The following is a 67826-nucleotide window of genomic DNA, read 5'->3' on the forward strand; positions in this document are numbered from 1 at the left end:
CCTTTGGGAACCACTAAATGAATTGGAATAGAAGGTAAAATTTCAAACAGATTGAGGAAAAAGTGGATCAAAGGACATTTGATGAATCAGACAAAAGGTGTCGGGGTGGTGGGAGGGAGGCTAACGGAAACAAGGAGAGTGCATGACTCACTGGAACCGCTAAATGAGGAATCAGTGATTTGACGGCAGTGTCCTTGGCTTCCTCCTGGCTTTAATGGGAATATTTTAAATGTTTCACCATTAACCAAGATGTTTGCTCTAAGTTTCTCATAGATGTTTAAGTTGAGTTAGTTCCCATCTTTTCAGAGTTTGATAAATGTTGTATTATGAATTTTTGTATTTTTGTATTTTATTAAGTAGCCTCTTATTGGCTGGTTTTCACTCCTTTGTAAACGTCCAAATAAAATACAGATAACTTTTTACATCAAAGATTTTTCTCTTGTGTATTCAATCCTTCTAAATAAACCGTTCTCTTCGGACTTATTTTATACAACAGTTCTTTCACTAAACTTTCACAAATCGCAAATATAAAATGTGTTTACTAAAAGCAGAAAGGAAGGTAGAAAAATGGCTCCAGTCTCTGTTCTCCATTCATATCGCATCTCTCCCCATAGTCACACAAGTCTACACCAACAAACGTACACATTAAGAGCATCGTTTGTGGCTCGCTTTTACAAACACCTGGCGTGCCATGTGCCAGGGGTCCTGCTGAAGTGACTATAAGGTCCAGGCAGGCAACACAGGTGTGGTCAGGAGCACAGCCTCTGTGGAGTCCGTGCGTCTCCAAACTAGGAACAGGCGACTTCGTATTGAAGCATGGCATGGATCACAATGAGCACTGTGCAGTGGGAGCTGCTTCTTGGCTTGCCATTGGGGTCTGTCATCCATAAGCCAGAAAGCCCCCTTGCAGTCATCCCACGCACATGTGCCACTCTCTTCCTGCTGTATATCTGTCTGGAAAGAGGCACAGGTTTTACATTCCGCAGGTGGCGGTCTGCTGATACGCCACTTCCAGGACATTTCCACCACCAGAATGCTTCACTAAACATGTGTACGTGGAGTAAGACAGGGTCTCATTCAGTCATCCAGGCTGGAGTGCAGTGGTGCAATCACAGCTCACTGCAGCCCGCACCTCCTCAGCTCAGGTGATCCTCCAACATCAGGTTGCCAAGTAGCTCAGACTGCAGGCAGGCACCAAGACCCCTTGGTAATTCCTCCGGGTTTATTTATTCATTTATTTATTTATTTATTTATTTATTTTGAAACAGACTCTCACTCTTTCACCCACGCTGGAGCGCGGTGGCTTCGGCTCACTGAGAACTCCATTCCCGGGATTGAAGCGATTCTCATGTCTCGCCCTCATAAAAATAGAAAAATTAGCCAGGCATGGTGGTGGGCCACTGTAGTCCCAGCTGCTCAGGAGTCTGAGGCGGGAGAATCCTTTGAACCCAGGAGGCGGAGGTTGCAGTGAGCCCAGATTGCGCCATTGCAGTGATCCGAGATCATGCTATTGCACTCCAGCCTGGGTGACGGGAGCAAAACTTTGTCTCAAAATGGACAAAAGAGAGAGAGAAGTTATCCCAATAAGAAAGATAAACGTTTTGAAGAGAAACTTCACAGAAGAATCTATGGGTTTGGTCAGTGAGCACACGAAATCCCAATCAGGATGAGAATATGCAAATAAGCATGGAGCATCCTGTGGTGCCAGGGAGAAAGGAGCCGCCCAAAACCAAACAAAACCAAAAGCCACAGCGATGGGAGGTTGACAAAGGGACACGCAAGCCAACTAAGGGAGCTCCCGGTGGCCAAAGCTGGCGACACTCAGTAACAAAGTAATTAACTAAATAATTAATAATTAAATAGTTGAGTCATATATTTGACAAAATAATTAGTTCAATTATTAAATAATTCATCCCCTGAAGTATTGGAGTGTAAACCAAAGCATACAATAGGTGTCCATGAGTCCATACGGATATAAATAAGTGACTAAATCAACAACCATGTGGGGGAGAATGGGAAAATCCTCCACACAGGAGAACTCCACAGAATTTCGGTAGCTCTTCCCCCGCACGGAGATAAAGCAAAACTTCCCTTTTATTTAAGTATAGGCCCCAGGTAGCGACTTCCAAAAAGTACAGTAGAGAAAGAGGTGGGAAAATCACTTGATGGTGGAGAAACCTAATCAACACTGCCCCAGCCAGGTGACCAGGACTAATAGCAGCAGTGATAAGCCGGCTTGATGGTGTGTACTGTAGACAGGATGGGATGGGAATGGCGCTTTCCCGCTGCAATCTTCCTTACAAAAACATATAATTCCAGTCAGATCACAAGGAATACATCACACGAACTTCAGGAGGGGACATCCCACAATATATCTGATCAGTATTCCAAGTGTCAAGGTCATCAAAAACAAGGCAAGTGTGAGAAACCGTCGCAGCCAAGGGGAACCGTGACGAATTGTAAGGTGGTACCCTGGATGGGGTCTTGGGACAGAAAAGGTATGTGAGGTGAAAACATAGCAAAACCTCACTTCAACAACAAATACAACCCAAAAAAATAATTGGCCCGGCATGGTGGCTTGCGCCTGGGGTCCCAGCTACTCGGGAGGTTGAGCGGGAAGGACGGCTTGAGCTCAGGCCTTCCAAACAAGCCTGGGCACAGAGCGAAACCTCGTCTCTCCAAAAAATCCGAAAATTGTCCCGATGTGGTGGCGCTCACCTGTAGTCCAGCTACTCCGGAGGCCGAGACAGGAGAATCACTTGAACTGATTCTCCTATCTCAGCCCCCCAAGTAGCCGCAGCGAGCCGAGATGGCACCGCTGCACTCCAGCCTGGGCTACAGAGCGACAACCCGTCTCTGTAAAAAAAAAAAAAAAACAAGGATGCAAACCAACCAAATAACCCACTGCGGGATTCCCCTCCAGTGTCCTGCTGTGTTTCCCGCTGTCTTCCTCCACCCGTGTGTGCAGCCACAGCAATAAAAGCCAGTGGTGTGGGTCTCACACGCATCTCCAGCCCCGTCGCCATCGCGCTGAGCTCGACTCTTTTTACAAAAGGCCACCTGACAACCTCACTTGGCAGTTCAAAAGCCCCTTCAGCCAGATGTGCGCAAGCCAAGCTCCGCAACTTCCCATTCAGAGCAGGTTCTCGGTCCACCTCTGCCTGAATGAACGGGCGGGCTACCAAGGCCGCAGTCTCTTCCTCAAGGGCTGTCCACACTGGGTCTGGCTTTCTCTGGGAAATTTCTCTCCCACCAGGGAACTTTCTCCTCCTCTACCTCCCTCAGTCTCAGTCTAACAGCACCCTGCGCCCAACCCCGAGGGCTGCAATAGCCTTCTTGCCTCTCCTGACTTAATTCTGCGGACCCTGGGTTGGCGCTCCTTCACAGCCAGGCTGGTCGTTTCTGAAATGTTAACCCGCTGCCGGACACCGTTCCACGGTTTTCCGCTGCCTTGGAACAAGACCAGCTCCTGCGCGGACCCTGCCTCCACCTCGCACCACCTCTGGGCCTGGACTTGGCCTCCGGTCCATTGCCAGAATGTGCCGGGCTCCCTTCCAGTCCGGGCCTCAGCACACCCTCTTCACTCCCTTTCCTTTCTCCCTGCCTCTCCCAACCCGGTTCAGGTTGACTAATTTCAAATTTTATGTTCCAGATTTCAGCCCAGATATCCCCCCTTTGGATGCTTTCCTTCACCGTGCTCAGATCTAAGCTAATCGCATCTTCCTATCAGCCGCTTTCCGGGCACCACACCCCATTGTGCTGACACTCAAAGGCCATTATGCATTTTGTCCCTCGATGATTAGATTAATCAATCAACCACGGGCGTCTAGAAATGGCGGCATCTCAGAAGGGCCCCATTTGACTGGCAGGGGACTGGCCCAATGCGCCTCGCAAGCCCAGCCAGGCCCGCCCCAGCCGGCCCCCCTCTGACCACGCCTGTCCCTTACGCGACTGCCTTGCTGCCGTATAAGAGGGACCGCGCTCGGCCTCCAGCAGTCGGCTTTCTGCTGGGCTCGGAGCCAGAACCTGCTGCGTGCTCCCTCCAGACTCCCTGGCTGCGGGTGGACTACCTCAGAGCTACAGCGGTGAACCTGTGGACACCTCCGTCTCCTCGGGCCTCTCTTCGTCGAAGAGTCTCCTAATTTTCAGATCTCCGGAGCCAGCTGTGGGAAGATCAGGTGTGTGTCTGGGAGTCCCGGAGGGGTGGACAGATCTTGGGTGGGTGCAGCTGGGGACAGAATCCTCATTCCCCTAGAAAGGCCACGGCCATCCCCCTGCCTTGTCACCTCTGTCTTCCTAAATCCGTTCTTGCTCTCTTGTTTTTCTCCCCAGCCCCTCCCGCCGATTGCTCATGGAGGAACCAAGGCCTTCGAAGCGACTTCGCTCCATGGCCCCTAATCAAGGTACATCAAACGCCTGCCACTCTCTTTTTAATTTCGTTTGTTCCCCAATTCTTCCCCAATTGTTTGAATTCAAACTCAATCGAGCATTCTCTGTTTCACCTTCTCCTAGCCTGCCTCAACCTGGGCTGGTTGTTGGAAGTCAGCTCCCAGGTTCCACATCCTCTGGCAAATTCCCTTCCCTCTTTCGAACTGTAATCCCATTTCCCAAATCTGAGATTTGCTGTTGTTGTCGCTGTTTCCTTCTGTTTCGTTTTGTATTACTGTTTGTCCGTAGCAGAGCGAGTCCTCACGCTACGTCTTGATCTATGATAAACCGGTACTTCCACCTTGTTCTTTCCCGGAGGAGTTGGAATTTTACGGCTGTTGCCACGTTGTTCTCCAAAACATTTCCCTTCCTACGCTGAGTGTCCTAAATCTTTTAATCTTGTCTAGTTTGACAGATGCAGAACAATAAAGCATCCACTGAAAGCAAATTCTTTAACATCTTGCTGGTCTGAAACATCTTCATTCTCCCCTCCCAGATTCTTTAGTGAAACTTTGGTTGGACAGGACACTTTAGGTGGGAAATTCATTTCCCTTGAAATTTCGAAGACATTTTCTGTTATGTTCTAGACTGAACTGCTGCTTTTGAGATGTCTGATTTTTGAGACATGTGGAATCCTAGCCCTTTCCATGTGACTTTTCCTTTCTCTGTCTCCCGCTCCCTACAATCTTTTAGAATCTTCTCTTTTTCCTCAGCACTCTGAAATTTTGTGGTGAAATGTCTCAGCCACAACATACCTCTAATTCTCTTATATTTCATCCTTCTTTCCATCCTTTTAGGTTTTTGCTTTGTTCTGTGGGAGATCTTCTCAACTTCATTCTCCAATTTCCATGGAGAGTTTTGTTTCTTCTCTGACAATTTTAACTTCAAAAATCCCTCTTTTCTCTGAGTATTTATTTTTAAAAGTATCCTATAACTGCTTGATGGGTAAAATTCCTTCTATCTCTCTCTGCTCACGCTCTGCTTCTCTTTTAGCCTCAGGTGGGCCTCCTCCAGAGCCAGGCTGCTGTGTTGCGGACCCTGAAGACTCCGTGGAAGCAGATGGGCCCGCACAGCCAGCCCAACCCGCAAAACCCATCGCTTACGTGAAACCCTTCAGATGGCAGCCCCCAGCTCGCCCAGAGTCACCCCGTCCTGCAGAGAGAGGCCGGCGCCGGGGAGGAAGCCGGCGGCCAGGGCGAGGCCGTGGCAGAAGGGCTGGGCCCCGCGGGGACGCTGGCCAGAGACAGGGGGCAGAAGGCGTGATGGGACCGGACGTGCACATCCCACTGGACCACCATGGAGAGCCAGGCCACCAGGGGGAACCGGAAATCACGGAGACCGCAGCCTTCTCTCTTTCTGAAACAGGTCCTCTGCCTGGAACTGTGCAGGAAGGCCCTGGCCCCGACGTGGCGCAACCTGAGCTGGGGTTTCAGGAGCCGCCCACTGCTCCTGGGCCTCAGGCTGTTGACTGGCAACCCGCGTTGACCCTCTATCCCTGCATCGGGTTTAGGGCTCTGGGTGACTCAGCTGTTTTACAAGTCATTCAAACCCCCCACGGCACCTATGTGCAAGGGGTCCCAGTGTTCCTCACCGACATTGCATATTGACCACTATCCGCCACCCACGTTGTTCCCAGCCTCCCTTTCTTCCACCTGGACGTTCCCCCCAGCCCCACTTCTGCTCCACTCCTCCCCCGACTGGACCTGAAGCCTGAGCTTCCCCTGAACTTAGAGTACGCAACTTACAATATGCAAGCTGCCAAACCCCCTTTCTGTACAAGGCGATTGGAATGGAACTGTCATGTACAGTGAAAGTACACGTCACGTGTTTCAGCCAAGAAAGAGCCAAACCAGACGACCGGGAGGAAGTGGGATGCAACAAGGATCAGTAAGCATGGAAATTAGGAAACTGTATTCTTAAGTCCAGAGGAGTACGATTCTGGAAAAAGGATTGATGACCTAGAATTAAAATTCCAGAAGACACTCATATAGACATGTGGGGCATGCGAAAATTCAGAAGGAGCTAGAAGTTACTACAGTTCTTGTCTAGTGCCTGGAGACGATAGACTGGCTGAATATAAGAGCGATAAAACTCTAGACTGACACATTTTTAAGTCTCAACGTGGGTACCCTTTGGGAACCACTAAATGAATTGGAATAGAAGGTAAAATTTCAAACAGATTGAGGAAAAAGTGGATCAAAGGACATTTGATGAATCAGACAAAAGGTGTCGGGGTGGTGGGAGGGAGGCTAACGGAAACAAGGAGAGTGCATGACTCACTGGAACCGCTAAATGAGGAATCAGTGATTTGACGGCAGTGTCCTTGGCTTCCTCCTGGCTTTAATGGGAATATTTTAAATGTTTCACCATTAACCAAGATGTTTGCTCTAAGTTTCTCATAGATGTTTAAGTTGAGTTAGTTCCCATCTTTTCAGAGTTTGATAAATGTTGTATTATGAATTTTTGTATTTTTGTATTTTATTAAGTAGCCTCTTATTGGCTGGTTTTCACTCCTTTGTAAACGTCCAAATAAAATACAGATAACTTTTTACATCAAAGATTTTTCTCTTGTGTATTCAATCCTTCTAAATAAACCGTTCTCTTCGGACTTATTTTATACAACAGTTCTTTCACTAAACTTTCACAAATCGCAAATATAAAATGTGTTTACTAAAAGCAGAAAGGAAGGTAGAAAAATGGCTCCAGTCTCTGTTCTCCATTCATATCGCATCTCTCCCCATAGTCACACAAGTCTACACCAACAAACGTACACATTAAGAGCATCGTTTGTGGCTCGCTTTTACAAACACCTGGCGTGCCATGTGCCAGGGGTCCTGCTGAAGTGACTATAAGGTCCAGGCAGGCAACACAGGTGTGGTCAGGAGCACAGCCTCTGTGGAGTCCGTGCGTCTCCAAACTAGGAACAGGCGACTTCGTATTGAAGCATGGCATGGATCACAATGAGCACTGTGCAGTGGGAGCTGCTTCTTGGCTTGCCATTGGGGTCTGTCATCCATAAGCCAGAAAGCCCCCTTGCAGTCATCCCACGCACATGTGCCACTCTCTTCCTGCTGTATATCTGTCTGGAAAGAGGCACAGGTTTTACATTCCGCAGGTGGCGGTCTGCTGATACGCCACTTCCAGGACATTTCCACCACCAGAATGCTTCACTAAACATGTGTACGTGGAGTAAGACAGGGTCTCATTCAGTCATCCAGGCTGGAGTGCAGTGGTGCAATCACAGCTCACTGCAGCCCGCACCTCCTCAGCTCAGGTGATCCTCCAACATCAGGTTGCCAAGTAGCTCAGACTGCAGGCAGGCACCAAGACCCCTTGGTAATTCCTCCGGGTTTATTTATTCATTTATTTATTTATTTATTTATTTATTTTGAAACAGACTCTCACTCTTTCACCCACGCTGGAGCGCGGTGGCTTCGGCTCACTGAGAACTCCATTCCCGGGATTGAAGCGATTCTCATGTCTCGCCCTCATAAAAATAGAAAAATTAGCCAGGCATGGTGGTGGGCCACTGTAGTCCCAGCTGCTCAGGAGTCTGAGGCGGGAGAATCCTTTGAACCCAGGAGGCGGAGGTTGCAGTGAGCCCAGATTGCGCCATTGCAGTGATCCGAGATCATGCTATTGCACTCCAGCCTGGGTGACGGGAGCAAAACTTTGTCTCAAAATGGACAAAAGAGAGAGAGAAGTTATCCCAATAAGAAAGATAAACGTTTTGAAGAGAAACTTCACAGAAGAATCTATGGGTTTGGTCAGTGAGCACACGAAATCCCAATCAGGATGAGAATATGCAAATAAGCATGGAGCATCCTGTGGTGCCAGGGAGAAAGGAGCCGCCCAAAACCAAACAAAACCAAAAGCCACAGCGATGGGAGGTTGACAAAGGGACACGCAAGCCAACTAAGGGAGCTCCCGGTGGCCAAAGCTGGCGACACTCAGTAACAAAGTAATTAACTAAATAATTAATAATTAAATAGTTGAGTCATATATTTGACAAAATAATTAGTTCAATTATTAAATAATTCATCCCCTGAAGTATTGGAGTGTAAACCAAAGCATACAATAGGTGTCCATGAGTCCATACGGATATAAATAAGTGACTAAATCAACAACCATGTGGGGGAGAATGGGAAAATCCTCCACACAGGAGAACTCCACAGAATTTCGGTAGCTCTTCCCCCGCACGGAGATAAAGCAAAACTTCCCTTTTATTTAAGTATAGGCCCCAGGTAGCGACTTCCAAAAAGTACAGTAGAGAAAGAGGTGGGAAAATCACTTGATGGTGGAGAAACCTAATCAACACTGCCCCAGCCAGGTGACCAGGACTAATAGCAGCAGTGATAAGCCGGCTTGATGGTGTGTACTGTAGACAGGATGGGATGGGAATGGCGCTTTCCCGCTGCAATCTTCCTTACAAAAACATATAATTCCAGTCAGATCACAAGGAATACATCACACGAACTTCAGGAGGGGACATCCCACAATATATCTGATCAGTATTCCAAGTGTCAAGGTCATCAAAAACAAGGCAAGTGTGAGAAACCGTCGCAGCCAAGGGGAACCGTGACGAATTGTAAGGTGGTACCCTGGATGGGGTCTTGGGACAGAAAAGGTATGTGAGGTGAAAACATAGCAAAACCTCACTTCAACAACAAATACAACCCAAAAAAATAATTGGCCCGGCATGGTGGCTTGCGCCTGGGGTCCCAGCTACTCGGGAGGTTGAGCGGGAAGGACGGCTTGAGCTCAGGCCTTCCAAACAAGCCTGGGCACAGAGCGAAACCTCGTCTCTCCAAAAAATCCGAAAATTGTCCCGATGTGGTGGCGCTCACCTGTAGTCCAGCTACTCCGGAGGCCGAGACAGGAGAATCACTTGAACTGATTCTCCTATCTCAGCCCCCCAAGTAGCCGCAGCGAGCCGAGATGGCACCGCTGCACTCCAGCCTGGGCTACAGAGCGACAACCCGTCTCTGTAAAAAAAAAAAAAAAACAAGGATGCAAACCAACCAAATAACCCACTGCGGGATTCCCCTCCAGTGTCCTGCTGTGTTTCCCGCTGTCTTCCTCCACCCGTGTGTGCAGCCACAGCAATAAAAGCCAGTGGTGTGGGTCTCACACGCATCTCCAGCCCCGTCGCCATCGCGCTGAGCTCGACTCTTTTTACAAAAGGCCACCTGACAACCTCACTTGGCAGTTCAAAAGCCCCTTCAGCCAGATGTGCGCAAGCCAAGCTCCGCAACTTCCCATTCAGAGCAGGTTCTCGGTCCACCTCTGCCTGAATGAACGGGCGGGCTACCAAGGCCGCAGTCTCTTCCTCAAGGGCTGTCCACACTGGGTCTGGCTTTCTCTGGGAAATTTCTCTCCCACCAGGGAACTTTCTCCTCCTCTACCTCCCTCAGTCTCAGTCTAACAGCACCCTGCGCCCAACCCCGAGGGCTGCAATAGCCTTCTTGCCTCTCCTGACTTAATTCTGCGGACCCTGGGTTGGCGCTCCTTCACAGCCAGGCTGGTCGTTTCTGAAATGTTAACCCGCTGCCGGACACCGTTCCACGGTTTTCCGCTGCCTTGGAACAAGACCAGCTCCTGCGCGGACCCTGCCTCCACCTCGCACCACCTCTGGGCCTGGACTTGGCCTCCGGTCCATTGCCAGAATGTGCCGGGCTCCCTTCCAGTCCGGGCCTCAGCACACCCTCTTCACTCCCTTTCCTTTCTCCCTGCCTCTCCCAACCCGGTTCAGGTTGACTAATTTCAAATTTTATGTTCCAGATTTCAGCCCAGATATCCCCCCTTTGGATGCTTTCCTTCACCGTGCTCAGATCTAAGCTAATCGCATCTTCCTATCAGCCGCTTTCCGGGCACCACACCCCATTGTGCTGACACTCAAAGGCCATTATGCATTTTGTCCCTCGATGATTAGATTAATCAATCAACCACGGGCGTCTAGAAATGGCGGCATCTCAGAAGGGCCCCATTTGACTGGCAGGGGACTGGCCCAATGCGCCTCGCAAGCCCAGCCAGGCCCGCCCCAGCCGGCCCCCCTCTGACCACGCCTGTCCCTTACGCGACTGCCTTGCTGCCGTATAAGAGGGACCGCGCTCGGCCTCCAGCAGTCGGCTTTCTGCTGGGCTCGGAGCCAGAACCTGCTGCGTGCTCCCTCCAGACTCCCTGGCTGCGGGTGGACTACCTCAGAGCTACAGCGGTGAACCTGTGGACACCTCCGTCTCCTCGGGCCTCTCTTCGTCGAAGAGTCTCCTAATTTTCAGATCTCCGGAGCCAGCTGTGGGAAGATCAGGTGTGTGTCTGGGAGTCCCGGAGGGGTGGACAGATCTTGGGTGGGTGCAGCTGGGGACAGAATCCTCATTCCCCTAGAAAGGCCACGGCCATCCCCCTGCCTTGTCACCTCTGTCTTCCTAAATCCGTTCTTGCTCTCTTGTTTTTCTCCCCAGCCCCTCCCGCCGATTGCTCATGGAGGAACCAAGGCCTTCGAAGCGACTTCGCTCCATGGCCCCTAATCAAGGTACATCAAACGCCTGCCACTCTCTTTTTAATTTCGTTTGTTCCCCAATTCTTCCCCAATTGTTTGAATTCAAACTCAATCGAGCATTCTCTGTTTCACCTTCTCCTAGCCTGCCTCAACCTGGGCTGGTTGTTGGAAGTCAGCTCCCAGGTTCCACATCCTCTGGCAAATTCCCTTCCCTCTTTCGAACTGTAATCCCATTTCCCAAATCTGAGATTTGCTGTTGTTGTCGCTGTTTCCTTCTGTTTCGTTTTGTATTACTGTTTGTCCGTAGCAGAGCGAGTCCTCACGCTACGTCTTGATCTATGATAAACCGGTACTTCCACCTTGTTCTTTCCCGGAGGAGTTGGAACTTTACGGCTGTTGCCACGTTGTTCTCCAAAACATTTCCCTTCCTACGCTGAGTGTCCTAAATCTTTTAATCTTGTCTAGTTTGACAGATGCAGAACAATAAAGCATCCACTGAAAGCAAATTCTTTAACATCTTGCTGGTCTGAAACATCTTCATTCTCCCCTCCCAGATTCTTTAGTGAAACTTTGGTTGGACAGGACACTTTAGGTGGGAAATTCATTTCCCTTGAAATTTCGAAGACATTTTCTGTTATGTTCTAGACTGAACTGCTGCTTTTGAGATGTCTGATTTTTGAGACATGTGGAATCCTAGCCCTTTCCATGTGACTTTTCCTTTCTCTGTCTCCCGCTCCCTACAATCTTTTAGAATCTTCTCTTTTTCCTCAGCACTCTGAAATTTTGTGGTGAAATGTCTCAGCCACAACATACCTCTAATTCTCTTATATTTCATCCTTCTTTCCATCCTTTTAGGTTTTTGCTTTGTTCTGTGGGAGATCTTCTCAACTTCATTCTCCAATTTCCATGGAGAGTTTTGTTTCTTCTCTGACAATTTTAACTTCAAAAATCCCTCTTTTCTCTGAGTATTTATTTTTAAAAGTATCCTATAACTGCTTGATGGGTAAAATTCCTTCTATCTCTCTCTGCTCACGCTCTGCTTCTCTTTTAGCCTCAGGTGGGCCTCCTCCAGAGCCAGGCTGCTGTGTTGCGGACCCTGAAGACTCCGTGGAAGCAGATGGGCCCGCACAGCCAGCCCAACCCGCAAAACCCATCGCTTACGTGAAACCCTTCAGATGGCAGCCCCCAGCTCGCCCAGAGTCACCCCGTCCTGCAGAGAGAGGCCGGCGCCGGGGAGGAAGCCGGCGGCCAGGGCGAGGCCGTGGCAGAAGGGCTGGGCCCCGCGGGGACGCTGGCCAGAGACAGGGGGCAGAAGGCGTGATGGGACCGGACGTGCACATCCCACTGGACCACCATGGAGAGCCAGGCCACCAGGGGGAACCGGAAATCACGGAGACCGCAGCCTTCTCTCTTTCTGAAACAGGTCCTCTGCCTGGAACTGTGCAGGAAGGCCCTGGCCCCGACGTGGCGCAACCTGAGCTGGGGTTTCAGGAGCCGCCCACTGCTCCTGGGCCTCAGGCTGTTGACTGGCAACCCGCGTTGACCCTCTATCCCTGCATCGGGTTTAGGGCTCTGGGTGACTCAGCTGTTTTACAAGTCATTCAAACCCCCCACGGCACCTATGTGCAAGGGGTCCCAGTGTTCCTCACCGACATTGCATATTGACCACTATCCGCCACCCACGTTGTTCCCAGCCTCCCTTTCTTCCACCTGGACGTTCCCCCCAGCCCCACTTCTGCTCCACTCCTCCCCCGACTGGACCTGAAGCCTGAGCTTCCCCTGAACTTAGAGTACGCAACTTACAATATGCAAGCTGCCAAACCCCCTTTCTGTACAAGGCGATTGGAATGGAACTGTCATGTACAGTGAAAGTACACGTCACGTGTTTCAGCCAAGAAAGAGCCAAACCAGACGACCGGGAGGAAGTGGGATGCAACAAGGATCAGTAAGCATGGAAATTAGGAAACTGTATTCTTAAGTCCAGAGGAGTACGATTCTGGAAAAAGGATTGATGACCTAGAATTAAAATTCCAGAAGACACTCATATAGACATGTGGGGCATGCGAAAATTCAGAAGGAGCTAGAAGTTACTACAGTTCTTGTCTAGTGCCTGGAGACGATAGACTGGCTGAATATAAGAGCGATAAAACTCTAGACTGACACATTTTTAAGTCTCAACGTGGGTACCCTTTGGGAACCACTAAATGAATTGGAATAGAAGGTAAAATTTCAAACAGATTGAGGAAAAAGTGGATCAAAGGACATTTGATGAATCAGACAAAAGGTGTCGGGGTGGTGGGAGGGAGGCTAACGGAAACAAGGAGAGTGCATGACTCACTGGAACCGCTAAATGAGGAATCAGTGATTTGACGGCAGTGTCCTTGGCTTCCTCCTGGCTTTAATGGGAATATTTTAAATGTTTCACCATTAACCAAGATGTTTGCTCTAAGTTTCTCATAGATGTTTAAGTTGAGTTAGTTCCCATCTTTTCAGAGTTTGATAAATGTTGTATTATGAATTTTTGTATTTTTGTATTTTATTAAGTAGCCTCTTATTGGCTGGTTTTCACTCCTTTGTAAACGTCCAAATAAAATACAGATAACTTTTTACATCAAAGATTTTTCTCTTGTGTATTCAATCCTTCTAAATAAACCGTTCTCTTCGGACTTATTTTATACAACAGTTCTTTCACTAAACTTTCACAAATCGCAAATATAAAATGTGTTTACTAAAAGCAGAAAGGAAGGTAGAAAAATGGCTCCAGTCTCTGTTCTCCATTCATATCGCATCTCTCCCCATAGTCACACAAGTCTACACCAACAAACGTACACATTAAGAGCATCGTTTGTGGCTCGCTTTTACAAACACCTGGCGTGCCATGTGCCAGGGGTCCTGCTGAAGTGACTATAAGGTCCAGGCAGGCAACACAGGTGTGGTCAGGAGCACAGCCTCTGTGGAGTCCGTGCGTCTCCAAACTAGGAACAGGCGACTTCGTATTGAAGCATGGCATGGATCACAATGAGCACTGTGCAGTGGGAGCTGCTTCTTGGCTTGCCATTGGGGTCTGTCATCCATAAGCCAGAAAGCCCCCTTGCAGTCATCCCACGCACATGTGCCACTCTCTTCCTGCTGTATATCTGTCTGGAAAGAGGCACAGGTTTTACATTCCGCAGGTGGCGGTCTGCTGATACGCCACTTCCAGGACATTTCCACCACCAGAATGCTTCACTAAACATGTGTACGTGGAGTAAGACAGGGTCTCATTCAGTCATCCAGGCTGGAGTGCAGTGGTGCAATCACAGCTCACTGCAGCCCGCACCTCCTCAGCTCAGGTGATCCTCCAACATCAGGTTGCCAAGTAGCTCAGACTGCAGGCAGGCACCAAGACCCCTTGGTAATTCCTCCGGGTTTATTTATTCATTTATTTATTTATTTATTTATTTATTTATTTTGAAACAGACTCTCACTCTTTCACCCACGCTGGAGCGCGGTGGCTTCGGCTCACTGAGAACTCCATTCCCGGGATTGAAGCGATTCTCATGTCTCGCCCTCATAAAAATAGAAAAATTAGCCAGGCATGGTGGTGGGCCACTGTAGTCCCAGCTGCTCAGGAGTCTGAGGCGGGAGAATCCTTTGAACCCAGGAGGCGGAGGTTGCAGTGAGCCCAGATTGCGCCATTGCAGTGATCCGAGATCATGCTATTGCACTCCAGCCTGGGTGACGGGAGCAAAACTTTGTCTCAAAATGGACAAAAGAGAGAGAGAAGTTATCCCAATAAGAAAGATAAACGTTTTGAAGAGAAACTTCACAGAAGAATCTATGGGTTTGGTCAGTGAGCACACGAAATCCCAATCAGGATGAGAATATGCAAATAAGCATGGAGCATCCTGTGGTGCCAGGGAGAAAGGAGCCGCCCAAAACCAAACAAAACCAAAAGCCACAGCGATGGGAGGTTGACAAAGGGACACGCAAGCCAACTAAGGGAGCTCCCGGTGGCCAAAGCTGGCGACACTCAGTAACAAAGTAATTAACTAAATAATTAATAATTAAATAGTTGAGTCATATATTTGACAAAATAATTAGTTCAATTATTAAATAATTCATCCCCTGAAGTATTGGAGTGTAAACCAAAGCATACAATAGGTGTCCATGAGTCCATACGGATATAAATAAGTGACTAAATCAACAACCATGTGGGGGAGAATGGGAAAATCCTCCACACAGGAGAACTCCACAGAATTTCGGTAGCTCTTCCCCCGCACGGAGATAAAGCAAAACTTCCCTTTTATTTAAGTATAGGCCCCAGGTAGCGACTTCCAAAAAGTACAGTAGAGAAAGAGGTGGGAAAATCACTTGATGGTGGAGAAACCTAATCAACACTGCCCCAGCCAGGTGACCAGGACTAATAGCAGCAGTGATAAGCCGGCTTGATGGTGTGTACTGTAGACAGGATGGGATGGGAATGGCGCTTTCCCGCTGCAATCTTCCTTACAAAAACATATAATTCCAGTCAGATCACAAGGAATACATCACACGAACTTCAGGAGGGGACATCCCACAATATATCTGATCAGTATTCCAAGTGTCAAGGTCATCAAAAACAAGGCAAGTGTGAGAAACCGTCGCAGCCAAGGGGAACCGTGACGAATTGTAAGGTGGTACCCTGGATGGGGTCTTGGGACAGAAAAGGTATGTGAGGTGAAAACATAGCAAAACCTCACTTCAACAACAAATACAACCCAAAAAAATAATTGGCCCGGCATGGTGGCTTGCGCCTGGGGTCCCAGCTACTCGGGAGGTTGAGCGGGAAGGACGGCTTGAGCTCAGGCCTTCCAAACAAGCCTGGGCACATAGCGAAACCTCGTCTCTCCAAAAAATCCGAAAATTGTCCCGATGTGGTGGCGCTCACCTGTAGTCCAGCTACTCCGGAGGCCGAGACAGGAGAATCACTTGAACTGATTCTCCTATCTCAGCCCCCCAAGTAGCCGCAGCGAGCCGAGATGGCACCGCTGCACTCCAGCCTGGGCTACAGAGCGACAACCCGTCTCTGTAAAAAAAAAAAAAAAAAACAAGGATGCAAACCAACCAAATAACCCACTGCGGGATTCCCCTCCAGTGTCCTGCTGTGTTTCCCGCTGTCTTCCTCCACCCGTGTGTGCAGCCACAGCAATAAAAGCCAGTGGTGTGGGTCTCACACGCATCTCCAGCCCCGTCGCCATCGCGCTGAGCTCGACTCTTTTTACAAAAGGCCACCTGACAACCTCACTTGGCAGTTCAAAAGCCCCTTCAGCCAGATGTGCGCAAGCCAAGCTCCGCAACTTCCCATTCAGAGCAGGTTCTCGGTCCACCTCTGCCTGAATGAACGGGCGGGCTACCAAGGCCGCAGTCTCTTCCTCAAGGGCTGTCCACACTGGGTCTGGCTTTCTCTGGGAAATTTCTCTCCCACCAGGGAACTTTCTCCTCCTCTACCTCCCTCAGTCTCAGTCTAACAGCACCCTGCGCCCAACCCCGAGGGCTGCAATAGCCTTCTTGCCTCTCCTGACTTAATTCTGCGGACCCTGGGTTGGCGCTCCTTCACAGCCAGGCTGGTCGTTTCTGAAATGTTAACCCGCTGCCCGACACCGTTCCACGGTTTTCCGCTGCCTTGGAACAAGACCAGCTCCTGCGCGGACCCTGCCTCCACCTCGCACCACCTCTGGGCCTGGACTTGGCCTCCGGTCCATTGCCAGAATGTGCCGGGCTCCCTTCCAGTCCGGGCCTCAGCACACCCTCTTCACTCCCTTTCCTTTCTCCCTGCCTCTCCCAACCCGGTTCAGGTTGACTAATTTCAAATTTTATGTTCCAGATTTCAGCCCAGATATCCCCCCTTTGGATGCTTTCCTTCACCGTGCTCAGATCTAAGCTAATCGCATCTTCCTATCAGCCGCTTTCCGGGCACCACACCCCATTGTGCTGACACTCAAAGGCCATTATGCATTTTGTCCCTCGATGATTAGATTAATCAATCAACCACGGGCGTCTAGAAATGGCGGCATCTCAGAAGGGCCCCATTTGACTGGCAGGGGACTGGCCCAATGCGCCTCGCAAGCCCAGCCAGGCCCGCCCCAGCCGGCCCCCCTCTGACCACGCCTGTCCCTTACGCGACTGCCTTGCTGCCGTATAAGAGGGACCGCGCTCGGCCTCCAGCAGTCGGCTTTCTGCTGGGCTCGGAGCCAGAACCTGCTGCGTGCTCCCTCCAGACTCCCTGGCTGCGGGTGGACTACCTCAGAGCTACAGCGGTGAACCTGTGGACACCTCCGACTCCTCGGGCCTCTCTTCGTCGAAGAGTCTCCTAATTTTCAGATCTCCGGAGCCAGCTGTGGGAAGATCAGGTGTGTGTCTGGGAGTCCCGGAGGGGTGGACAGATCTTGGGTGGGTGCAGCTGGGGACAGAATCCTCATTCCCCTAGAAAGGCCACGGCCATCCCCCTGCCTTGTCACCTCTGTCTTCCTAAATCCGTTCTTGCTCTCTTGTTTTTCTCCCCAGCCCCTCCCGCCGATTGCTCATGGAGGAACCAAGGCCTTCGAAGCGACTTCGCTCCATGGCCCCTAATCAAGGTACATCAAACGCCTGCCACTCTCTTTTTAATTTCGTTTGTTCCCCAATTCTTCCCCAATTGTTTGAATTCAAACTCAATCGAGCATTCTCTGTTTCACCTTCTCCTAGCCTGCCTCAACCTGGGCTGGTTGTTGGAAGTCAGCTCCCAGGTTCCACATCCTCTGGCAAATTCCCTTCCCTCTTTCGAACTGTAATCCCATTTCCCAAATCTGAGATTTGCTGTTGTTGTCGCTGTTTCCTTCTGTTTCGTTTTGTATTACTGTTTGTCCGTAGCAGACCGAGTCCTCACGCTACGTCTTGATCTATGATAAACCGGTACTTCCACCTTGTTCTTTCCCGGAGGAGTTGGAATTTTACGGCTGTTGCCACGTTGTTCTCCAAAACATTTCCCTTCCTACGCTGAGTGTCCTAAATCTTTTAATCTTGTCTAGTTTGACAGATGCAGAACAATAAAGCATCCACTGAAAGCAAATTCTTTAACATCTTGCTGGTCTGAAACATCTTCATTCTCCCCTCCCAGATTCTTTAGTGAAACTTTGGTTGGACAGGACACTTTAGGTGGGAAATTCATTTCCCTTGAAATTTCGAAGACATTTTCTGTTATGTTCTAGACTGAACTGCTGCTTTTGAGATGTCTGATTTTTGAGACATGTGGAATCCTAGCCCTTTCCATGTGACTTTTCCTTTCTCTGTCTCCCGCTCCCTACAATCTTTTAGAATCTTCTCTTTTTCCTCAGCACTCTGAAATTTTGTGGTGAAATGTCTCAGCCACAACATACCTCTAATTCTCTTATATTTCATCCTTCTTTCCATCCTTTTAGGTTTTTGCTTTGTTCTGTGGGAGATCTTCTCAACTTCATTCTCCAATTTCCATGGAGAGTTTTGTTTCTTCTCTGACAATTTTAACTTCAAAAATCCCTCTTTTCTCTGAGTATTTATTTTTAAAAGTATCCTATAACTGCTTGATGGGTAAAATTCCTTCTATCTCTCTCTGCTCACGCTCTGCTTCTCTTTTAGCCTCAGGTGGGCCTCCTCCAGAGCCAGGCTGCTGTGTTGCGGACCCTGAAGACTCCGTGGAAGCAGATGGGCCCGCACAGCCAGCCCAACCCGCAAAACCCATCGCTTACGTGAAACCCTTCAGATGGCAGCCCCCAGCTCGCCCAGAGTCACCCCGTCCTGCAGAGAGAGGCCGGCGCCGGGGAGGAAGCCGGCGGCCAGGGCGAGGCCGTGGCAGAAGGGCTGGGCCCCGCGGGGACGCTGGCCAGAGACAGGGGGCAGAAGGCGTGATGGGACCGGACGTGCACATCCCACTGGACCACCATGGAGAGCCAGGCCACCAGGGGGAACCGGAAATCACGGAGACCGCAGCCTTCTCTCTTTCTGAAACAGGTCCTCTGCCTGGAACTGTGCAGGAAGGCCCTGGCCCCGACGTGGCGCAACCTGAGCTGGGGTTTCAGGAGCCGCCCACTGCTCCTGGGCCTCAGGCTGTTGACTGGCAACCCGCGTTGACCCTCTATCCCTGCATCGGGTTTAGGGCTCTGGGTGACTCAGCTGTTTTACAAGTCATTCAAACCCCCCACGGCACCTATGTGCAAGGGGTCCCAGTGTTCCTCACCGACATTGCATATTGACCACTATCCGCCACCCACGTTGTTCCCAGCCTCCCTTTCTTCCACCTGGACGTTCCCCCCAGCCCCACTTCTGCTCCACTCCTCCCCCGACTGGACCTGAAGCCTGAGCTTCCCCTGAACTTAGAGTACGCAACTTACAATATGCAAGCTGCCAAACCCCCTTTCTGTACAAGGCGATTGGAATGGAACTGTCATGTACAGTGAAAGTACACGTCACGTGTTTCAGCCAAGAAAGAGCCAAACCAGACGACCGGGAGGAAGTGGGATGCAACAAGGATCAGTAAGCATGGAAATTAGGAAACTGTATTCTTAAGTCCAGAGGAGTACGATTCTGGAAAAAGGATTGATGACCTAGAATTAAAATTCCAGAAGACACTCATATAGACATGTGGGGCATGCGAAAATTCAGAAGGAGCTAGAAGTTACTACAGTTCTTGTCTAGTGCCTGGAGACGATAGACTGGCTGAATATAAGAGCGATAAAACTCTAGACTGACACATTTTTAAGTCTCAACGTGGGTACCCTTTGGGAACCACTAAATGAATTGGAATAGAAGGTAAAATTTCAAACAGATTGAGGAAAAAGTGGATCAAAGGACATTTGATGAATCAGACAAAAGGTGTCGGGGTGGTGGGAGGGAGGCTAACGGAAACAAGGAGAGTGCATGACTCACTGGAACCGCTAAATGAGGAATCAGTGATTTGACGGCAGTGTCCTTGGCTTCCTCCTGGCTTTAATGGGAATATTTTAAATGTTTCACCATTAACCAAGATGTTTGCTCTAAGTTTCTCATAGATGTTTAAGTTGAGTTAGTTCCCATCTTTTCAGAGTTTGATAAATGTTGTATTATGAATTTTTGTATTTTTGTATTTTATTAAGTAGCCTCTTATTGGCTGGTTTTCACTCCTTTGTAAACGTCCAAATAAAATACAGATAACTTTTTACATCAAAGATTTTTCTCTTGTGTATTCAATCCTTCTAAATAAACCGTTCTCTTCGGACTTATTTTATACAACAGTTCTTTCACTAAACTTTCACAAATCGCAAATATAAAATGTGTTTACTAAAAGCAGAAAGGAAGGTAGAAAAATGGCTCCAGTCTCTGTTCTCCATTCATATCGCATCTCTCCCCATAGTCACACAAGTCTACACCAACAAACGTACACATTAAGAGCATCGTTTGTGGCTCGCTTTTACAAACACCTGGCGTGCCATGTGCCAGGGGTCCTGCTGAAGTGACTATAAGGTCCAGGCAGGCAACACAGGTGTGGTCAGGAGCACAGCCTCTGTGGAGTCCGTGCGTCTCCAAACTAGGAACAGGCGACTTCGTATTGAAGCATGGCATGGATCACAATGAGCACTGTGCAGTGGGAGCTGCTTCTTGGCTTGCCATTGGGGTCTGTCATCCATAAGCCAGAAAGCCCCCTTGCAGTCATCCCACGCACATGTGCCACTCTCTTCCTGCTGTATATCTGTCTGGAAAGAGGCACAGGTTTTACATTCCGCAGGTGGCGGTCTGCTGATACGCCACTTCCAGGACATTTCCACCACCAGAATGCTTCACTAAACATGTGTACGTGGAGTAAGACAGGGTCTCATTCAGTCATCCAGGCTGGAGTGCAGTGGTGCAATCACAGCTCACTGCAGCCCGCACCTCCTCAGCTCAGGTGATCCTCCAACATCAGGTTGCCAAGTAGCTCAGACTGCAGGCAGGCACCAAGACCCCTTGGTAATTCCTCCGGGTTTATTTATTCATTTATTTATTTATTTATTTATTTATTTATTTTGAAACAGACTCTCACTCTTTCACCCACGCTGGAGCGCGGTGGCTTCGGCTCACTGAGAACTCCATTCCCGGGATTGAAGCGATTCTCATGTCTCGCCCTCATAAAAATAGAAAAATTAGCCAGGCATGGTGGTGGGCCACTGTAGTCCCAGCTGCTCAGGAGTCTGAGGCGGGAGAATCCTTTGAACCCAGGAGGCGGAGGTTGCAGTGAGCCCAGATTGCGCCATTGCAGTGATCCGAGATCATGCTATTGCACTCCAGCCTGGGTGACGGGAGCAAAACTTTGTCTCAAAATGGACAAAAGAGAGAGAGAAGTTATCCCAATAAGAAAGATAAACGTTTTGAAGAGAAACTTCACAGAAGAATCTATGGGTTTGGTCAGTGAGCACACGAAATCCCAATCAGGATGAGAATATGCAAATAAGCATGGAGCATCCTGTGGTGCCAGGGAGAAAGGAGCCGCCCAAAACCAAACAAAACCAAAAGCCACAGCGATGGGAGGTTGACAAAGGGACACGCAAGCCAACTAAGGGAGCTCCCGGTGGCCAAAGCTGGCGACACTCAGTAACAAAGTAATTAACTAAATAATTAATAATTAAATAGTTGAGTCATATATTTGACAAAATAATTAGTTCAATTATTAAATAATTCATCCCCTGAAGTATTGGAGTGTAAACCAAAGCATACAATAGGTGTCCATGAGTCCATACGGATATAAATAAGTGACTAAATCAACAACCATGTGGGGGAGAATGGGAAAATCCTCCACACAGGAGAACTCCACAGAATTTCGGTAGCTCTTCCCCCGCACGGAGATAAAGCAAAACTTCCCTTTTATTTAAGTATAGGCCCCAGGTAGCGACTTCCAAAAAGTACAGTAGAGAAAGAGGTGGGAAAATCACTTGATGGTGGAGAAACCTAATCAACACTGCCCCAGCCAGGTGACCAGGACTAATAGCAGCAGTGATAAGCCGGCTTGATGGTGTGTACTGTAGACAGGATGGGATGGGAATGGCGCTTTCCCGCTGCAATCTTCCTTACAAAAACATATAATTCCAGTCAGATCACAAGGAATACATCACACGAACTTCAGGAGGGGACATCCCACAATATATCTGATCAGTATTCCAAGTGTCAAGGTCATCAAAAACAAGGCAAGTGTGAGAAACCGTCGCAGCCAAGGGGAACCGTGACGAATTGTAAGGTGGTACCCTGGATGGGGTCTTGGGACAGAAAAGGTATGTGAGGTGAAAACATAGCAAAACCTCACTTCAACAACAAATACAACCCAAAAAAATAATTGGCCCGGCATGGTGGCTTGCGCCTGGGGTCCCAGCTACTCGGGAGGTTGAGCGGGAAGGACGGCTTGAGCTCAGGCCTTCCAAACAAGCCTGGGCACATAGCGAAACCTCGTCTCTCCAAAAAATCCGAAAATTGTCCCGATGTGGTGGCGCTCACCTGTAGTCCAGCTACTCCGGAGGCCGAGACAGGAGAATCACTTGAACTGATTCTCCTATCTCAGCCCCCCAAGTAGCCGCAGCGAGCCGAGATGGCACCGCTGCACTCCAGCCTGGGCTACAGAGCGACAACCCGTCTCTGTAAAAAAAAAAAAAAAAAACAAGGATGCAAACCAACCAAATAACCCACTGCGGGATTCCCCTCCAGTGTCCTGCTGTGTTTCCCGCTGTCTTCCTCCACCCGTGTGTGCAGCCACAGCAATAAAAGCCAGTGGTGTGGGTCTCACACGCATCTCCAGCCCCGTCGCCATCGCGCTGAGCTCGACTCTTTTTACAAAAGGCCACCTGACAACCTCACTTGGCAGTTCAAAAGCCCCTTCAGCCAGATGTGCGCAAGCCAAGCTCCGCAACTTCCCATTCAGAGCAGGTTCTCGGTCCACCTCTGCCTGAATGAACGGGCGGGCTACCAAGGCCGCAGTCTCTTCCTCAAGGGCTGTCCACACTGGGTCTGGCTTTCTCTGGGAAATTTCTCTCCCACCAGGGAACTTTCTCCTCCTCTACCTCCCTCAGTCTCAGTCTAACAGCACCCTGCGCCCAACCCCGAGGGCTGCAATAGCCTTCTTGCCTCTCCTGACTTAATTCTGCGGACCCTGGGTTGGCGCTCCTTCACAGCCAGGCTGGTCGTTTCTGAAATGTTAACCCGCTGCCCGACACCGTTCCACGGTTTTCCGCTGCCTTGGAACAAGACCAGCTCCTGCGCGGACCCTGCCTCCACCTCGCACCACCTCTGGGCCTGGACTTGGCCTCCGGTCCATTGCCAGAATGTGCCGGGCTCCCTTCCAGTCCGGGCCTCAGCACACCCTCTTCACTCCCTTTCCTTTCTCCCTGCCTCTCCCAACCCGGTTCAGGTTGACTAATTTCAAATTTTATGTTCCAGATTTCAGCCCAGATATCCCCCCTTTGGATGCTTTCCTTCACCGTGCTCAGATCTAAGCTAATCGCATCTTCCTATCAGCCGCTTTCCGGGCACCACACCCCATTGTGCTGACACTCAAAGGCCATTATGCATTTTGTCCCTCGATGATTAGATTAATCAATCAACCACGGGCGTCTAGAAATGGCGGCATCTCAGAAGGGCCCCATTTGACTGGCAGGGGACTGGCCCAATGCGCCTCGCAAGCCCAGCCAGGCCCGCCCCAGCCGGCCCCCCTCTGACCACGCCTGTCCCTTACGCGACTGCCTTGCTGCCGTATAAGAGGGACCGCGCTCGGCCTCCAGCAGTCGGCTTTCTGCTGGGCTCGGAGCCAGAACCTGCTGCGTGCTCCCTCCAGACTCCCTGGCTGCGGGTGGACTACCTCAGAGCTACAGCGGTGAACCTGTGGACACCTCCGACTCCTCGGGCCTCTCTTCGTCGAAGAGTCTCCTAATTTTCAGATCTCCGGAGCCAGCTGTGGGAAGATCAGGTGTGTGTCTGGGAGTCCCGGAGGGGTGGACAGATCTTGGGTGGGTGCAGCTGGGGACAGAATCCTCATTCCCCTAGAAAGGCCACGGCCATCCCCCTGCCTTGTCACCTCTGTCTTCCTAAATCCGTTCTTGCTCTCTTGTTTTTCTCCCCAGCCCCTCCCGCCGATTGCTCATGGAGGAACCAAGGCCTTCGAAGCGACTTCGCTCCATGGCCCCTAATCAAGGTACATCAAACGCCTGCCACTCTCTTTTTAATTTCGTTTGTTCCCCAATTCTTCCCCAATTGTTTGAATTCAAACTCAATCGAGCATTCTCTGTTTCACCTTCTCCTAGCCTGCCTCAACCTGGGCTGGTTGTTGGAAGTCAGCTCCCAGGTTCCACATCCTCTGGCAAATTCCCTTCCCTCTTTCGAACTGTAATCCCATTTCCCAAATCTGAGATTTGCTGTTGTTGTCGCTGTTTCCTTCTGTTTCGTTTTGTATTACTGTTTGTCCGTAGCAGACCGAGTCCTCACGCTACGTCTTGATCTATGATAAACCGGTACTTCCACCTTGTTCTTTCCCGGAGGAGTTGGAATTTTACGGCTGTTGCCACGTTGTTCTCCAAAACATTTCCCTTCCTACGCTGAGTGTCCTAAATCTTTTAATCTTGTCTAGTTTGACAGATGCAGAACAATAAAGCATCCACTGAAAGCAAATTCTTTAACATCTTGCTGGTCTGAAACATCTTCATTCTCCCCTCCCAGATTCTTTAGTGAAACTTTGGTTGGACAGGACACTTTAGGTGGGAAATTCATTTCCCTTGAAATTTCGAAGACATTTTCTGTTATGTTCTAGACTGAACTGCTGCTTTTGAGATGTCTGATTTTTGAGACATGTGGAATCCTAGCCCTTTCCATGTGACTTTTCCTTTCTCTGTCTCCCGCTCCCTACAATCTTTTAGAATCTTCTCTTTTTCCTCAGCACTCTGAAATTTTGTGGTGAAATGTCTCAGCCACAACATACCTCTAATTCTCTTATATTTCATCCTTCTTTCCATCCTTTTAGGTTTTTGCTTTGTTCTGTGGGAGATCTTCTCAACTTCATTCTCCAATTTCCATGGAGAGTTTTGTTTCTTCTCTGACAATTTTAACTTCAAAAATCCCTCTTTTCTCTGAGTATTTATTTTTAAAAGTATCCTATAACTGCTTGATGGGTAAAATTCCTTCTATCTCTCTCTGCTCACGCTCTGCTTCTCTTTTAGCCTCAGGTGGGCCTCCTCCAGAGCCAGGCTGCTGTGTTGCGGACCCTGAAGACTCCGTGGAAGCAGATGGGCCCGCACAGCCAGCCCAACCCGCAAAACCCATCGCTTACGTGAAACCCTTCAGATGGCAGCCCCCAGCTCGCCCAGAGTCACCCCGTCCTGCAGAGAGAGGCCGGCGCCGGGGAGGAAGCCGGCGGCCAGGGCGAGGCCGTGGCAGAAGGGCTGGGCCCCGCGGGGACGCTGGCCAGAGACAGGGGGCAGAAGGCGTGATGGGACCGGACGTGCACATCCCACTGGACCACCATGGAGAGCCAGGCCACCAGGGGGAACCGGAAATCACGGAGACCGCAGCCTTCTCTCTTTCTGAAACAGGTCCTCTGCCTGGAACTGTGCAGGAAGGCCCTGGCCCCGACGTGGCGCAACCTGAGCTGGGGTTTCAGGAGCCGCCCACTGCTCCTGGGCCTCAGGCTGTTGACTGGCAACCCGCGTTGACCCTCTATCCCTGCATCGGGTTTAGGGCTCTGGGTGACTCAGCTGTTTTACAAGTCATTCAAACCCCCCACGGCACCTATGTGCAAGGGGTCCCAGTGTTCCTCACCGACATTGCATATTGACCACTATCCGCCACCCACGTTGTTCCCAGCCTCCCTTTCTTCCACCTGGACGTTCCCCCCAGCCCCACTTCTGCTCCACTCCTCCCCCGACTGGACCTGAAGCCTGAGCTTCCCCTGAACTTAGAGTACGCAACTTACAATATGCAAGCTGCCAAACCCCCTTTCTGTACAAGGCGATTGGAATGGAACTGTCATGTACAGTGAAAGTACACGTCACGTGTTTCAGCCAAGAAAGAGCCAAACCAGACGACCGGGAGGAAGTGGGATGCAACAAGGATCAGTAAGCATGGAAATTAGGAAACTGTATTCTTAAGTCCAGAGGAGTACGATTCTGGAAAAAGGATTGATGACCTAGAATTAAAATTCCAGAAGACACTCATATAGACATGTGGGGCATGCGAAAATTCAGAAGGAGCTAGAAGTTACTACAGTTCTTGTCTAGTGCCTGGAGACGATAGACTGGCTGAATATAAGAGCGATAAAACTCTAGACTGACACATTTTTAAGTCTCAACGTGGGTACCCTTTGGGAACCACTAAATGAATTGGAATAGAAGGTAAAATTTCAAACAGATTGAGGAAAAAGTGGATCAAAGGACATTTGATGAATCAGACAAAAGGTGTCGGGGTGGTGGGAGGGAGGCTAACGGAAACAAGGAGAGTGCATGACTCACTGGAACCGCTAAATGAGGAATCAGTGATTTGACGGCAGTGTCCTTGGCTTCCTCCTGGCTTTAATGGGAATATTTTAAATGTTTCACCATTAACCAAGATGTTTGCTCTAAGTTTCTCATAGATGTTTAAGTTGAGTTAGTTCCCATCTTTTCAGAGTTTGATAAATGTTGTATTATGAATTTTTGTATTTTTGTATTTTATTAAGTAGCCTCTTATTGGCTGGTTTTCACTCCTTTGTAAACGTCCAAATAAAATACAGATAACTTTTTACATCAAAGATTTTTCTCTTGTGTATTCAATCCTTCTAAATAAACCGTTCTCTTCGGACTTATTTTATACAACAGTTCTTTCACTAAACTTTCACAAATCGCAAATATAAAATGTGTTTACTAAAAGCAGAAAGGAAGGTAGAAAAATGGCTCCAGTCTCTGTTCTCCATTCATATCGCATCTCTCCCCATAGTCACACAAGTCTACACCAACAAACGTACACATTAAGAGCATCGTTTGTGGCTCGCTTTTACAAACACCTGGCGTGCCATGTGCCAGGGGTCCTGCTGAAGTGACTATAAGGTCCAGGCAGGCAACACAGGTGTGGTCAGGAGCACAGCCTCTGTGGAGTCCGTGCGTCTCCAAACTAGGAACAGGCGACTTCGTATTGAAGCATGGCATGGATCACAATGAGCACTGTGCAGTGGGAGCTGCTTCTTGGCTTGCCATTGGGGTCTGTCATCCATAAGCCAGAAAGCCCCCTTGCAGTCATCCCACGCACATGTGCCACTCTCTTCCTGCTGTATATCTGTCTGGAAAGAGGCACAGGTTTTACATTCCGCAGGTGGCGGTCTGCTGATACGCCACTTCCAGGACATTTCCACCACCAGAATGCTTCACTAAACATGTGTACGTGGAGTAAGACAGGGTCTCATTCAGTCATCCAGGCTGGAGTGCAGTGGTGCAATCACAGCTCACTGCAGCCCGCACCTCCTCAGCTCAGGTGATCCTCCAACATCAGGTTGCCAAGTAGCTCAGACTGCAGGCAGGCACCAAGACCCCTTGGTAATTCCTCCGGGTTTATTTATTCATTTATTTATTTATTTATTTATTTATTTATTTTGAAACAGACTCTCACTCTTTCACCCACGCTGGAGCGCGGTGGCTTCGGCTCACTGAGAACTCCATTCCCGGGATTGAAGCGATTCTCATGTCTCGCCCTCATAAAAATAGAAAAATTAGCCAGGCATGGTGGTGGGCCACTGTAGTCCCAGCTGCTCAGGAGTCTGAGGCGGGAGAATCCTTTGAACCCAGGAGGCGGAGGTTGCAGTGAGCCCAGATTGCGCCATTGCAGTGATCCGAGATCATGCTATTGCACTCCAGCCTGGGTGACGGGAGCAAAACTTTGTCTCAAAATGGACAAAAGAGAGAGAGAAGTTATCCCAATAAGAAAGATAAACGTTTTGAAGAGAAACTTCACAGAAGAATCTATGGGTTTGGTCAGTGAGCACACGAAATCCCAATCAGGATGAGAATATGCAAATAAGCATGGAGCATCCTGTGGTGCCAGGGAGAAAGGAGCCGCCCAAAACCAAACAAAACCAAAAGCCACAGCGATGGGAGGTTGACAAAGGGACACGCAAGCCAACTAAGGGAGCTCCCGGTGGCCAAAGCTGGCGACACTCAGTAACAAAGTAATTAACTAAATAATTAATAATTAAATAGTTGAGTCATATATTTGACAAAATAATTAGTTCAATTATTAAATAATTCATCCCCTGAAGTATTGGAGTGTAAACCAAAGCATACAATAGGTGTCCATGAGTCCATACGGATATAAATAAGTGACTAAATCAACAACCATGTGGGGGAGAATGGGAAAATCCTCCACACAGGAGAACTCCACAGAATTTCGGTAGCTCTTCCCCCGCACGGAGATAAAGCAAAACTTCCCTTTTATTTAAGTATAGGCCCCAGGTAGCGACTTCCAAAAAGTACAGTAGAGAAAGAGGTGGGAAAATCACTTGATGGTGGAGAAACCTAATCAACACTGCCCCAGCCAGGTGACCAGGACTAATAGCAGCAGTGATAAGCCGGCTTGATGGTGTGTACTGTAGACAGGATGGGATGGGAATGGCGCTTTCCCGCTGCAATCTTCCTTACAAAAACATATAATTCCAGTCAGATCACAAGGAATACATCACACGAACTTCAGGAGGGGACATCCCACAATATATCTGATCAGTATTCCAAGTGTCAAGGTCATCAAAAACAAGGCAAGTGTGAGAAACCGTCGCAGCCAAGGGGAACCGTGACGAATTGTAAGGTGGTACCCTGGATGGGGTCTTGGGACAGAAAAGGTATGTGAGGTGAAAACATAGCAAAACCTCACTTCAACAACAAATACAACCCAAAAAAATAATTGGCCCGGCATGGTGGCTTGCGCCTGGGGTCCCAGCTACTCGGGAGGTTGAGCGGGAAGGACGGCTTGAGCTCAGGCCTTCCAAACAAGCCTGGGCACATAGCGAAACCTCGTCTCTCCAAAAAATCCGAAAATTGTCCCGATGTGGTGGCGCTCACCTGTAGTCCAGCTACTCCGGAGGCCGAGACAGGAGAATCACTTGAACTGATTCTCCTATCTCAGCCCCCCAAGTAGCCGCAGCGAGCCGAGATGGCACCGCTGCACTCCAGCCTGGGCTACAGAGCGACAACCCGTCTCTGTAAAAAAAAAAAAAAAAAACAAGGATGCAAACCAACCAAATAACCCACTGCGGGATTCCCCTCCAGTGTCCTGCTGTGTTTCCCGCTGTCTTCCTCCACCCGTGTGTGCAGCCACAGCAATAAAAGCCAGTGGTGTGGGTCTCACACGCATCTCCAGCCCCGTCGCCATCGCGCTGAGCTCGACTCTTTTTACAAAAGGCCACCTGACAACCTCACTTGGCAGTTCAAAAGCCCCTTCAGCCAGATGTGCGCAAGCCAAGCTCCGCAACTTCCCATTCAGAGCAGGTTCTCGGTCCACCTCTGCCTGAATGAACGGGCGGGCTACCAAGGCCGCAGTCTCTTCCTCAAGGGCTGTCCACACTGGGTCTGGCTTTCTCTGGGAAATTTCTCTCCCACCAGGGAACTTTCTCCTCCTCTACCTCCCTCAGTCTCAGTCTAACAGCACCCTGCGCCCAACCCCGAGGGCTGCAATAGCCTTCTTGCCTCTCCTGACTTAATTCTGCGGACCCTGGGTTGGCGCTCCTTCACAGCCAGGCTGGTCGTTTCTGAAATGTTAACCCGCTGCCCGACACCGTTCCACGGTTTTCCGCTGCCTTGGAACAAGACCAGCTCCTGCGCGGACCCTGCCTCCACCTCGCACCACCTCTGGGCCTGGACTTGGCCTCCGGTCCATTGCCAGAATGTGCCGGGCTCCCTTCCAGTCCGGGCCTCAGCACACCCTCTTCACTCCCTTTCCTTTCTCCCTGCCTCTCCCAACCCGGTTCAGGTTGACTAATTTCAAATTTTATGTTCCAGATTTCAGCCCAGATATCCCCCCTTTGGATGCTTTCCTTCACCGTGCTCAGATCTAAGCTAATCGCATCTTCCTATCAGCCGCTTTCCGGGCACCACACCCCATTGTGCTGACACTCAAAGGCCATTATGCATTTTGTCCCTCGATGATTAGATTAATCAATCAACCACGGGCGTCTAGAAATGGCGGCATCTCAGAAGGGCCCCATTTGACTGGCAGGGGACTGGCCCAATGCGCCTCGCAAGCCCAGCCAGGCCCGCCCCAGCCGGCCCCCCTCTGACCACGCCTGTCCCTTACGCGACTGCCTTGCTGCCGTATAAGAGGGACCGCGCTCGGCCTCCAGCAGTCGGCTTTCTGCTGGGCTCGGAGCCAGAACCTGCTGCGTGCTCCCTCCAGACTCCCTGGCTGCGGGTGGACTACCTCAGAGCTACAGCGGTGAACCTGTGGACACCTCCGACTCCTCGGGCCTCTCTTCGTCGAAGAGTCTCCTAATTTTCAGATCTCCGGAGCCAGCTGTGGGAAGATCAGGTGTGTGTCTGGGAGTCCCGGAGGGGTGGACAGATCTTGGGTGGGTGCAGCTGGGGACAGAATCCTCATTCCCCTAGAAAGGCCACGGCCATCCCCCTGCCTTGTCACCTCTGTCTTCCTAAATCCGTTCTTGCTCTCTTGTTTTTCTCCCCAGCCCCTCCCGCCGATTGCTCATGGAGGAACCAAGGCCTTCGAAGCGACTTCGCTCCATGGCCCCTAATCAAGGTACATCAAACGCCTGCCACTCTCTTTTTAATTTCGTTTGTTCCCCAATTCTTCCCCAATTGTTTGAATTCAAACTCAATCGAGCATTCTCTGTTTCACCTTCTCCTAGCCTGCCTCAACCTGGGCTGGTTGTTGGAAGTCAGCTCCCAGGTTCCACATCCTCTGGCAAATTCCCTTCCCTCTTTCGAACTGTAATCCCATTTCCCAAATCTGAGATTTGCTGTTGTTGTCGCTGTTTCCTTCTGTTTCGTTTTGTATTACTGTTTGTCCGTAGCAGACCGAGTCCTCACGCTACGTCTTGATCTATGATAAACCGGTACTTCCACCTTGTTCTTTCCCGGAGGAGTTGGAATTTTACGGCTGTTGCCACGTTGTTCTCCAAAACATTTCCCTTCCTACGCTGAGTGTCCTAAATCTTTTAATCTTGTCTAGTTTGACAGATGCAGAACAATAAAGCATCCACTGAAAGCAAATTCTTTAACATCTTGCTGGTCTGAAACATCTTCATTCTCCCCTCCCAGATTCTTTAGTGAAACTTTGGTTGGACAGGACACTTTAGGTGGGAAATTCATTTCCCTTGAAATTTCGAAGACATTTTCTGTTATGTTCTAGACTGAACTGCTGCTTTTGAGATGTCTGATTTTTGAGACATGTGGAATCCTAGCCCTTTCCATGTGACTTTTCCTTTCTCTGTCTCCCGCTCCCTACAATCTTTTAGAATCTTCTCTTTTTCCTCAGCACTCTGAAATTTTGTGGTGAAATGTCTCAGCCACAACATACCTCTAATTCTCTTATATTTCATCCTTCTTTCCATCCTTTTAGGTTTTTGCTTTGTTCTGTGGGAGATCTTCTCAACTTCATTCTCCAATTTCCATGGAGAGTTTTGTTTCTTCTCTGACAATTTTAACTTCAAAAATCCCTCTTTTCTCTGAGTATTTATTTTTAAAAGTATCCTATAACTGCTTGATGGGTAAAATTCCTTCTATCTCTCTCTGCTCACGCTCTGCTTCTCTTTTAGCCTCAGGTGGGCCTCCTCCAGAGCCAGGCTGCTGTGTTGCGGACCCTGAAGACTCCGTGGAAGCAGATGGGCCCGCACAGCCAGCCCAACCCGCAAAACCCATCGCTTACGTGAAACCCTTCAGATGGCAGCCCCCAGCTCGCCCAGAGTCACCCCGTCCTGCAGAGAGAGGCCGGCGCCGGGGAGGAAGCCGGCGGCCAGGGCGAGGCCGTGGCAGAAGGGCTGGGCCCCGCGGGGACGCTGGCCAGAGACAGGGGGCAGAAGGCGTGATGGGACCGGACGTGCACATCCCACTGGACCACCATGGAGAGCCAGGCCACCAGGGGGAACCGGAAATCACGGAGACCGCAGCCTTCTCTCTTTCTGAAACAGGTCCTCTGCCTGGAACTGTGCAGGAAGGCCCTGGCCCCGACGTGGCGCAACCTGAGCTGGGGTTTCAGGAGCCGCCCACTGCTCCTGGGCCTCAGGCTGTTGACTGGCAACCCGCGTTGACCCTCTATCCCTGCATCGGGTTTAGGGCTCTGGGTGACTCAGCTGTTTTACAAGTCATTCAAACCCCCCACGGCACCTATGTGCAAGGGGTCCCAGTGTTCCTCACCGACATTGCATATTGACCACTATCCGCCACCCACGTTGTTCCCAGCCTCCCTTTCTTCCACCTGGACGTTCCCCCCAGCCCCACTTCTGCTCCACTCCTCCCCCGACTGGACCTGAAGCCTGAGCTTCCCCTGAACTTAGAGTACGCAACTTACAATATGCAAGCTGCCAAACCCCCTTTCTGTACAAGGCGATTGGAATGGAACTGTCATGTACAGTGAAAGTACACGTCACGTGTTTCAGCCAAGAAAGAGCCAAACCAGACGACCGGGAGGAAGTGGGATGCAACAAGGATCAGTAAGCATGGAAATTAGGAAACTGTATTCTTAAGTCCAGAGGAGTACGATTCTGGAAAAAGGATTGATGACCTAGAATTAAAATTCCAGAAGACACTCATATAGACATGTGGGGCATGCGAAAATTCAGAAGGAGCTAGAAGTTACTACAGTTCTTGTCTAGTGCCTGGAGACGATAGACTGGCTGAATATAAGAGCGATAAAACTCTAGACTGACACATTTTTAAGTCTCAACGTGGGTACCCTTTGGGAACCACTAAATGAATTGGAATAGAAGGTAAAATTTCAAACAGATTGAGGAAAAAGTGGATCAAAGGACATTTGATGAATCAGACAAAAGGTGTCGGGGTGGTGGGAGGGAGGCTAACGGAAACAAGGAGAGTGCATGACTCACTGGAACCGCTAAATGAGGAATCAGTGATTTGACGGCAGTGTCCTTGGCTTCCTCCTGGCTTTAATGGGAATATTTTAAATGTTTCACCATTAACCAAGATGTTTGCTCTAAGTTTCTCATAGATGTTTAAGTTGAGTTAGTTCCCATCTTTTCAGAGTTTGATAAATGTTGTATTATGAATTTTTGTATTTTTGTATTTTATTAAGTAGCCTCTTATTGGCTGGTTTTCACTCCTTTGTAAACGTCCAAATAAAATACAGATAACTTTTTACATCAAAGATTTTTCTCTTGTGTATTCAATCCTTCTAAATAAACCGTTCTCTTCGGACTTATTTTATACAACAGTTCTTTCACTAAACTTTCACAAATCGCAAATATAAAATGTGTTTACTAAAAGCAGAAAGGAAGGTAGAAAAATGGCTCCAGTCTCTGTTCTCCATTCATATCGCATCTCTCCCCATAGTCACACAAGTCTACACCAACAAACGTACACATTAAGAGCATCGTTTGTGGCTCGCTTTTACAAACACCTGGCGTGCCATGTGCCAGGGGTCCTGCTGAAGTGACTATAAGGTCCAGGCAGGCAACACAGGTGTGGTCAGGAGCACAGCCTCTGTGGAGTCCGTGCGTCTCCAAACTAGGAACAGGCGACTTCGTATTGAAGCATGGCATGGATCACAATGAGCACTGTGCAGTGGGAGCTGCTTCTTGGCTTGCCATTGGGGTCTGTCATCCATAAGCCAGAAAGCCCCCTTGCAGTCATCCCACGCACATGTGCCACTCTCTTCCTGCTGTATATCTGTCTGGAAAGAGGCACAGGTTTTACATTCCGCAGGTGGCGGTCTGCTGATACGCCACTTCCAGGACATTTCCACCACCAGAATGCTTCACTAAACATGTGTACGTGGAGTAAGACAGGGTCTCATTCAGTCATCCAGGCTGGAGTGCAGTGGTGCAATCACAGCTCACTGCAGCCCGCACCTCCTCAGCTCAGGTGATCCTCCAACATCAGGTTGCCAAGTAGCTCAGACTGCAGGCAGGCACCAAGACCCCTTGGTAATTCCTCCGGGTTTATTTATTCATTTATTTATTTATTTATTTATTTTGAAACAGACTCTCACTCTTTCACCCACGCTGGAGCGCGGTGGCTTCGGCTCACTGAGAACTCCATTCCCGGGATTGAAGCGATTCTCATGTCTCGCCCTCATAAAAATAGAAAAATTAGCCAGGCATGGTGGTGGGCCACTGTAGTCCCAGCTGCTCAGGAGTCTGAGGCGGGAGAATCCTTTGAACCCAGGAGGCGGAGGTTGCAGTGAGCCCAGATTGCGCCATTGCAGTGATCCGAGATCATGCTATTGCACTCCAGCCTGGGTGACGGGAGCAAAACTTTGTCTCAAAATGGACAAAAGAGAGAGAGAAGTTATCCCAATAAGAAAGATAAACGTTTTGAAGAGAAACTTCACAGAAGAATCTATGGGTTTGGTCAGTGAGCACACGAAATCCCAATCAGGATGAGAATATGCAAATAAGCATGGAGCATCCTGTGGTGCCAGGGAGAAAGGAGCCGCCCAAAACCAAACAAAACCAAAAGCCACAGCGATGGGAGGTTGACAAAGGGACACGCAAGCCAACTAAGGGAGCTCCCGGTGGCCAAAGCTGGCGACACTCAGTAACAAAGTAATTAACTAAATAATTAATAATTAAATAGTTGAGTCATATATTTGACAAAATAATTAGTTCAATTATTAAATAATTCATCCCCTGAAGTATTGGAGTGTAAACCAAAGCATACAATAGGTGTCCATAAGTCCATACGGATATAAATAAGTGACTAAATCAACAACCATGTGGGGGAGAATGGGAAAATCCTCCACACAGGAGAACTCCACAGAATTTCGGTAGCTCTTCCCCCGCACGGAGATAAAGCAAAACTTCCCTTTTATTTAAGTATAGGCCCCAGGTAGCGACTTCCAAAAAGTACAGTAGAGAAAGAGGTGGGAAAATCACTTGATGGTGGAGAAACCTAATCAACACTGCCCCAGCCAGGTGACCAGGACTAATAGCAGCAGTGATAAGCCGGCTTGATGGTGTGTACTGTAGACAGGATGGGATGGGAATGGCGCTTTCCCGCTGCAATCTTCCTTACAAAAACATATAATTCCAGTCAGATCACAAGGAATACATCACACGAACTTCAGGAGGGGACATCCCACAATATATCTGATCAGTATTCCAAGTGTCAAGGTCATCAAAAACAAGGCAAGTGTGAGAAACCGTCGCAGCCAAGGGGAACCGTGACGAATTGTAAGGTGGTACCCTGGATGGGGTCTTGGGACAGAAAAGGTATGTGAGGTGAAAACATAGCAAAACCTCACTTCAACAACAAATACAACCCAAAAAAATAATTGGCCCGGCATGGTGGCTTGCGCCTGGGGTCCCAGCTACTCGGGAGGTTGAGCGGGAAGGACGGCTTGAGCTCAGGCCTTCCAAACAAGCCTGGGCACATAGCGAAACCTCGTCTCTCCAAAAAATCCGAAAATTGTCCCGATGTGGTGGCGCTCACCTGTAGTCCAGCTACTCCGGAGGCCGAGACAGGAGAATCACTTGAACTGATTCTCCTATCTCAGCCCCCCAAGTAGCCGCAGCGAGCCGAGATGGCACCGCTGCACTCCAGCCTGGGCTACAGAGCGACAACCCGTCTCTGTAAAAAAAAAAAAAAAAAAACAAGGATGCAAACCAACCAAATAACCCACTGCGGGATTCCCCTCCAGTGTCCTGCTGTGTTTCCCGCTGTCTTCCTCCACCCGTGTGTGCAGCCACAGCAATAAAAGCCAGTGGTGTGGGTCTCACACGCATCTCCAGCCCCGTCGCCATCGCGCTGAGCTCGACTCTTTTTACAAAAGGCCACCTGACAACCTCACTTGGCAGTTCAAAAGCCCCTTCAGCCAGATGTGCGCAAGCCAAGCTCCGCAACTTCCCATTCAGAGCAGGTTCTCGGTCCACCTCTGCCTGAATGAACGGGCGGGCTACCAAGGCCGCAGTCTCTTCCTCAAGGGCTGTCCACACTGGGTCTGGCTTTCTCTGGGAAATTTCTCTCCCACCAGGGAACTTTCTCCTCCTCTACCTCCCTCAGTCTCAGTCTAACAGCACCCTGCGCCCAACCCCGAGGGCTGCAATAGCCTTCTTGCCTCTCCTGACTTAATTCTGCGGACCCTGGGTTGGCGCTCCTTCACAGCCAGGCTGGTCGTTTCTGAAATGTTAACCCGCTGCCCGACACCGTTCCACGGTTTTCCGCTGCCTTGGAACAAGACCAGCTCCTGCGCGGACCCTGCCTCCACCTCGCACCACCTCTGGGCCTGGACTTGGCCTCCGGTCCATTGCCAGAATGTGCCGGGCTCCCTTCCAGTCCGGGCCTCAGCACACCCTCTTCACTCCCTTTCCTTTCTCCCTGCCTCTCCCAACCCGGTTCAGGTTGACTAATTTCAAATTTTATGTTCCAGATTTCAGCCCAGATATCCCCCCTTTGGATGCTTTCCTTCACCGTGCTCAGATCTAAGCTAATCGCATCTTCCTATCAGCCGCTTTCCGGGCACCACACCCCATTGTGCTGACACTCAAAGGCCATTATGCATTTTGTCCCTCGATGATTAGATTAATCAATCAACCACGGGCGTCTAGAAATGGCGGCATCTCAGAAGGGCCCCATTTGACTGGCAGGGGACTGGCCCAATGCGCCTCGCAAGCCCAGCCAGGCCCGCCCCAGCCGGCCCCCCTCTGACCACGCCTGTCCCTTACGCGACTGCCTTGCTGCCGTATAAGAGGGACCGCGCTCGGCCTCCAGCAGTCGGCTTTCTGCTGGGCTCGGAGCCAGAACCTGCTGCGTGCTCCCTCCAGACTCCCTGGCTGCGGGTGGACTACCTCAGAGCTACAGCGGTGAACCTGTGGACACCTCCGACTCCTCGGGCCTCTCTTCGTCGAAGAGTCTCCTAATTTTCAGATCTCCGGAGCCAGCTGTGGGAAGATCAGGTGTGTGTCTGGGAGTCCCGGAGGGGTGGACAGATCTTGGGTGGGTGCAGCTGGGGACAGAATCCTCATTCCCCTAGAAAGGCCACGGCCATCCCCCTGCCTTGTCACCTCTGTCTTCCTAAATCCGTTCTTGCTCTCTTGTTTTTCTCCCCAGCCCCTCCCGCCGATTGCTCATGGAGGAACCAAGGCCTTCGAAGCGACTTCGCTCCATGGCCCCTAATCAAGGTACATCAAACGCCTGCCACTCTCTTTTTAATTTCGTTTGTTCCCCAATTCTTCCCCAATTGTTTGAATTCAAACTCAATCGAGCATTCTCTGTTTCACCTTCTCCTAGCCTGCCTCAACCTGGGCTGGTTGTTGGAAGTCAGCTCCCAGGTTCCACATCCTCTGGCAAATTCCCTTCCCTCTTTCGAACTGTAATCCCATTTCCCAAATCTGAGATTTGCTGTTGTTGTCGCTGTTTCCTTCTGTTTCGTTTTGTATTACTGTTTGTCCGTAGCAGAGCGAGTCCTCACGCTACGTCTTGATCTATGATAAACCGGTACTTCCACCTTGTTCTTTCCCGGAGGAGTTGGAATTTTACGGCTGTTGCCACGTTGTTCTCCAAAACATTTCCCTTCCTACGCTGAGTGTCCTAAATCTTTTAATCTTGTCTAGTTTGACAGATGCAGAACAATAAAGCATCCACTGAAAGCAAATTCTTTAACATCTTGCTGGTCTGAAACATCTTCATTCTCCCCTCCCAGATTCTTTAGTGAAACTTTGGTTGGACAGGACACTTTAGGTGGGAAATTCATTTCCCTTGAAATTTCGAAGACATTTTCTGTTATGTTCTAGACTGAACTGCTGCTTTTGAGATGTCTGATTTTTGAGACATGTGGAATCCTAGCCCTTTCCATGTGACTTTTCCTTTCTCTGTCTCCCGCTCCCTACAATCTTTTAGAATCTTCTCTTTTTCCTCAGCACTCTGAAATTTTGTGGTGAAATGTCTCAGCCACAACATACCTCTAATTCTCTTATATTTCATCCTTCTTTCCATCCTTTTAGGTTTTTGCTTTGTTCTGTGGGAGATCTTCTCAACTTCATTCTCCAATTTCCATGGAGAGTTTTGTTTCTTCTCTGACAATTTTAACTTCAAAAATCCCTCTTTTCTCTGAGTATTTATTTTTAAAAGTATCCTATAACTGCTTGATGGGTAAAATTCCTTCTATCTCTCTCTGCTCACGCTCTGCTTCTCTTTTAGCCTCAGGTGGGCCTCCTCCAGAGCCAGGCTGCTGTGTTGCGGACCCTGAAGACTCCGTGGAAGCAGATGGGCCCGCACAGCCAGCCCAACCCGCAAAACCCATCGCTTACGTGAAACCCTTCAGATGGCAGCCCCCAGCTCGCCCAGAGTCACCCCGTCCTGCAGAGAGAGGCCGGCGCCGGGGAGGAAGCCGGCGGCCAGGGCGAGGCCGTGGCAGAAGGGCTGGGCCCCGCGGGGACGCTGGCCAGAGACAGGGGGCAGAAGGCGTGATGGGACCGGACGTGCACATCCCACTGGACCACCATGGAGAGCCAGGCCACCAGGGGGAACCGGAAATCACGGAGACCGCAGCCTTCTCTCTTTCTGAAACAGGTCCTCTGCCTGGAACTGTGCAGGAAGGCCCTGGCCCCGACGTGGCGCAACCTGAGCTGGGGTTTCAGGAGCCGCCCACTGCTCCTGGGCCTCAGGCTGTTGACTGGCAACCCGCGTTGACCCTCTATCCCTGCATCGGGTTTAGGGCTCTGGGTGACTCAGCTGTTTTACAAGTCATTCAAACCCCCCACGGCACCTATGTGCAAGGGGTCCCAGTGTTCCTCACCGACATTGCATATTGACCACTATCCGCCACCCACGTTGTTCCCAGCCTCCCTTTCTTCCACCTGGACGTTCCCCCCAGCCCCACTTCTGCTCCACTCCTCCCCCGACTGGACCTGAAGCCTGAGCTTCCCCTGAACTTAGAGTACGCAACTTACAATATGCAAGCTGCCAAACCCCCTTTCTGTACAAGGCGATTGGAATGGAACTGTCATGTACAGTGAAAGTACACGTCACGTGTTTCAGCCAAGAAAGAGCCAAACCAGACGACCGGGAGGAAGTGGGATGCAACAAGGATCAGTAAGCATGGAAATTAGGAAACTGTATTCTTAAGTCCAGAGGAGTACGATTCTGGAAAAAGGATTGATGACCTAGAATTAAAATTCCAGAAGACACTCATATAGACATGTGGGGCATGCGAAAATTCAGAAGGAGCTAGAAGTTACTACAGTTCTTGTCTAGTGCCTGGAGACGATAGACTGGCTGAATATAAGAGCGATAAAACTCTAGACTGACACATTTTTAAGTCTCAACGTGGGTACCCTTTGGGAACCACTAAATGAATTGGAATAGAAGGTAAAATTTCAAACAGATTGAGGAAAAAGTGGATCAAAGGACATTTGATGAATCAGACAAAAGGTGTCGGGGTGGTGGGAGGGAGGCTAACGGAAACAAGGAGAGTGCATGACTCACTGGAACCGCTAAATGAGGAATCAGTGATTTGACGGCAGTGTCCTTGGCTTCCTCCTGGCTTTAATGGGAATATTTTAAATGTTTCACCATTAACCAAGATGTTTGCTCTAAGTTTCTCATAGATGTTTAAGTTGAGTTAGTTCCCATCTTTTCAGAGTTTGATAAATGTTGTATTATGAATTTTTGTATTTTTGTATTTTATTAAGTAGCCTCTTATTGGCTGGTTTTCACTCCTTTGTAAACGTCCAAATAAAATACAGATAACTTTTTACATCAAAGATTTTTCTCTTGTGTATTCAATCCTTCTAAATAAACCGTTCTCTTCGGACTTATTTTATACAACAGTTCTTTCACTAAACTTTCACAAATCGCAAATATAAAATGTGTTTACTAAAAGCAGAAAGGAAGGTAGAAAAATGGCTCCAGTCTCTGTTCTCCATTCATATCGCATCTCTCCCCATAGTCACACAAGTCTACACCAACAAACGTACACATTAAGAGCATCGTTTGTGGCTCGCTTTTACAAACACCTGGCGTGCCATGTGCCAGGGGTCCTGCTGAAGTGACTATAAGGTCCAGGCAGGCAACACAGGTGTGGTCAGGAGCACAGCCTCTGTGGAGTCCGTGCGTCTCCAAACTAGGAACAGGCGACTTCGTATTGAAGCATGGCATGGATCACAATGAGCACTGTGCAGTGGGAGCTGCTTCTTGGCTTGCCATTGGGGTCTGTCATCCATAAGCCAGAAAGCCCCCTTGCAGTCATCCCACGCACATGTGCCACTCTCTTCCTGCTGTATATCTGTCTGGAAAGAGGCACAGGTTTTACATTCCGCAGGTGGCGGTCTGCTGATACGCCACTTCCAGGACATTTCCACCACCAGAATGCTTCACTAAACATGTGTACGTGGAGTAAGACAGGGTCTCATTCAGTCATCCAGGCTGGAGTGCAGTGGTGCAATCACAGCTCACTGCAGCCCGCACCTCCTCAGCTCAGGTGATCCTCCAACATCAGGTTGCCAAGTAGCTCAGACTGCAGGCAGGCACCAAGACCCCTTGGTAATTCCTCCGGGTTTATTTATTCATTTATTTATTTATTTATTTATTTATTTATTTATTTTGAAACAGACTCTCACTCTTTCACCCACGCTGGAGCGCGGTGGCTTCGGCTCACTGAGAACTCCATTCCCGGGATTGAAGCGATTCTCATGTCTCGCCCTCATAAAAATAGAAAAATTAGCCAGGCATGGTGGTGGGCCACTGTAGTCCCAGCTGCTCAGGAGTCTGAGGCGGGAGAATCCTTTGAACCCAGGAGGCGGAGGTTGCAGTGAGCCCAGATTGCGCCATTGCAGTGATCCGAGATCATGCTATTGCACTCCAGCCTGGGTGACGGGAGCAAAACTTTGTCTCAAAATGGACAAAAGAGAGAGAGAAGTTATCCCAATAAGAAAGATAAACGTTTTGAAGAGAAACTTCACAGAAGAATCTATGGGTTTGGTCAGTGAGCACACGAAATCCCAATCAGGATGAGAATATGCAAATAAGCATGGAGCATCCTGTGGTGCCAGGGAGAAAGGAGCCGCCCAAAACCAAACAAAACCAAAAGCCACAGCGATGGGAGGTTGACAAAGGGACACGCAAGCCAACTAAGGGAGCTCCCGGTGGCCAAAGCTGGCGACACTCAGTAACAAAGTAATTAACTAAATAATTAATAATTAAATAGTTGAGTCATATATTTGACAAAATAATTAGTTCAATTATTAAATAATTCATCCCCTGAAGTATTGGAGTGTAAACCAAAGCATACAATAGGTGTCCATGAGTCCATACGGATATAAATAAGTGACTAAATCAACAACCATGTGGGGGAGAATGGGAAAATCCTCCACACAGGAGAACTCCACAGAATTTCGGTAGCTCTTCCCCCGCACGGAGATAAAGCAAAACTTCCCTTTTATTTAAGTATAGGCCCCAGGTAGCGACTTCCAAAAAGTACAGTAGAGAAAGAGGTGGGAAAATCACTTGATGGTGGAGAAACCTAATCAACACTGCCCCAGCCAGGTGACCAGGACTAATAGCAGCAGTGATAAGCCGGCTTGATGGTGTGTACTGTAGACAGGATGGGATGGGAATGGCGCTTTCCCGCTGCAATCTTCCTTACAAAAACATATAATTCCAGTCAGATCACAAGGAATACATCACACGAACTTCAGGAGGGGACATCCCACAATATATCTGATCAGTATTCCAAGTGTCAAGGTCATCAAAAACAAGGCAAGTGTGAGAAACCGTCGCAGCCAAGGGGAACCGTGACGAATTGTAAGGTGGTACCCTGGATGGGGTCTTGGGACAGAAAAGGTATGTGAGGTGAAAACATAGCAAAACCTCACTTCAACAACAAATACAACCCAAAAAAATAATTGGCCCGGCATGGTGGCTTGCGCCTGGGGTCCCAGCTACTCGGGAGGTTGAGCGGGAAGGACGGCTTGAGCTCAGGCCTTCCAAACAAGCCTGGGCACAGAGCGAAACCTCGTCTCTCCAAAAAATCCGAAAATTGTCCCGATGTGGTGGCGCTCACCTGTAGTCCAGCTACTCCGGAGGCCGAGACAGGAGAATCACTTGAACTGATTCTCCTATCTCAGCCCCCCAAGTAGCCGCAGCGAGCCGAGATGGCACCGCTGCACTCCAGCCTGGGCTACAGAGCGACAACCCGTCTCTGTAAAAAAAAAAAAAAAAAAACAAGGATGCAAACCAACCAAATAACCCACTGCGGGATTCCCCTCCAGTGTCCTGCTGTGTTTCCCGCTGTCTTCCTCCACCCGTGTGTGCAGCCACAGCAATAAAAGCCAGTGGTGTGGGTCTCACACGCATCTCCAGCCCCGTCGCCATCGCGCTGAGCTCGACTCTTTTTACAAAAGGCCACCTGACAACCTCACTTGGCAGTTCAAAAGCCCCTTCAGCCAGATGTGCGCAAGCCAAGCTCCGCAACTTCCCATTCAGAGCAGGTTCTCGGTCCACCTCTGCCTGAATGAACGGGCGGGCTACCAAGGCCGCAGTCTCTTCCTCAAGGGCTGTCCACACTGGGTCTGGCTTTCTCTGGGAAATTTCTCTCCCACCAGGGAACTTTCTCCTCCTCTACCTCCCTCAGTCTCAGTCTAACAGCACCCTGCGCCCAACCCCGAGGGCTGCAATAGCCTTCTTGCCTCTCCTGACTTAATTCTGCGGACCCTGGGTTGGCGCTCCTTCACAGCCAGGCTGGTCGTTTCTGAAATGTTAACCCGCTGCCGGACACCGTTCCACGGTTTTCCGCTGCCTTGGAACAAGACCAGCTCCTGCGCGGACCCTGCCTCCACCTCGCACCACCTCTGGGCCTGGACTTGGCCTCCGGTCCATTGCCAGAATGTGCCGGGCTCCCTTCCAGTCCGGGCCTCAGCACACCCTCTTCACTCCCTTTCCTTTCTCCCTGCCTCTCCCAACCCGGTTCAGGTTGACTAATTTCAAATTTTATGTTCCAGATTTCAGCCCAGATATCCCCCCTTTGGATGCTTTCCTTCACCGTGCTCAGATCTAAGCTAATCGCATCTTCCTATCAGCCGCTTTCCGGGCACCACACCCCATTGTGCTGACACTCAAAGGCCATTATGCATTTTGTCCCTCGATGATTAGATTAATCAATCAACCACGGGCGTCTAGAAATGGCGGCATCTCAGAAGGGCCCCATTTGACTGGCAGGGGACTGGCCCAATGCGCCTCGCAAGCCCAGCCAGGCCCGCCCCAGCCGGCCCCCCTCTGACGACGCCTGTCCCTTACGCGACTGCCTTGCTGCCGTATAAGAGGGACCGCGCTCGGCCTCCAGCAGTCGGCTTTCTGCTGGGCTCGGAGCCAGAACCTGCTGCGTGCTCCCTCCAGACTCCCTGGCTGCGGGTGGACTACCTCAGAGCTACAGCGGTGAACCTGTGGACACCTCCGACTCCTCGGGCCTCTCTTCGTCGAAGAGTCTCCTAATTTTCAGATCTCCGGAGCCAGCTGTGGGAAGATCAGGTGTGTGTCTGGGAGTCCCGGAGGGGTGGACAGATCTTGGGTGGGTGCAGCTGGGGACAGAATCCTCATTCCCCTAGAAAGGCCACGGCCATCCCCCTGCCTTGTCACCTCTGTCTTCCTAAATCCGTTCTTGCTCTCTTGTTTTTCTCCCCAGCCCCTCCCGCCGATTGCTCATGGAGGAACCAAGGCCTTCGAAGCGACTTCGCTCCATGGCCCCTAATCAAGGTACATCAAACGCCTGCCACTCTCTTTTTAATTTCGTTTGTTCCCCAATTCTTCCCCAATTGTTTGAATTCAAACTCAATCGAGCATTCTCTGTTTCACCTTCTCCTAGCCTGCCTCAACCTGGGCTGGTTGTTGGAAGTCAGCTCCCAGGTTCCACATCCTCTGGCAAATTCCCTTCCCTCTTTCGAACTGTAATCCCATTTCCCAAATCTGAGATTTGCTGTTGTTGTCGCTGTTTCCTTCTGTTTCGTTTTGTATTACTGTTTGTCCGTAGCAGAGCGAGTCCTCACGCTACGTCTTGATCTATGATAAACCGGTACTTCCACCTTGTTCTTTCCCGGAGGAGTTGGAATTTTACGGCTGTTGCCACGTTGTTCTCCAAAACATTTCCCTTCCTACGCTGAGTGTCCTAAATCTTTTAATCTTGTCTAGTTTGACAGATGCAGAACAATAAAGCATCCACTGAAAGCAAATTCTTTAACATCTTGCTGGTCTGAAACATCTTCATTCTCCCCTCCCAGATTCTTTAGTGAAACTTTGGTTGGACAGGACACTTTAGGTGGGAAATTCATTTCCCTTGAAATTTCGAAGACATTTTCTGTTATGTTCTAGACTGAACTGCTGCTTTTGAGATGTCTGATTTTTGAGACATGTGGAATCCTAGCCCTTTCCATGTGACTTTTCCTTTCTCTGTCTCCCGCTCCCTACAATCTTTTAGAATCTTCTCTTTTTCCTCAGCACTCTGAAATTTTGTGGTGAAATGTCTCAGCCACAACATACCTCTAATTCTCTTATATTTCATCCTTCTTTCCATCCTTTTAGGTTTTTGCTTTGTTCTGTGGGAGATCTTCTCAACTTCATTCTCCAATTTCCATGGAGAGTTTTGTTTCTTCTCTGGCAATTTTAACTTCAAAAATCCCTCTTTTCTCTGAGTATTTATTTTTAAAAGTATCCTATAACTGCTTGATGGGTAAAATTCCTTCTATCTCTCTCTGCTCACGCTCTGCTTCTCTTTTAGCCTCAGGTGGGCCTCCTCCAGAGCCAGGCTGCTGTGTTGCGGACCCTGAAGACTCCGTGGAAGCAGATGGGCCCGCACAGCCAGCCCAACCCGCAAAACCCATCGCTTACGTGAAACCCTTCAGATGGCAGCCCCCAGCTCGCCCAGAGTCACCCCGTCCTGCAGAGAGAGGCCGGCGCCGGGGAGGAAGCCGGCGGCCAGGGCGAGGCCGTGGCAGAAGGGCTGGGCCCCGCGGGGACGCTGGCCAGAGACAGGGGGCAGAAGGCGTGATGGGACCGGACGTGCACATCCCACTGGACCACCATGGAGAGCCAGGCCACCAGGGGGAACCGGAAATCACGGAGACCGCAGCCTTCTCTCTTTCTGAAACAGGTCCTCTGCCTGGAACTGTGCAGGAAGGCCCTGGCCCCGACGTGGCGCAACCTGAGCTGGGGTTTCAGGAGCCGCCCACTGCTCCTGGGCCTCAGGCTGTTGACTGGCAACCCGCGTTGACCCTCTATCCCTGCATCGGGTTTAGGGCTCTGGGTGACTCAGCTGTTTTACAAGTCATTCAAACCCCCCACGGCACCTATGTGCAAGGGGTCCCAGTGTTCCTCACCGACATTGCATATTGACCACTATCCGCCACCCACGTTGTTCCCAGCCTCCCTTTCTTCCACCTGGACGTTCCCCCCAGCCCCACTTCTGCTCCACTCCTCCCCCGACTGGACCTGAAGCCTGAGCTTCCCCTGAACTTAGAGTACGCAACTTACAATATGCAAGCTGCCAAACCCCCTTTCTGTACAAGGCGATTGGAATGGAACTGTCATGTACAGTGAAAGTACACGTCACGTGTTTCAGCCAAGAAAGAGCCAAACCAGACGACCGGGAGGAAGTGGGATGCAACAAGGATCAGTAAGCATGGAAATTAGGAAACTGTATTCTTAAGTCCAGAGGAGTACGATTCTGGAAAAAGGATTGATGACCTAGAATTAAAATTCCAGAAGACACTCATATAGACATGTGGGGCATGCGAAAATTCAGAAGGAGCTAGAAGTTACTACAGTTCTTGTCTAGTGCCTGGAGACGATAGACTGGCTGAATATAAGAGCGATAAAACTCTAGACTGACACATTTTTAAGTCTCAACGTGGGTACCCTTTGGGAACCACTAAATGAATTGGAATAGAAGGTAAAATTTCAAACAGATTGAGGAAAAAGTGGATCAAAGGACATTTGATGAATCAGACAAAAGGTGTCGGGGTGGTGGGAGGGAGGCTAACGGAAACAAGGAGAGTGCATGACTCACTGGAACCGCTAAATGAGGAATCAGTGATTTGACGGCAGTGTCCTTGGCTTCCTCCTGGCTTTAATGGGAATATTTTAAATGTTTCACCATTAACCAAGATGTTTGCTCTAAGTTTCTCATAGATGTTTAAGTTGAGTTAGTTCCCATCTTTTCAGAGTTTGATAAATGTTGTATTATGAATTTTTGTATTTTTGTATTTTATTAAGTAGCCTCTTATTGGCTGGTTTTCACTCCTTTGTAAACGTCCAAATAAAATACAGATAACTTTTTACATCAAAGATTTTTCTCTTGTGTATTCAATCCTTCTAAATAAACCGTTCTCTTCGGACTTATTTTATACAACAGTTCTTTCACTAAACTTTCACAAATCGCAAATATAAAATGTGTTTACTAAAAGCAGAAAGGAAGGTAGAAAAATGGCTCCAGTCTCTGTTCTCCATTCATATCGCATCTCTCCCCATAGTCACACAAGTCTACACCAACAAACGTACACATTAAGAGCATCGTTTGTGGCTCGCTTTTACAAACACCTGGCGTGCCATGTGCCAGGGGTCCTGCTGAAGTGACTATAAGGTCCAGGCAGGCAACACAGGTGTGGTCAGGAGCACAGCCTCTGTGGAGTCCGTGCGTCTCCAAACTAGGAACAGGCGACTTCGTATTGAAGCATGGCATGGATCACAATGAGCACTGTGCAGTGGGAGCTGCTTCTTGGCTTGCCATTGGGGTCTGTCATCCATAAGCCAGAAAGCCCCCTTGCAGTCATCCCACGCACATGTGCCACTCTCTTCCTGCTGTATATCTGTCTGGAAAGAGGCACAGGTTTTACATTCCGCAGGTGGCGGTCTGCTGATACGCCACTTCCAGGACATTTCCACCACCAGAATGCTTCACTAAACATGTGTACGTGGAGTAAGACAGGGTCTCATTCAGTCATCCAGGCTGGAGTGCAGTGGTGCAATCACAGCTCACTGCAGCCCGCACCTCCTCAGCTCAGGTGATCCTCCAACATCAGGTTGCCAAGTAGCTCAGACTGCAGGCAGGCACCAAGACCCCTTGGTAATTCCTCCGGGTTTATTTATTCATTTATTTATTTATTTATTTATTTTGAAACAGACTCTCACTCTTTCACCCACGCTGGAGCGCGGTGGCTTCGGCTCACTGAGAACTCCATTCCCGGGATTGAAGCGATTCTCATGTCTCGCCCTCATAAAAATAGAAAAATTAGCCAGGCATGGTGGTGGGCCACTGTAGTCCCAGCTGCTCAGGAGTCTGAGGCGGGAGAATCCTTTGAACCCAGGAGGCGGAGGTTGCAGTGAGCCCAGATTGCGCCATTGCAGTGATCCGAGATCATGCTATTGCACTCCAGCCTGGGTGACGGGAGCAAAACTTTGTCTCAAAATGGACAAAAGAGAGAGAGAAGTTATCCCAATAAGAAAGATAAACGTTTTGAAGAGAAACTTCACAGAAGAATCTATGGGTTTGGTCAGTGAGCACACGAAATCCCAATCAGGATGAGAATATGCAAATAAGCATGGAGCATCCTGTGGTGCCAGGGAGAAAGGAGCCGCCCAAAACCAAACAAAACCAAAAGCCACAGCGATGGGAGGTTGACAAAGGGACACGCAAGCCAACTAAGGGAGCTCCCGGTGGCCAAAGCTGGCGACACTCAGTAACAAAGTAATTAACTAAATAATTAATAATTAAATAGTTGAGTCATATATTTGACAAAATAATTAGTTCAATTATTAAATAATTCATCCCCTGAAGTATTGGAGTGTAAACCAAAGCATACAATAGGTGTCCATGAGTCCATACGGATATAAATAAGTGACTAAATCAACAACCATGTGGGGGAGAATGGGAAAATCCTCCACACAGGAGAACTCCACAGAATTTCGGTAGCTCTTCCCCCGCACGGAGATAAAGCAAAACTTCCCTTTTATTTAAGTATAGGCCCCAGGTAGCGACTTCCAAAAAGTACAGTAGAGAAAGAGGTGGGAAAATCACTTGATGGTGGAGAAACCTAATCAACACTGCCCCAGCCAGGTGACCAGGACTAATAGCAGCAGTGATAAGCCGGCTTGATGGTGTGTACTGTAGACAGGATGGGATGGGAATGGCGCTTTCCCGCTGCAATCTTCCTTACAAAAACATATAATTCCAGTCAGATCACAAGGAATACATCACACGAACTTCAGGAGGGGACATCCCACAATATATCTGATCAGTATTCCAAGTGTCAAGGTCATCAAAAACAAGGCAAGTGTGAGAAACCGTCGCAGCCAAGGGGAACCGTGACGAATTGTAAGGTGGTACCCTGGATGGGGTCTTGGGACAGAAAAGGTATGTGAGGTGAAAACATAGCAAAACCTCACTTCAACAACAAATACAACCCAAAAAAATAATTGGCCCGGCATGGTGGCTTGCGCCTGGGGTCCCAGCTACTCGGGAGGTTGAGCGGGAAGGACGGCTTGAGCTCAGGCCTTCCAAACAAGCCTGGGCACATAGCGAAACCTCGTCTCTCCAAAAAATCCGAAAATTGTCCCGATGTGGTGGCGCTCACCTGTAGTCCAGCTACTCCGGAGGCCGAGACAGGAGAATCACTTGAACTGATTCTCCTATCTCAGCCCCCCAAGTAGCCGCAGCGAGCCGAGATGGCACCGCTGCACTCCAGCCTGGGCTACAGAGCGACAACCCGTCTCTGTAAAAAAAAAAAAAAAAAAACAAGGATGCAAACCAACCAAATAACCCACTGCGGGATTCCCCTCCAGTGTCCTGCTGTGTTTCCCGCTGTCTTCCTCCACCCGTGTGTGCAGCCACAGCAATAAAAGCCAGTGGTGTGGGTCTCACACGCATCTCCAGCCCCGTCGCCATCGCGCTGAGCTCGACTCTTTTTACAAAAGGCCACCTGACAACCTCACTTGGCAGTTCAAAAGCCCCTTCAGCCAGATGTGCGCAAGCCAAGCTCCGCAACTTCCCATTCAGAGCAGGTTCTCGGTCCACCTCTGCCTGAATGAACGGGCGGGCTACCAAGGCCGCAGTCTCTTCCTCAAGGGCTGTCCACACTGGGTCTGGCTTTCTCTGGGAAATTTCTCTCCCACCAGGGAACTTTCTCCTCCTCTACCTCCCTCAGTCTCAGTCTAACAGCACCCTGCGCCCAACCCCGAGGGCTGCAATAGCCTTCTTGCCTCTCCTGACTTAATTCTGCGGACCCTGGGTTGGCGCTCCTTCACAGCCAGGCTGGTCGTTTCTGAAATGTTAACCCGCTGCCGGACACCGTTCCACGGTTTTCCGCTGCCTTGGAACAAGACCAGCTCCTGCGCGGACCCTGCCTCCACCTCGCACCACCTCTGGGCCTGGACTTGGCCTCCGGTCCATTGCCAGAATGTGCCGGGCTCCCTTCCAGTCCGGGCCTCAGCACACCCTCTTCACTCCCTTTCCTTTCTCCCTGCCTCTCCCAACCCGGTTCAGGTTGACTAATTTCAAATTTTATGTTCCAGATTTCAGCCCAGATATCCCCCCTTTGGATGCTTTCCTTCACCGTGCTCAGATCTAAGCTAATCGCATCTTCCTATCAGCCGCTTTCCGGGCACCACACCCCATTGTGCTGACACTCAAAGGCCATTATGCATTTTGTCCCTCGATGATTAGATTAATCAATCAACCACGGGCGTCTAGAAATGGCGGCATCTCAGAAGGGCCCCATTTGACTGGCAGGGGACTGGCCCAATGCGCCTCGCAAGCCCAGCCAGGCCCGCCCCAGCCGGCCCCCCTCTGACCACGCCTGTCCCTTACGCGACTGCCTTGCTGCCGTATAAGAGGGACCGCGCTCGGCCTCCAGCAGTCGGCTTTCTGCTGGGCTCGGAGCCAGAACCTGCTGCGTGCTCCCTCCAGACTCCCTGGCTGCGGGTGGACTACCTCAGAGCTACAGCGGTGAACCTGTGGACACCTCCGACTCCTCGGGCCTCTCTTCGTCGAAGAGTCTCCTAATTTTCAGATCTCCGGAGCCAGCTGTGGGAAGATCAGGTGTGTGTCTGGGAGTCCCGGAGGGGTGGACAGATCTTGGGTGGGTGCAGCTGGGGACAGAATCCTCATTCCCCTAGAAAGGCCACGGCCATCCCCCTGCCTTGTCACCTCTGTCTTCCTAAATCCGTTCTTGCTCTCTTGTTTTTCTCCCCAGCCCCTCCCGCCGATTGCTCATGGAGGAACCAAGGCCTTCGAAGCGACTTCGCTCCATGGCCCCTAATCAAGGTACATCAAACGCCTGCCACTCTCTTTTTAATTTCGTTTGTTCCCCAATTCTTCCCCAATTGTTTGAATTCAAACTCAATCGAGCATTCTCTGTTTCACCTTCTCCTAGCCTGCCTCAACCTGGGCTGGTTGTTGGAAGTCAGCTCCCAGGTTCCACATCCTCTGGCAAATTCCCTTCCCTCTTTCGAACTGTAATCCCATTTCCCAAATCTGAGATTTGCTGTTGTTGTCGCTGTTTCCTTCTGTTTCGTTTTGTATTACTGTTTGTCCGTAGCAGAGCGAGTCCTCACGCTACGTCTTGATCTATGATAAACCGGTACTTCCACCTTGTTCTTTCCCGGAGGAGTTGGAATTTTACGGCTGTTGCCACGTTGTTCTCCAAAACATTTCCCTTCCTACGCTGAGTGTCCTAAATCTTTTAATCTTGTCTAGTTTGACAGATGCAGAACAATAAAGCATCCACTGAAAGCAAATTCTTTAACATCTTGCTGGTCTGAAACATCTTCATTCTCCCCTCCCAGATTCTTTAGTGAAACTTTGGTTGGACAGGACACTTTAGGTGGGAAATTCATTTCCCTTGAAATTTCGAAGACATTTTCTGTTATGTTCTAGACTGAACTGCTGCTTTTGAGATGTCTGATTTTTGAGACATGTGGAATCCTAGCCCTTTCCATGTGACTTTTCCTTTCTCTGTCTCCCGCTCCCTACAATCTTTTAGAATCTTCTCTTTTTCCTCAGCACTCTGAAATTTTGTGGTGAAATGTCTCAGCCACAACATACCTCTAATTCTCTTATATTTCATCCTTCTTTCCATCCTTTTAGGTTTTTGCTTTGTTCTGTGGGAGATCTTCTCAACTTCATTCTCCAATTTCCATGGAGAGTTTTGTTTCTTCTCTGGCAATTTTAACTTCAAAAATCCCTCTTTTCTCTGAGTATTTATTTTTAAAAGTATCCTATAACTGCTTGATGGGTAAAATTCCTTCTATCTCTCTCTGCTCACGCTCTGCTTCTCTTTTAGCCTCAGGTGGGCCTCCTCCAGAGCCAGGCTGCTGTGTTGCGGACCCTGAAGACTCCGTGGAAGCAGATGGGCCCGCACAGCCAGCCCAACCCGCAAAACCCATCGCTTACGTGAAACCCTTCAGATGGCAGCCCCCAGCTCGCCCAGAGTCACCCCGTCCTGCAGAGAGAGGCCGGCGCCGGGGAGGAAGCCGGCGGCCAGGGCGAGGCCGTGGCAGAAGGGCTGGGCCCCGCGGGGACGCTGGCCAGAGACAGGGGGCAGAAGGCGTGATGGGACCGGACGTGCACATCCCACTGGACCACCATGGAGAGCCAGGCCACCAGGGGGAACCGGAAATCACGGAGACCGCAGCCTTCTCTCTTTCTGAAACAGGTCCTCTGCCTGGAACTGTGCAGGAAGGCCCTGGCCCCGACGTGGCGCAACCTGAGCTGGGGTTTCAGGAGCCGCCCACTGCTCCTGGGCCTCAGGCTGTTGACTGGCAACCCGCGTTGACCCTCTATCCCTGCATCGGGTTTAGGGCTCTGGGTGACTCAGCTGTTTTACAAGTCATTCAAACCCCCCACGGCACCTATGTGCAAGGGGTCCCAGTGTTCCTCACCGACATTGCATATTGACCACTATCCGCCACCCACGTTGTTCCCAGCCTCCCTTTCTTCCACCTGGACGTTCCCCCCAGCCCCACTTCTGCTCCACTCCTCCCCCGACTGGACCTGAAGCCTGAGCTTCCCCTGAACTTAGAGTACGCAACTTACAATATGCAAGCTGCCAAACCCCCTTTCTGTACAAGGCGATTGGAATGGAACTGTCATGTACAGTGAAAGTACACGTCACGTGTTTCAGCCAAGAAAGAGCCAAACCAGACGACCGGGAGGAAGTGGGATGCAACAAGGATCAGTAAGCATGGAAATTAGGAAACTGTATTCTTAAGTCCAGAGGAGTACGATTCTGGAAAAAGGATTGATGACCTAGAATTAAAATTCCAGAAGACACTCATATAGACATGTGGGGCATGCGAAAATTCAGAAGGAGCTAGAAGTTACTACAGTTCTTGTCTAGTGCCTGGAGACGATAGACTGGCTGAATATAAGAGCGATAAAACTCTAGACTGACACATTTTTAAGTCTCAACGTGGGTACCCTTTGGGAACCACTAAATGAATTGGAATAGAAGGTAAAATTTCAAACAGATTGAGGAAAAAGTGGATCAAAGGACATTTGATGAATCAGACAAAAGGTGTCGGGGTGGTGGGAGGGAGGCTAACGGAAACAAGGAGAGTGCATGACTCACTGGAACCGCTAAATGAGGAATCAGTGATTTGACGGCAGTGTCCTTGGCTTCCTCCTGGCTTTAATGGGAATATTTTAAATGTTTCACCATTAACCAAGATGTTTGCTCTAAGTTTCTCATAGATGTTTAAGTTGAGTTAGTTCCCATCTTTTCAGAGTTTGATAAATGTTGTATTATGAATTTTTGTATTTTTGTATTTTATTAAGTAGCCTCTTATTGGCTGGTTTTCACTCCTTTGTAAACGTCCAAATAAAATACAGATAACTTTTTACATCAAAGATTTTTCTCTTGTGTATTCAATCCTTCTAAATAAACCGTTCTCTTCGGACTTATTTTATACAACAGTTCTTTCACTAAACTTTCACAAATCGCAAATATAAAATGTGTTTACTAAAAGCAGAAAGGAAGGTAGAAAAATGGCTCCAGTCTCTGTTCTCCATTCATATCGCATCTCTCCCCATAGTCACACAAGTCTACACCAACAAACGTACACATTAAGAGCATCGTTTGTGGCTCGCTTTTACAAACACCTGGCGTGCCATGTGCCAGGGGTCCTGCTGAAGTGACTATAAGGTCCAGGCAGGCAACACAGGTGTGGTCAGGAGCACAGCCTCTGTGGAGTCCGTGCGTCTCCAAACTAGGAACAGGCGACTTCGTATTGAAGCATGGCATGGATCACAATGAGCACTGTGCAGTGGGAGCTGCTTCTTGGCTTGCCATTGGGGTCTGTCATCCATAAGCCAGAAAGCCCCCTTGCAGTCATCCCACGCACATGTGCCACTCTCTTCCTGCTGTATATCTGTCTGGAAAGAGGCACAGGTTTTACATTCCGCAGGTGGCGGTCTGCTGATACGCCACTTCCAGGACATTTCCACCACCAGAATGCTTCACTAAACATGTGTACGTGGAGTAAGACAGGGTCTCATTCAGTCATCCAGGCTGGAGTGCAGTGGTGCAATCACAGCTCACTGCAGCCCGCACCTCCTCAGCTCAGGTGATCCTCCAACATCAGGTTGCCAAGTAGCTCAGACTGCAGGCAGGCACCAAGACCCCTTGGTAATTCCTCCGGGTTTATTTATTCATTTATTTATTTATTTATTTATTTTGAAACAGACTCTCACTCTTTCACCCACGCTGGAGCGCGGTGGCTTCGGCTCACTGAGAACTCCATTCCCGGGATTGAAGCGATTCTCATGTCTCGCCCTCATAAAAATAGAAAAATTAGCCAGGCATGGTGGTGGGCCACTGTAGTCCCAGCTGCTCAGGAGTCTGAGGCGGGAGAATCCTTTGAACCCAGGAGGCGGAGGTTGCAGTGAGCCCAGATTGCGCCATTGCAGTGATCCGAGATCATGCTATTGCACTCCAGCCTGGGTGACGGGAGCAAAACTTTGTCTCAAAATGGACAAAAGAGAGAGAGAAGTTATCCCAATAAGAAAGATAAACGTTTTGAAGAGAAACTTCACAGAAGAATCTATGGGTTTGGTCAGTGAGCACACGAAATCCCAATCAGGATGAGAATATGCAAATAAGCATGGAGCATCCTGTGGTGCCAGGGAGAAAGGAGCCGCCCAAAACCAAACAAAACCAAAAGCCACAGCGATGGGAGGTTGACAAAGGGACACGCAAGCCAACTAAGGGAGCTCCCGGTGGCCAAAGCTGGCGACACTCAGTAACAAAGTAATTAACTAAATAATTAATAATTAAATAGTTGAGTCATATATTTGACAAAATAATTAGTTCAATTATTAAATAATTCATCCCCTGAAGTATTGGAGTGTAAACCAAAGCATACAATAGGTGTCCATGAGTCCATACGGATATAAATAAGTGACTAAATCAACAACCATGTGGGGGAGAATGGGAAAATCCTCCACACAGGAGAACTCCACAGAATTTCGGTAGCTCTTCCCCCGCACGGAGATAAAGCAAAACTTCCCTTTTATTTAAGTATAGGCCCCAGGTAGCGACTTCCAAAAAGTACAGTAGAGAAAGAGGTGGGAAAATCACTTGATGGTGGAGAAACCTAATCAACACTGCCCCAGCCAGGTGACCAGGACTAATAGCAGCAGTGATAAGCCGGCTTGATGGTGTGTACTGTAGACAGGATGGGATGGGAATGGCGCTTTCCCGCTGCAATCTTCCTTACAAAAACATATAATTCCAGTCAGATCACAAGGAATACATCACACGAACTTCAGGAGGGGACATCCCACAATATATCTGATCAGTATTCCAAGTGTCAAGGTCATCAAAAACAAGGCAAGTGTGAGAAACCGTCGCAGCCAAGGGGAACCGTGACGAATTGTAAGGTGGTACCCTGGATGGGGTCTTGGGACAGAAAAGGTATGTGAGGTGAAAACATAGCAAAACCTCACTTCAACAACAAATACAACCCAAAAAAATAATTGGCCCGGCATGGTGGCTTGCGCCTGGGGTCCCAGCTACTCGGGAGGTTGAGCGGGAAGGACGGCTTGAGCTCAGGCCTTCCAAACAAGCCTGGGCACATAGCGAAACCTCGTCTCTCCAAAAAATCCGAAAATTGTCCCGATGTGGTGGCGCTCACCTGTAGTCCAGCTACTCCGGAGGCCGAGACAGGAGAATCACTTGAACTGATTCTCCTATCTCAGCCCCCCAAGTAGCCGCAGCGAGCCGAGATGGCACCGCTGCACTCCAGCCTGGGCTACAGAGCGACAACCCGTCTCTGTAAAAAAAAAAAAAAAAAAACAAGGATGCAAACCAACCAAATAACCCACTGCGGGATTCCCCTCCAGTGTCCTGCTGTGTTTCCCGCTGTCTTCCTCCACCCGTGTGTGCAGCCACAGCAATAAAAGCCAGTGGTGTGGGTCTCACACGCATCTCCAGCCCCGTCGCCATCGCGCTGAGCTCGACTCTTTTTACAAAAGGCCACCTGACAACCTCACTTGGCAGTTCAAAAGCCCCTTCAGCCAGATGTGCGCAAGCCAAGCTCCGCAACTTCCCATTCAGAGCAGGTTCTCGGTCCACCTCTGCCTGAATGAACGGGCGGGCTACCAAGGCCGCAGTCTCTTCCTCAAGGGCTGTCCACACTGGGTCTGGCTTTCTCTGGGAAATTTCTCTCCCACCAGGGAACTTTCTCCTCCTCTACCTCCCTCAGTCTCAGTCTAACAGCACCCTGCGCCCAACCCCGAGGGCTGCAATAGCCTTCTTGCCTCTCCTGACTTAATTCTGCGGACCCTGGGTTGGCGCTCCTTCACAGCCAGGCTGGTCGTTTCTGAAATGTTAACCCGCTGCCGGACACCGTTCCACGGTTTTCCGCTGCCTTGGAACAAGACCAGCTCCTGCGCGGACCCTGCCTCCACCTCGCACCACCTCTGGGCCTGGACTTGGCCTCCGGTCCATTGCCAGAATGTGCCGGGCTCCCTTCCAGTCCGGGCCTCAGCACACCCTCTTCACTCCCTTTCCTTTCTCCCTGCCTCTCCCAACCCGGTTCAGGTTGACTAATTTCAAATTTTATGTTCCAGATTTCAGCCCAGATATCCCCCCTTTGGATGCTTTCCTTCACCGTGCTCAGATCTAAGCTAATCGCATCTTCCTATCAGCCGCTTTCCGGGCACCACACCCCATTGTGCTGACACTCAAAGGCCATTATGCATTTTGTCCCTCGATGATTAGATTAATCAATCAACCACGGGCGTCTAGAAATGGCGGCATCTCAGAAGGGCCCCATTTGACTGGCAGGGGACTGGCCCAATGCGCCTCGCAAGCCCAGCCAGGCCCGCCCCAGCCGGCCCCCCTCTGACCACGCCTGTCCCTTACGCGACTGCCTTGCTGCCGTATAAGAGGGACCGCGCTCGGCCTCCAGCAGTCGGCTTTCTGCTGGGCTCGGAGCCAGAACCTGCTGCGTGCTCCCTCCAGACTCCCTGGCTGCGGGTGGACTACCTCAGAGCTACAGCGGTGAACCTGTGGACACCTCCGACTCCTCGGGCCTCTCTTCGTCGAAGAGTCTCCTAATTTTCAGATCTCCGGAGCCAGCTGTGGGAAGATCAGGTGTGTGTCTGGGAGTCCCGGAGGGGTGGACAGATCTTGGGTGGGTGCAGCTGGGGACAGAATCCTCATTCCCCTAGAAAGGCCACGGCCATCCCCCTGCCTTGTCACCTCTGTCTTCCTAAATCCGTTCTTGCTCTCTTGTTTTTCTCCCCAGCCCCTCCCGCCGATTGCTCATGGAGGAACCAAGGCCTTCGAAGCGACTTCGCTCCATGGCCCCTAATCAAGGTACATCAAACGCCTGCCACTCTCTTTTTAATTTCGTTTGTTCCCCAATTCTTCCCCAATTGTTTGAATTCAAACTCAATCGAGCATTCTCTGTTTCACCTTCTCCTAGCCTGCCTCAACCTGGGCTGGTTGTTGGAAGTCAGCTCCCAGGTTCCACATCCTCTGGCAAATTCCCTTCCCTCTTTCGAACTGTAATCCCATTTCCCAAATCTGAGATTTGCTGTTGTTGTCGCTGTTTCCTTCTGTTTCGTTTTGTATTACTGTTTGTCCGTAGCAGAGCGAGTCCTCACGCTACGTCTTGATCTATGATAAACCGGTACTTCCACCTTGTTCTTTCCCGGAGGAGTTGGAATTTTACGGCTGTTGCCACGTTGTTCTCCAAAACATTTCCCTTCCTACGCTGAGTGTCCTAAATCTTTTAATCTTGTCTAGTTTGACAGATGCAGAACAATAAAGCATCCACTGAAAGCAAATTCTTTAACATCTTGCTGGTCTGAAACATCTTCATTCTCCCCTCCCAGATTCTTTAGTGAAACTTTGGTTGGACAGGACACTTTAGGTGGGAAATTCATTTCCCTTGAAATTTCGAAGACATTTTCTGTTATGTTCTAGACTGAACTGCTGCTTTTGAGATGTCTGATTTTTGAGACATGTGGAATCCTAGCCCTTTCCATGTGACTTTTCCTTTCTCTGTCTCCCGCTCCCTACAATCTTTTAGAATCTTCTCTTTTTCCTCAGCACTCTGAAATTTTGTGGTGAAATGTCTCAGCCACAACATACCTCTAATTCTCTTATATTTCATCCTTCTTTCCATCCTTTTAGGTTTTTGCTTTGTTCTGTGGGAGATCTTCTCAACTTCATTCTCCAATTTCCATGGAGAGTTTTGTTTCTTCTCTGGCAATTTTAACTTCAAAAATCCCTCTTTTCTCTGAGTATTTATTTTTAAAAGTATCCTATAACTGCTTGATGGGTAAAATTCCTTCTATCTCTCTCTGCTCACGCTCTGCTTCTCTTTTAGCCTCAGGTGGGCCTCCTCCAGAGCCAGGCTGCTGTGTTGCGGACCCTGAAGACTCCGTGGAAGCAGATGGGCCCGCACAGCCAGCCCAACCCGCAAAACCCATCGCTTACGTGAAACCCTTCAGATGGCAGCCCCCAGCTCGCCCAGAGTCACCCCGTCCTGCAGAGAGAGGCCGGCGCCGGGGAGGAAGCCGGCGGCCAGGGCGAGGCCGTGGCAGAAGGGCTGGGCCCCGCGGGGACGCTGGCCAGAGACAGGGGGCAGAAGGCGTGATGGGACCGGACGTGCACATCCCACTGGACCACCATGGAGAGCCAGGCCACCAGGGGGAACCGGAAATCACGGAGACCGCAGCCTTCTCTCTTTCTGAAACAGGTCCTCTGCCTGGAACTGTGCAGGAAGGCCCTGGCCCCGACGTGGCGCAACCTGAGCTGGGGTTTCAGGAGCCGCCCACTGCTCCTGGGCCTCAGGCTGTTGACTGGCAACCCGCGTTGACCCTCTATCCCTGCATCGGGTTTAGGGCTCTGGGTGACTCAGCTGTTTTACAAGTCATTCAAACCCCCCACGGCACCTATGTGCAAGGGGTCCCAGTGTTCCTCACCGACATTGCATATTGACCACTATCCGCCACCCACGTTGTTCCCAGCCTCCCTTTCTTCCACCTGGACGTTCCCCCCAGCCCCACTTCTGCTCCACTCCTCCCCCGACTGGACCTGAAGCCTGAGCTTCCCCTGAACTTAGAGTACGCAACTTACAATATGCAAGCTGCCAAACCCCCTTTCTGTACAAGGCGATTGGAATGGAACTGTCATGTACAGTGAAAGTACACGTCACGTGTTTCAGCCAAGAAAGAGCCAAACCAGACGACCGGGAGGAAGTGGGATGCAACAAGGATCAGTAAGCATGGAAATTAGGAAACTGTATTCTTAAGTCCAGAGGAGTACGATTCTGGAAAAAGGATTGATGACCTAGAATTAAAATTCCAGAAGACACTCATATAGACATGTGGGGCATGCGAAAATTCAGAAGGAGCTAGAAGTTACTACAGTTCTTGTCTAGTGCCTGGAGACGATAGACTGGCTGAATATAAGAGCGATAAAACTCTAGACTGACACATTTTTAAGTCTCAACGTGGGTACCCTTTGGGAACCACTAAATGAATTGGAATAGAAGGTAAAATTTCAAACAGATTGAGGAAAAAGTGGATCAAAGGACATTTGATGAATCAGACAAAAGGTGTCGGGGTGGTGGGAGGGAGGCTAACGGAAACAAGGAGAGTGCATGACTCACTGGAACCGCTAAATGAGGAATCAGTGATTTGACGGCAGTGTCCTTGGCTTCCTCCTGGCTTTAATGGGAATATTTTAAATGTTTCACCATTAACCAAGATGTTTGCTCTAAGTTTCTCATAGATGTTTAAGTTGAGTTAGTTCCCATCTTTTCAGAGTTTGATAAATGTTGTATTATGAATTTTTGTATTTTTGTATTTTATTAAGTAGCCTCTTATTGGCTGGTTTTCACTCCTTTGTAAACGTCCAAATAAAATACAGATAACTTTTTACATCAAAGATTTTTCTCTTGTGTATTCAATCCTTCTAAATAAACCGTTCTCTTCGGACTTATTTTATACAACAGTTCTTTCACTAAACTTTCACAAATCGCAAATATAAAATGTGTTTACTAAAAGCAGAAAGGAAGGTAGAAAAATGGCTCCAGTCTCTGTTCTCCATTCATATCGCATCTCTCCCCATAGTCACACAAGTCTACACCAACAAACGTACACATTAAGAGCATCGTTTGTGGCTCGCTTTTACAAACACCTGGCGTGCCATGTGCCAGGGGTCCTGCTGAAGTGACTATAAGGTCCAGGCAGGCAACACAGGTGTGGTCAGGAGCACAGCCTCTGTGGAGTCCGTGCGTCTCCAAACTAGGAACAGGCGACTTCGTATTGAAGCATGGCATGGATCACAATGAGCACTGTGCAGTGGGAGCTGCTTCTTGGCTTGCCATTGGGGTCTGTCATCCATAAGCCAGAAAGCCCCCTTGCAGTCATCCCACGCACATGTGCCACTCTCTTCCTGCTGTATATCTGTCTGGAAAGAGGCACAGGTTTTACATTCCGCAGGTGGCGGTCTGCTGATACGCCACTTCCAGGACATTTCCACCACCAGAATGCTTCACTAAACATGTGTACGTGGAGTAAGACAGGGTCTCATTCAGTCATCCAGGCTGGAGTGCAGTGGTGCAATCACAGCTCACTGCAGCCCGCACCTCCTCAGCTCAGGTGATCCTCCAACATCAGGTTGCCAAGTAGCTCAGACTGCAGGCAGGCACCAAGACCCCTTGGTAATTCCTCCGGGTTTATTTATTCATTTATTTATTTATTTATTTATTTTGAAACAGACTCTCACTCTTTCACCCACGCTGGAGCGCGGTGGCTTCGGCTCACTGAGAACTCCATTCCCGGGATTGAAGCGATTCTCATGTCTCGCCCTCATAAAAATAGAAAAATTAGCCAGGCATGGTGGTGGGCCACTGTAGTCCCAGCTGCTCAGGAGTCTGAGGCGGGAGAATCCTTTGAACCCAGGAGGCGGAGGTTGCAGTGAGCCCAGATTGCGCCATTGCAGTGATCCGAGATCATGCTATTGCACTCCAGCCTGGGTGACGGGAGCAAAACTTTGTCTCAAAATGGACAAAAGAGAGAGAGAAGTTATCCCAATAAGAAAGATAAACGTTTTGAAGAGAAACTTCACAGAAGAATCTATGGGTTTGGTCAGTGAGCACACGAAATCCCAATCAGGATGAGAATATGCAAATAAGCATGGAGCATCCTGTGGTGCCAGGGAGAAAGGAGCCGCCCAAAACCAAACAAAACCAAAAGCCACAGCGATGGGAGGTTGACAAAGGGACACGCAAGCCAACTGAGGGAGCTCCCGGTGGCCAAAGCTGGCGACACTCAGTAACAAAGTAATTAACTAAATAATTAATAATTAAATAGTTGAGTCATATATTTGACAAAATAATTAGTTCAATTATTAAATAATTCATCCCCTGAAGTATTGGAGTGTAAACCAAAGCATACAATAGGTGTCCATGAGTCCATACGGATATAAATAAGTGACTAAATCAACAACCATGTGGGGGAGAATGGGAAAATCCTCCACACAGGAGAACTCCACAGAATTTCGGTAGCTCTTCCCCCGCACGGAGATAAAGCAAAACTTCCCTTTTATTTAAGTATAGGCCCCAGGTAGCGACTTCCAAAAAGTACAGTAGAGAAAGAGGTGGGAAAATCACTTGATGGTGGAGAAACCTAATCAACACTGCCCCAGCCAGGTGACCAGGACTAATAGCAGCAGTGATAAGCCGGCTTGATGGTGTGTACTGTAGACAGGATGGGATGGGAATGGCGCTTTCCCGCTGCAATCTTCCTTACAAAAACATATAATTCCAGTCAGATCACAAGGAATACATCACACGAACTTCAGGAGGGGACATCCCACAATATATCTGATCAGTATTCCAAGTGTCAAGGTCATCAAAAACAAGGCAAGTGTGAGAAACCGTCGCAGCCAAGGGGAACCGTGACGAATTGTAAGGTGGTACCCTGGATGGGGTCTTGGGACAGAAAAGGTATGTGAGGTGAAAACATAGCAAAACCTCACTTCAACAACAAATACAACCCAAAAAAATAATTGGCCCGGCATGGTGGCTTGCGCCTGGGGTCCCAGCTACTCGGGAGGTTGAGCGGGAAGGACGGCTTGAGCTCAGGCCTTCCAAACAAGCCTGGGCACATAGCGAAACCTCGTCTCTCCAAAAAATCCGAAAATTGTCCCGATGTGGTGGCGCTCACCTGTAGTCCAGCTACTCCGGAGGCCGAGACAGGAGAATCACTTGAACTGATTCTCCTATCTCAGCCCCCCAAGTAGCCGCAGCGAGCCGAGATGGCACCGCTGCACTCCAGCCTGGGCTACAGAGCGACAACCCGTCTCTGTAAAAAAAAAAAAAAAAAAACAAGGATGCAAACCAACCAAATAACCCACTGCGGGATTCCCCTCCAGTGTCCTGCTGTGTTTCCCGCTGTCTTCCTCCACCCGTGTGTGCAGCCACAGCAATAAAAGCCAGTGGTGTGGGTCTCACACGCATCTCCAGCCCCGTCGCCATCGCGCTGAGCTCGACTCTTTTTACAAAAGGCCACCTGACAACCTCACTTGGCAGTTCAAAAGCCCCTTCAGCCAGATGTGCGCAAGCCAAGCTCCGCAACTTCCCATTCAGAGCAGGTTCTCGGTCCACCTCTGCCTGAATGAACGGGCGGGCTACCAAGGCCGCAGTCTCTTCCTCAAGGGCTGTCCACACTGGGTCTGGCTTTCTCTGGGAAATTTCTCTCCCACCAGGGAACTTTCTCCTCCTCTACCTCCCTCAGTCTCAGTCTAACAGCACCCTGCGCCCAACCCCGAGGGCTGCAATAGCCTTCTTGCCTCTCCTGACTTAATTCTGCGGACCCTGGGTTGGCGCTCCTTCACAGCCAGTCTGGTCGTTTCTGAAATGTTAACCCGCTGCCGGACACCGTTCCACGGTTTTCCGCTGCCTTGGAACAAGACCAGCTCCTGCGCGGACCCTGCCTCCACCTCGCACCACCTCTGGGCCTGGACTTGGCCTCCGGTCCATTGCCAGAATGTGCCGGGCTCCCTTCCAGTCCGGGCCTCAGCACACCCTCTTCACTCCCTTTCCTTTCTCCCTGCCTCTCCCAACCCGGTTCAGGTTGACTAATTTCAAATTTTATGTTCCAGATTTCAGCCCAGATATCCCCCCTTTGGATGCTTTCCTTCACCGTGCTCAGATCTAAGCTAATCGCATCTTCCTATCAGCCGCTTTCCGGGCACCACACCCCATTGTGCTGACACTCAAAGGCCATTATGCATTTTGTCCCTCGATGATTAGATTAATCAATCAACCACGGGCGTCTAGAAATGGCGGCATCTCAGAAGGGCCCCATTTGACTGGCAGGGGACTGGCCCAATGCGCCTCGCAAGCCCAGCCAGGCCCGCCCCAGCCGGCCCCCCTCTGACGACGCCTGTCCCTTACGCGACTGCCTTGCTGCCGTATAAGAGGGACCGCGCTCGGCCTCCAGCAGTCGGCTTTCTGCTGGGCTCGGAGCCAGAACCTGCTGCGTGCTCCCTCCAGACTCCCTGGCTGCGGGTGGACTACCTCAGAGCTACAGCGGTGAACCTGTGGACACCTCCGACTCCTCGGGCCTCTCTTCGTCGAAGAGTCTCCTAATTTTCAGATCTCCGGAGCCAGCTGTGGGAAGATCAGGTGTGTGTCTGGGAGTCCCGGAGGGGTGGACAGATCTTGGGTGGGTGCAGCTGGGGACAGAATCCTCATTCCCCTAGAAAGGCCACGGCCATCCCCCTGCCTTGTCACCTCTGTCTTCCTAAATCCGTTCTTGCTCTCTTGTTTTTCTCCCCAGCCCCTCCCGCCGATTGCTCATGGAGGAACCAAGGCCTTCGAAGCGACTTCGCTCCATGGCCCCTAATCAAGGTACATCAAACGCCTGCCACTCTCTTTTTAATTTCGTTTGTTCCCCAATTCTTCCCCAATTGTTTGAATTCAAACTCAATCGAGCATTCTCTGTTTCACCTTCTCCTAGCCTGCCTCAACCTGGGCTGGTTGTTGGAAGTCAGCTCCCAGGTTCCACATCCTCTGGCAAATTCCCTTCCCTCTTTCGAACTGTAATCCCATTTCCCAAATCTGAGATTTGCTGTTGTTGTCGCTGTTTCCTTCTGTTTCGTTTTGTATTACTGTTTGTCCGTAGCAGAGCGAGTCCTCACGCTACGTCTTGATCTATGATAAACCGGTACTTCCACCTTGTTCTTTCCCGGAGGAGTTGGAATTTTACGGCTGTTGCCACGTTGTTCTCCAAAACATTTCCCTTCCTACGCTGAGTGTCCTAAATCTTTTAATCTTGTCTAGTTTGACAGATGCAGAACAATAAAGCATCCACTGAAAGCAAATTCTTTAACATCTTGCTGGTCTGAAACATCTTCATTCTCCCCTCCCAGATTCTTTAGTGAAACTTTGGTTGGACAGGACACTTTAGGTGGGAAATTCATTTCCCTTGAAATTTCGAAGACATTTTCTGTTATGTTCTAGACTGAACTGCTGCTTTTGAGATGTCTGATTTTTGAGACATGTGGAATCCTAGCCCTTTCCATGTGACTTTTCCTTTCTCTGTCTCCCGCTCCCTACAATCTTTTAGAATCTTCTCTTTTTCCTCAGCACTCTGAAATTTTGTGGTGAAATGTCTCAGCCACAACATACCTCTAATTCTCTTATATTTCATCCTTCTTTCCATCCTTTTAGGTTTTTGCTTTGTTCTGTGGGAGATCTTCTCAACTTCATTCTCCAATTTCCATGGAGAGTTTTGTTTCTTCTCTGGCAATTTTAACTTCAAAAATCCCTCTTTTCTCTGAGTATTTATTTTTAAAAGTATCCTATAACTGCTTGATGGGTAAAATTCCTTCTATCTCTCTCTGCTCACGCTCTGCTTCTCTTTTAGCCTCAGGTGGGCCTCCTCCAGAGCCAGGCTGCTGTGTTGCGGACCCTGAAGACTCCGTGGAAGCAGATGGGCCCGCACAGCCAGCCCAACCCGCAAAACCCATCGCTTACGTGAAACCCTTCAGATGGCAGCCCCCAGCTCGCCCAGAGTCACCCCGTCCTGCAGAGAGAGGCCGGCGCCGGGGAGGAAGCCGGCGGCCAGGGCGAGGCCGTGGCAGAAGGGCTGGGCCCCGCGGGGACGCTGGCCAGAGACAGGGGGCAGAAGGCGTGATGGGACCGGACGTGCACATCCCACTGGACCACCATGGAGAGCCAGGCCACCAGGGGGAACCGGAAATCACGGAGACCGCAGCCTTCTCTCTTTCTGAAACAGGTCCTCTGCCTGGAACTGTGCAGGAAGGCCCTGGCCCCGACGTGGCGCAACCTGAGCTGGGGTTTCAGGAGCCGCCCACTGCTCCTGGGCCTCAGGCTGTTGACTGGCAACCCGCGTTGACCCTCTATCCCTGCATCGGGTTTAGGGCTCTGGGTGACTCAGCTGTTTTACAAGTCATTCAAACCCCCCACGGCACCTATGTGCAAGGGGTCCCAGTGTTCCTCACCGACATTGCATATTGACCACTATCCGCCACCCACGTTGTTCCCAGCCTCCCTTTCTTCCACCTGGACGTTCCCCCCAGCCCCACTTCTGCTCCACTCCTCCCCCGACTGGACCTGAAGCCTGAGCTTCCCCTGAACTTAGAGTACGCAACTTACAATATGCAAGCTGCCAAACCCCCTTTCTGTACAAGGCGATTGGAATGGAACTGTCATGTACAGTGAAAGTACACGTCACGTGTTTCAGCCAAGAAAGAGCCAAACCAGACGACCGGGAGGAAGTGGGATGCAACAAGGATCAGTAAGCATGGAAATTAGGAAACTGTATTCTTAAGTCCAGAGGAGTACGATTCTGGAAAAAGGATTGATGACCTAGAATTAAAATTCCAGAAGACACTCATATAGACATGTGGGGCATGCGAAAATTCAGAAGGAGCTAGAAGTTACTACAGTTCTTGTCTAGTGCCTGGAGACGATAGACTGGCTGAATATAAGAGCGATAAAACTCTAGACTGACACATTTTTAAGTCTCAACGTGGGTACCCTTTGGGAACCACTAAATGAATTGGAATAGAAGGTAAAATTTCAAACAGATTGAGGAAAAAGTGGATCAAAGGACATTTGATGAATCAGACAAAAGGTGTCGGGGTGGTGGGAGGGAGGCTAACGGAAACAAGGAGAGTGCATGACTCACTGGAACCGCTAAATGAGGAATCAGTGATTTGACGGCAGTGTCCTTGGCTTCCTCCTGGCTTTAATGGGAATATTTTAAATGTTTCACCATTAACCAAGATGTTTGCTCTAAGTTTCTCATAGATGTTTAAGTTGAGTTAGTTCCCATCTTTTCAGAGTTTGATAAATGTTGTATTATGAATTTTTGTATTTTTGTATTTTATTAAGTAGCCTCTTATTGGCTGGTTTTCACTCCTTTGTAAACGTCCAAATAAAATACAGATAACTTTTTACATCAAAGATTTTTCTCTTGTGTATTCAATCCTTCTAAATAAACCGTTCTCTTCGGACTTATTTTATACAACAGTTCTTTCACTAAACTTTCACAAATCGCAAATATAAAATGTGTTTACTAAAAGCAGAAAGGAAGGTAGAAAAATGGCTCCAGTCTCTGTTCTCCATTCATATCGCATCTCTCCCCATAGTCACACAAGTCTACACCAACAAACGTACACATTAAGAGCATCGTTTGTGGCTCGCTTTTACAAACACCTGGCGTGCCATGTGCCAGGGGTCCTGCTGAAGTGACTATAAGGTCCAGGCAGGCAACACAGGTGTGGTCAGGAGCACAGCCTCTGTGGAGTCCGTGCGTCTCCAAACTAGGAACAGGCGACTTCGTATTGAAGCATGGCATGGATCACAATGAGCACTGTGCAGTGGGAGCTGCTTCTTGGCTTGCCATTGGGGTCTGTCATCCATAAGCCAGAAAGCCCCCTTGCAGTCATCCCACGCACATGTGCCACTCTCTTCCTGCTGTATATCTGTCTGGAAAGAGGCACAGGTTTTACATTCCGCAGGTGGCGGTCTGCTGATACGCCACTTCCAGGACATTTCCACCACCAGAATGCTTCACTAAACATGTGTACGTGGAGTAAGACAGGGTCTCATTCAGTCATCCAGGCTGGAGTGCAGTGGTGCAATCACAGCTCACTGCAGCCCGCACCTCCTCAGCTCAGGTGATCCTCCAACATCAGGTTGCCAAGTAGCTCAGACTGCAGGCAGGCACCAAGACCCCTTGGTAATTCCTCCGGGTTTATTTATTCATTTATTTATTTATTTATTTATTTTGAAACAGACTCTCACTCTTTCACCCACGCTGGAGCGCGGTGGCTTCGGCTCACTGAGAACTCCATTCCCGGGATTGAAGCGATTCTCATGTCTCGCCCTCATAAAAATAGAAAAATTAGCCAGGCATGGTGGTGGGCCACTGTAGTCCCAGCTGCTCAGGAGTCTGAGGCGGGAGAATCCTTTGAACCCAGGAGGCGGAGGTTGCAGTGAGCCCAGATTGCGCCATTGCAGTGATCCGAGATCATGCTATTGCACTCCAGCCTGGGTGACGGGAGCAAAACTTTGTCTCAAAATGGACAAAAGAGAGAGAGAAGTTATCCCAATAAGAAAGATAAACGTTTTGAAGAGAAACTTCACAGAAGAATCTATGGGTTTGGTCAGTGAGCACACGAAATCCCAATCAGGATGAGAATATGCAAATAAGCATGGAGCATCCTGTGGTGCCAGGGAGAAAGGAGCCGCCCAAAACCAAACAAAACCAAAAGCCACAGCGATGGGAGGTTGACAAAGGGACACGCAAGCCAACTGAGGGAGCTCCCGGTGGCCAAAGCTGGCGACACTCAGTAACAAAGTAATTAACTAAATAATTAATAATTAAATAGTTGAGTCATATATTTGACAAAATAATTAGTTCAATTATTAAATAATTCATCCCCTGAAGTATTGGAGTGTAAACCAAAGCATACAATAGGTGTCCATGAGTCCATACGGATATAAATAAGTGACTAAATCAACAACCATGTGGGGGAGAATGGGAAAATCCTCCACACAGGAGAACTCCACAGAATTTCGGTAGCTCTTCCCCCGCACGGAGATAAAGCAAAACTTCCCTTTTATTTAAGTATAGGCCCCAGGTAGCGACTTCCAAAAAGTACAGTAGAGAAAGAGGTGGGAAAATCACTTGATGGTGGAGAAACCTAATCAACACTGCCCCAGCCAGGTGACCAGGACTAATAGCAGCAGTGATAAGCCGG

The 67826-nt window shown here is 49.5% G+C and overlaps 10 protein-coding genes across 10 annotated transcripts; all 10 read left to right on the plus strand.

Moving 5' to 3' along the window:
- The first annotated feature begins 4351 nt into the window (after positions 1-4351).
- Positions 4352-6035, plus strand: LOC129393732 (proline-rich protein 20E). Its single transcript, XM_055097199.1, has 2 exons — positions 4352-4403; positions 5422-6035. The coding sequence occupies exons 1-2, from the start codon at positions 4352-4354 to the stop codon at positions 6033-6035; spliced, it is 666 nt and encodes a 221-aa protein (XP_054953174.1).
- Positions 6036-10908: 4873 nt separating this feature from the next.
- On the plus strand, positions 10909-12592 carry LOC129393727 (proline-rich protein 20E). Its single transcript, XM_055097194.2, has 2 exons — positions 10909-10960; positions 11979-12592. The coding sequence occupies exons 1-2, from the start codon at positions 10909-10911 to the stop codon at positions 12590-12592; spliced, it is 666 nt and encodes a 221-aa protein (XP_054953169.2).
- Positions 12593-17471: 4879 nt separating this feature from the next.
- LOC129393717 (proline-rich protein 20E) lies at positions 17472-19155 on the plus strand. Its single transcript, XM_055097183.2, has 2 exons — positions 17472-17523; positions 18542-19155. The coding sequence occupies exons 1-2, from the start codon at positions 17472-17474 to the stop codon at positions 19153-19155; spliced, it is 666 nt and encodes a 221-aa protein (XP_054953158.2).
- A 4879-nt stretch (positions 19156-24034) lies between these two features.
- LOC129393720 (proline-rich protein 20E) lies at positions 24035-25718 on the plus strand. The gene is made up of 2 exons (XM_055097186.1): positions 24035-24086; positions 25105-25718. Exons 1-2 carry the CDS (start codon positions 24035-24037, stop codon positions 25716-25718), a joined length of 666 nt encoding a protein of 221 aa, XP_054953161.1.
- A 4879-nt stretch (positions 25719-30597) lies between these two features.
- Positions 30598-32281, plus strand: LOC129393715 (proline-rich protein 20E). Its single transcript, XM_055097181.2, has 2 exons — positions 30598-30649; positions 31668-32281. The coding sequence occupies exons 1-2, from the start codon at positions 30598-30600 to the stop codon at positions 32279-32281; spliced, it is 666 nt and encodes a 221-aa protein (XP_054953156.2).
- Positions 32282-37153: 4872 nt separating this feature from the next.
- Positions 37154-38837, plus strand: LOC134728869 (proline-rich protein 20E). Its single transcript, XM_063596026.1, has 2 exons — positions 37154-37205; positions 38224-38837. The coding sequence occupies exons 1-2, from the start codon at positions 37154-37156 to the stop codon at positions 38835-38837; spliced, it is 666 nt and encodes a 221-aa protein (XP_063452096.1).
- A 4884-nt stretch (positions 38838-43721) lies between these two features.
- Positions 43722-45405, plus strand: LOC129393733 (proline-rich protein 20E). Its single transcript, XM_055097200.1, has 2 exons — positions 43722-43773; positions 44792-45405. Exons 1-2 carry the CDS (start codon positions 43722-43724, stop codon positions 45403-45405), a joined length of 666 nt encoding a protein of 221 aa, XP_054953175.1.
- A 4872-nt stretch (positions 45406-50277) lies between these two features.
- On the plus strand, positions 50278-51961 carry LOC134728870 (proline-rich protein 20E). The gene is made up of 2 exons (XM_063596027.1): positions 50278-50329; positions 51348-51961. Exons 1-2 carry the CDS (start codon positions 50278-50280, stop codon positions 51959-51961), a joined length of 666 nt encoding a protein of 221 aa, XP_063452097.1.
- Positions 51962-56833: 4872 nt separating this feature from the next.
- On the plus strand, positions 56834-58517 carry LOC129393724 (proline-rich protein 20E). The gene is made up of 2 exons (XM_055097191.2): positions 56834-56885; positions 57904-58517. The coding sequence occupies exons 1-2, from the start codon at positions 56834-56836 to the stop codon at positions 58515-58517; spliced, it is 666 nt and encodes a 221-aa protein (XP_054953166.1).
- A 4872-nt stretch (positions 58518-63389) lies between these two features.
- LOC134728871 (proline-rich protein 20E) lies at positions 63390-65073 on the plus strand. Its single transcript, XM_063596028.1, has 2 exons — positions 63390-63441; positions 64460-65073. The coding sequence occupies exons 1-2, from the start codon at positions 63390-63392 to the stop codon at positions 65071-65073; spliced, it is 666 nt and encodes a 221-aa protein (XP_063452098.1).
- The last annotated feature ends 2753 nt before the right edge of the window (positions 65074-67826 follow it).

Source organism: Pan paniscus, chromosome 14, assembly GCF_029289425.2.
Source record: "Pan paniscus chromosome 14, NHGRI_mPanPan1-v2.0_pri, whole genome shotgun sequence".
Lineage (NCBI taxonomy): Eukaryota > Metazoa > Chordata > Mammalia > Primates > Hominidae > Pan > Pan paniscus.

Excerpts from the sequence above, each read along its gene's own strand:
- LOC134728871 (XM_063596028.1), top strand. The coding sequence starts at position 63,390 with ATGGAGGAACCAAGGCCTTCGAAGCGACTTCGCTCCATGGCCCCTAAT. Across the intron at positions 63,442-64,459 it reads CTCCATGGCCCCTAATCAAG|CCTCAGGTGGGCCTCCTCCA; the intron begins GTACATCAAACG and ends CTTCTCTTTTAG.
- LOC129393732 (XM_055097199.1), top strand. The coding sequence starts at position 4,352 with ATGGAGGAACCAAGGCCTTCGAAGCGACTTCGCTCCATGGCCCCTAAT. Across the intron at positions 4,404-5,421 it reads CTCCATGGCCCCTAATCAAG|CCTCAGGTGGGCCTCCTCCA; the intron begins GTACATCAAACG and ends CTTCTCTTTTAG.
- LOC134728870 (XM_063596027.1), top strand. The coding sequence starts at position 50,278 with ATGGAGGAACCAAGGCCTTCGAAGCGACTTCGCTCCATGGCCCCTAAT. Across the intron at positions 50,330-51,347 it reads CTCCATGGCCCCTAATCAAG|CCTCAGGTGGGCCTCCTCCA; the intron begins GTACATCAAACG and ends CTTCTCTTTTAG.
- LOC134728869 (XM_063596026.1), top strand. The coding sequence starts at position 37,154 with ATGGAGGAACCAAGGCCTTCGAAGCGACTTCGCTCCATGGCCCCTAAT. Across the intron at positions 37,206-38,223 it reads CTCCATGGCCCCTAATCAAG|CCTCAGGTGGGCCTCCTCCA; the intron begins GTACATCAAACG and ends CTTCTCTTTTAG.
- LOC129393727 (XM_055097194.2), top strand. The coding sequence starts at position 10,909 with ATGGAGGAACCAAGGCCTTCGAAGCGACTTCGCTCCATGGCCCCTAAT. Across the intron at positions 10,961-11,978 it reads CTCCATGGCCCCTAATCAAG|CCTCAGGTGGGCCTCCTCCA; the intron begins GTACATCAAACG and ends CTTCTCTTTTAG.
- LOC129393715 (XM_055097181.2), top strand. The coding sequence starts at position 30,598 with ATGGAGGAACCAAGGCCTTCGAAGCGACTTCGCTCCATGGCCCCTAAT. Across the intron at positions 30,650-31,667 it reads CTCCATGGCCCCTAATCAAG|CCTCAGGTGGGCCTCCTCCA; the intron begins GTACATCAAACG and ends CTTCTCTTTTAG.
- LOC129393717 (XM_055097183.2), top strand. The coding sequence starts at position 17,472 with ATGGAGGAACCAAGGCCTTCGAAGCGACTTCGCTCCATGGCCCCTAAT. Across the intron at positions 17,524-18,541 it reads CTCCATGGCCCCTAATCAAG|CCTCAGGTGGGCCTCCTCCA; the intron begins GTACATCAAACG and ends CTTCTCTTTTAG.
- LOC129393724 (XM_055097191.2), top strand. The coding sequence starts at position 56,834 with ATGGAGGAACCAAGGCCTTCGAAGCGACTTCGCTCCATGGCCCCTAAT. Across the intron at positions 56,886-57,903 it reads CTCCATGGCCCCTAATCAAG|CCTCAGGTGGGCCTCCTCCA; the intron begins GTACATCAAACG and ends CTTCTCTTTTAG.
- LOC129393720 (XM_055097186.1), top strand. The coding sequence starts at position 24,035 with ATGGAGGAACCAAGGCCTTCGAAGCGACTTCGCTCCATGGCCCCTAAT. Across the intron at positions 24,087-25,104 it reads CTCCATGGCCCCTAATCAAG|CCTCAGGTGGGCCTCCTCCA; the intron begins GTACATCAAACG and ends CTTCTCTTTTAG.
- LOC129393733 (XM_055097200.1), top strand. The coding sequence starts at position 43,722 with ATGGAGGAACCAAGGCCTTCGAAGCGACTTCGCTCCATGGCCCCTAAT. Across the intron at positions 43,774-44,791 it reads CTCCATGGCCCCTAATCAAG|CCTCAGGTGGGCCTCCTCCA; the intron begins GTACATCAAACG and ends CTTCTCTTTTAG.